General features: G+C 30.8%; 2 protein-coding genes across 3 annotated transcripts; both read right to left on the reverse strand.

The window, feature by feature from the left end:
• Nucleotides 1–31,259: 31,259 nt before the first annotated feature.
• LOC107430259 (21 kDa protein) lies at nt 31,260–32,216 on the reverse strand. The gene has a single exon (XM_016041083.4). The coding sequence runs from the start codon at nt 32,116–32,118 to the stop codon at nt 31,495–31,497; it is 624 nt and encodes a 207-aa protein (XP_015896569.3). The 5' UTR covers nt 32,119–32,216; the 3' UTR covers nt 31,260–31,494.
• A 4,555-nt stretch (nt 32,217–36,771) lies between these two features.
• LOC107430256 (uncharacterized) lies at nt 36,772–39,289 on the reverse strand. 2 transcript variants are annotated; one of them, XM_025079471.3, is made up of 9 exons: nt 39,109–39,289; nt 38,866–39,012; nt 38,656–38,753; nt 38,283–38,355; nt 38,125–38,185; nt 37,947–38,032; nt 37,760–37,849; nt 37,013–37,059; nt 36,772–36,786 (listed from the first exon to the last, which is right to left on the reverse strand). In XM_025079471.3, the coding sequence occupies exons 1-9, from the start codon at nt 39,211–39,213 to the stop codon at nt 36,780–36,782; spliced, it is 714 nt and encodes a 237-aa protein (XP_024935239.2). In that variant the 5' UTR covers nt 39,214–39,289; the 3' UTR covers nt 36,772–36,779. The 2 variants fall into 2 exon arrangements, with proteins under 2 accessions (XP_024935239.2, XP_015896566.2); XM_016041080.4 differs by lacking the exon at nt 36,772–36,786 and having other exon boundaries at nt 36,788–37,059.
• Nucleotides 39,290–72,089: the final 32,800 nt, after the last annotated feature.

A 72,089-nucleotide genomic window follows, 5' to 3' on the forward strand; every position in this document is an offset into this window, starting at 1 on the left:
AAAAAAAAATAAAAAAAAAAAGACCAGCTAAACAGATTAAAAAAAAAATAATTGCACTTTTGTATTTTGTTGGAGATTACGGGTTTGGTAATTATTTGGTGTTGAAATTGCAATTTTGGTGTTGATTCTTGCTACTGCAGTTGTTTTATGATTTGTGAGTAAAATAAAAAGGAAGAACAAAAGCCGAATAAAATAAAAAAATTTAAGTTTGTTGGAGTTTGATTTGTTTGCTGGAAATTATTGGAGCTGCTGTTTTGTTGATTACTTATTCAATATTTTGAGTTTTTAGAGAATTATTTTTGTTGCTAGATATTTGAATTTTGAGTGTTTAAATTATTTGGATTAAAATTAGTTGAAGGATTTGATACAAAACTTAAATTACAAGGACAACAACCAACACTATTCTATATTTTTGTTCGATTTGATTCTTGTTGGTGTTTGAAATTCTTTTTCCTAAATTTTATTCTTGAATCTTTAATCTCTTACCATCTGGTCCATTTCTTGCTAATTCTGAAATTTTCCTTATTATTTTGCTTTATTTTTTCTAGAAAACCGAAAACTAGTTTTGTTAATTCATTTGGTATTACTTGTTTTTTGCTACTGTTTTGTTGATAAGTTTAATTAAAACATACTTATGATCTAATTGCTGTTTTATGGGTCTTTTAATTAGAACTTTGAGATAATTCATTGAGAGGAAAAAGGCAAGAGAGTGTGAGCTCAAAAGAGTGTTAAAAGCCGAACTTAGTGTACAAACATGAGTGTCGAGTTCTTGTTTGAGTTAAACATGTGAGGGAGTGAATTTGGTGAGGTCTTATTTTATTTTTGTATTATTCATACTAACATGGAAGATTCAAGGGTGAGAAGAGGAGATCCACCTTTAAGAATTAATGAACAAAAGTCCGTAGGATTCCATGGTGGTTCCTGAGCTACGGGGAGTGGTGAGCAAACAGACATGAGGGCTATATTGGAGCAATTGAAGCGGATGAATGCCCGATTCGACAACATAGATCAGAGGATGGACAGGATAGAAACATCATAAGGAGGGCAAAATATAAGGTTAGATGCTCATGGAGGTCGAGGTCGAGGAGGCCGAGGGCGACCAAGAGAGGAATTTGGGGGAAGTAACTTTGGAGATGACTTAGATGGGGGGTTTGATGAAATTTTCCAACCTGAAAAAAAGCCAATCCGTGGGAGACCAGCAAGGAATGAAGATGATGATCTAGGGAATATCAAGGTAAACATTCCATCTTTCATGGGAAAAAGCAATCCGGAGGCATATTTGGAATGGGAGGAGATGATGGAGATGATTTTTTATTATCATAATTATTCGGAGGCTAAAAATGCGAAATTGGCAGCAATAGAATTTGGTCATTATGCAATCCAATGTGGACCAATGAGCAAAGCACCCGAAGGAGCGGTGGTGATGACTTGATTACTACATGGCGACAAATGAAAGAAGCCATGAAGAAGCGATTCGTACCATCACACTATCATAGGTTGCTGTATCAAAGGCTTCAATCTTTACCTCAAGGAAGTAGGTCCGTGGAGGATTATTACAAGGAGATGGAGATGCTTATGACAAGTTGAAGCATGAATGAGGATAGAGAAGCAACCATGGCAAGATTCTTTGGTGGTTTGAATCGTGAGATAACCAATCAACTAGAATTGCAACAATATATGGAATTGGAGGAGATGTTGCATGTGGCTATTAAACCAGAGCATCAATTCAAGAGGAGGGGTGTAGGCTCATGGTTTGGGGGTGTTTCCAATAGCGGAAGATCAAATCCAAGTGCTTGGAGAAGCAATCCCATCTATGATTCAAAGTCAAAACCGAAACTTGGTGAAGAAAGTTCCAATCAGCCAAAAAAGGAGTCCAAAATCGAATATGTCCAAGCACCAAAGAATGAGGTAAAATCTTATCCTAAACCTTCAAGATCAAGAGAAATTATTTATTTTAAGTGGCAAGGATGAGGACACATTGCTAACCAATGCCCGTATAGAAGGATCATGGTGTTGAAGGGTAATGGTGAGCTAGAATCGAAAAGTGAGGACAATGGTGATGAAACCAAGCAAGAGGAGGAGGAAAAGCTTGAAGGTGAGGCTGAAACTTTAAATGCTTCCCATGCTGAATTGAGCTTGGTTTCTAGGAGAGTGCTGGCTACGTGCAAAGATAAGGATGAAATTCAAAGAGAGGACATCTTCCACACCCGATGTGAAATCCAAGATAATATTTGTAGTATGATTATTGATAGTGGAATTGTACCAATATAATTAGTAATCTTGTGGTAGATAAACTAGGCTCAACAACAATTAAACATCCCGAACCTTATAGGTTACAATGGCTTAATGATAATGGTGAGATGAAAGTTAATAAACAAGCCAAAATAAAATTCAGCATTGATAAATATGTGGATGTGGTTTTGTGTGATGTTGTGCCTATGCATGCGGGACATCTTTTACTTGGTAAGCCTTGGCAATTTGATAGAGATGATATTCATTATGGTAGAGAGAATAGCATTGCTTTTAGATTTCAAGGTAAGAAGGTCAAGCTGGAGGCATTAACTCTAAAGAGGTGTACAAAGATCAAATACAAATACAACAAAGGAGGGTGGCCAAACAACTCAAAGAGAGAACTAGCATGGCCCCCACAGCAACAACACCCATGCAAGGAGTCCAAGCCGTGCAAGACCAACCAAGTAAGTGCTCTAAGACTCAAATTGAGTGAAAAAAATCGTGGGAAAGCCAAAAGTGAGGTGAGAAGGGGAAAGAAACCCAAGAGTGTGAGAGAAGTAAGAAAAGCAGAGAGTGAGATCCAAACTGAAGGGAAGAAAGAAAAGAAAGGAAAAATAAAAATTTTATTTGAGTTTTGGGGATGTTAATAAAGCTATCTTGAGTAAAAAATCATTGCTTTTAATGAATTAAAAAGATGCTTATTTTAAAATGCTTTTGTTGTATAGACCTTTATCTGCCTTGTTAAAAGCTTTACTTTGTGGAAATTTGAAAATTAGGAAGAGATTTTTTGCTAACTTTAAAAAGTGTAATTTTTCCATAATAAGCATATATTTCTAGATTTTGTTGTGATAGTATTTGACCCAGGAGATTTGATTTGGTTGCACTTACAAAAGGAAAGGTTTCCAAAACAAACAAAGTCAAAGCTTATGCCGTGCATGGATGGACCTTTTCAAGTTTTGGACCGGATTAATGAGAATACCTACAAACTTGATTTAATAGGTTAGTATGATGTTAGTGACACATTTAATGTTGCTGATTTGTCTCCTTTTTCTGCATGTGATGATTTTTATTTGAAGGCAAATCCTTTTCAAGAGGAGGGGAATGATGTGAATCCACCCGTGCCCCCACAATCGACAACTCGCTGAGATGCTGACCCGATACGGATGAAGACCGGGCCAATCACTAGAGCTCAAGCTAAGAGGTTTAGGGACAGACTTGATGCATTGATCTAGGGAGTAACTCATTCTCAAGAGGGCTTATCCATAACCGAAGACAAGGCCTATTTTGAGCATACAAGTGATGGAAGCTGATACGGAACCGGGTAGCGATTTTGGTGCATTTATGGAGTCCGGGCAGCAAAAAATGGTTCCAACTCTTTATGGATTCAGTAAATATCACTAAAAGATCATGGACACAAGTCAAGACAGAAGTAAAACCAACTTCTACGAACTTGTACAGACGTCTTCTAAATTTGGCCGAAAATTGCTATATTGTTTGTTGGCTTTACTGTATTTTACTAAGTTGGCTTTTTCTCTTTCCTCCAAGCAACGGAAACGTGTGGGACTCCATAATAAGCTTATTTGGCATCGTACAAAGCATATTGAAGCTGATTTGGAGCTCAAATTGGTCAAAGATTGGTCAAAGTCAACTTAGTCAAAAAGCTAGTATTTTAGTTTCCTAATTTGATTATACTTTTTGTTTTAGGAAATTACCATTACTTTTTGGATTTTATTTATTTATTTGCTGGAAAAATAAGTTTAGGAAAGTTATTATTTTAATATTTTCATTGTAAATTAATTAATTCCTAATTCAAAAATAGAGAAATTAATTAATCAAATTTAGATTAGGAAAGTATGCAAGTTTCGGCCACTTTTAGGAAACAACTAGCATGGCCGGTTTTTCCTTTTTGTTTTATGGTTTTATTTTTTATTTTTTTTAGCCTATAAAAGGGTTTATTTTTTAGGAAGAACACACCATTAATAATATTCAGAATTTATTTGGTCAGATTGAATTTCTCTTTGTTTTTTTGAACACCTAAACCACCATTGAAGAGTGAGTGTTTTAGTTTGACTTATCAATATGACTTCCATCACCTATTGTGGCATCTTCGATATACCAAGCTTTCTAATCATAGTTTTTTAGGGGTCAAGATGACCATTAGAACTTGAACATAATTAGATCCAGACTAATATAATACGGGTTTAGGCGTAGGTCATCCTAGGTTCGTATCAATTAAGGTCTCAACACTCATGTTTACACACTAATTTTGGCTTTTACCGTCTAATGAGCTCACACTCTCTTGTCTTTTTCCTCTCTTAGTCAAATCTATTGGTTTTTTATAAACTAAATCCCAAATAATATTAAGCTAGAAATTATGATACGAACCTAGGACGACCTGCTCCTAAACCCGTATTATATTAGCCCGGATCTTTAATTAAGTTCAAGTTCTAATGGAATGGACCTCAACCCCTAACCAACCTGTGGTTAGAAACCTTGGTATAATGTAGACGCCACAATAGGGGATGGAAAACCTATTGATAAGTCAAGTTAAAACAACCAATTCTCTAATGGTGTTTTAGGCGTTCTCAAAGAACAAAGAGATAATTAATCTCACAAGTATTTTCTTAATCAAATCAAAGTTGTATTCATATTGAAAAATAAGCCTTTAAATAGGCTTTGAAAGAAACAAAGTAAACCCTAAAAACCCTAGGTAAAACAGGCCACACAATAAAGAGTTCTATGGTGGCCGAAATTCTCACTCCTTTCCTAATCTAATTTGGATTAATTAATTCCTTTATTTTGAATTAGGAATTAATTAATTTACAATGAAAATAATAAAATAGTAACTTTCCTAAACTTATTTTTCCAGAAAATAAATAAATAAAAACTAAAAAGAAATGGTAATTTCCTAAAACAAAAAGTAGAATCAAATTAGGAAACTATAATACTAGCTTTTTGACTAAGTTGACTTTGACCAATCTTTGACCAAATTGAGCTCCAAATCAGCTTCTAGATGCTTTGTAGGATGCCAAATAAACTGAATATGAAGGCCCACACGTTGCCCATGCTTGGAAAAATAAGAAAAGGCTAATACAGTAAAATACAGTAAAGCCAGCAAGCAATACAACAAATTCGGCCAAATTGTTGAAGCTGTCCGTACAAGCCCTTTTTGGTTGCATTTGAGGCTGCTTTAACTTGATTCCATGACCTCTTAGGCATATGTATTGAACCCATAAAGCATTGGAACCATTTCATGCTTCTCGGACTCCAAAAATGTACCAAAACCGTCACCCGGGTCCGTATCGGCTTCCACCACTTGGATGCTTAGAATAGGCTTTGTATCTTCAAGTATGGACAAGCTCTGTTGAGATTGATTACCCCCTGTATAAATACTTCCAGGTTGTCCTTAAATCTCTTAATTTGAGCTCTTGTGATTGGCCTAGTCTTCATCCGTGTCGAGTCAGCACCCCAGCGGGTTATCGGTTGAGCGGGCTCGGGCGGAATCACATCAAATTAGGTCCAATTGACCTATTAACAAAATTGACTAACTTAGGAAAATAAAAAGCATGCAAAAAGAAATAATGGAGCAACTACTTTCGAAAATGAAAGAAACTAATTAAATAATTGAAAGAAAATGACCATAAGAGAAAATCTGAAAATAACAAGTGCTTTAGATAGCAAAAAGACACTTTAAGATGACAAAGAATCAATTAAACCAAAGAATCAAAGCGTAAGAAAACAATACCATGAATCGGCTTTAATTGTTTCTTTGAATCTTAAAACTTAGTGTTCATTTATCTAGCCAAACCTAAATCACTCAATTTGTAATATATATCTTAACAAAAAAGCAACAACAAGATCACGATAATCTTCACAATAGAGTGCAGCATTCACCCTTTTTTATTTTTATTTTTATTTTTTTTACTTTTAACTTTTTTTGTACTAAAGCAACAGCACCAAAGTTCACCATATCACCAAATATAATCTAAGTAATTTAACACAACTCACAGATTACACCAATGGATAAAGTTTAATACAATTCAATTCCACTAATGTATTTCGATTAGGATGCAATCTGATGCAATTTTTATTTTTTATTTTTGTTAAGATACTATGATGATAACGCAAAATTAATAACTAGAATTTAACAAGAAAAGATCACACAAAAACCAAATTCTTCAAAGAGAACAACTGATACTATTTCAGTTGAAGTTTAAGATTAGGAAACAGTAAATTTTTTTAAAATAAGTGGACACAAAGATACCAAATTTTCAAACCCTAATAAAGATCGATACTCAAGAAAACCTAAACAAAATTCAAACTCAAACAAAACCAAACATAAGAAGATTTTTTTTTTCCAAATGTGATGATGATGAAGAACTAACATAAATATATTAATGACAATGCAATCTAACCTAATGCAAAATTGCCGCAAGAACACAAAATCAAAATTAAAAGATAATTAAACTAGAAAATTAGAATCTTAGCTCTAATATACAATTGATACGAGTCTAAGCAATCCAACCTAGATACGTACAAGCTAATACTCGATCATTTAATTGATTTAGGTTTTACAAAATGAATGACGCCACAAAGGTTTACAGACATACCTATTGATAAGTCAAGATTTGAACTTTAATTCTCAAAATAGAAAAGTTCAAAGCATAGTTGTTAGAGAATCAAAAAGTTTAACTCTCACAAGTATTAAATTTTGCTACAGATTAAAAGTTTAACTCTCACAGGTATTAAATTTTGCTGCAAATTAAAAGTTTTTTTTTATTAATGAAATTGAAGCCGTTTTTATAGGCAAAAGTACATGCAAATAGACCTAAAATATCGACCAATAATACCTTTAAGGCTGCCAAATTTTAATCTTTCCTAAAATCCTAAATTCTAACTTATTCCCTTATTTAAATTTGGCTAGTCTATTTCTTTATAGTTTAGGAAAGTAAATAGCTGCATGACAAATGAAGATGACAAAACTATTTAGCAATTAATTGTCCAGCAAAAAATAATTAAAAACATTATAAAAATCAAAAGTTTCATGATATCAAAATAAAACTAAAATTGTAAAACTCATAGAACAAGTAACTTGGTGTACAAGTAAAGCACACAATTCATCCCAAAGGAAACAAGCTTATTTCTTTCCTTTTAAGCCACATTTGACAACCAATTAGATGCCACATGTCATGCCATATGTCCAGAGATGTCGTGTCATAAGGTGCCACATCATCATGCTCTTGAAAAATGACCAATATTGTTGCCAATGCTCTTGAAAAGAAAACCACCTCCTTCATGCCGTCCTATTTGCAACCTTCAATGCTCAATATTGTTGCCAATTTTGATTCTTCCTTAGCAATACTCTGCACTCTTGATTGATAAGCACCTCCCAAATAAAACCATTCAATGCTTCTTTAAACCTCTTTGCATGAGCTTTTGTAATTGGTCCAATTTTCAACTCTAATGGCTTAGGATTCCATCATTAAAGGCTACCATGATGAACCTAATCAAAAAGTTTGGTTGAATTCTTTGCCTGCAGGTACTATCCCTACATGGGATGCCAAGGAGGCAAAATTCCTAGACAATTTTTTCCTCCTTCTAAGACTTTATATAAATAATTTTTGTCAATGGGACCAAAAGACTTTGTATGATGCATTGGAGTGCTTCAAGGAACTACTAAGAAGATGCCCATACCACGGATTACCAACATGGATGCAGGTACAAATTTCCTATATTGGTTTAGACTATGGTAACAAAAAATTGGTAGATGTAGCTACAAGAGGTTCTTTAATTAAGAAAAAGCAATCTAAAGCATTTGAATTGATTAAAGAGATGGCCAATATTAACTACCAATATCCAAGTGAGAGGAGACCAACATGAAGAAGTCAAGTAAAGGCTATAGAAGAGGTTGATATTAACAACATAGGAGCTCATCTTGCAAACCAATTCATGATAGGAACTCTACTTACGAACCAATTCATGAAGACCTTGAGCACTCAATTTGGTCAAATAGGGGTGAATTCTATCCATCTATAATAACTTTCTAGGAAAACACAATTCAAGAATAAGTTGACCTAGAGAGAGCCTTTCAAGTTTTAGGTAACCTTAATCTTGAATTAGAATTGATTTTGAAAGAACTAATTTTGCTTAAATAATTGGATGATTAATTGATAAAGTTAAAGAGATTATAATTTGAGTCAACTTGAGAGATGGGGTGAATGAAAGCAGAGACATTTTTTTGATAATTTGGGATGGAATTAGTCATAGATAAACAAATTACGTAGTCACATGCTACATCCAAGTGAAATCAAGGTTTTAGAGCTTTTATTTCTTAGATATCAAAAACATTTTAATTTTAGTTTCAATTGTTCTTGATTTTTATTTTTCTGGATAAAATTAATTAGTGAAAATTTTTAGTACTTAATTGAAAAAGAATATACACTTTTAATAATTAATCATCATGGGAACAATACTCTCACTCATTTCACTTTATTCCTTGAGCGATCTGCCCACTTAAAGAATTTGAAAAAATCAAGTTTTTGGCTATATTATCGAGAATTTATGTAGTACCCCACCACCATTAGCATACCTATCTCTCTCTATTGATATTGATACGAACCTAGGTCGACTTGCTCCTAAAACCGTATTATATTAGCCCGGATCAGAATTAAGTTCATGTTCTAATGGTCATCTCAACCCCTAATCAACTTGTGATTAGAAACCTTGGTATATGATGAAAATGCCACAACAGGTGATGGATGTCCTACTGATAAGTCAAGCTAAAACACTTGATTTCTATTAGGTGTTTTAGGTGTTTAACGAGGACAAAGATAATTCTTTCTCACAAATATTTTTCTGTATGAATAACGTACTTAGCTTCTTTCTCATTGAAAATAAACATTTAAATAGGTTTAGAGTACAAAGCAAAAAACCTAAATAATTAGGTCAAAAACCGACCATTATAATGGTTTCTTTAATGTGGCCGAATTCCATCTCCTTTCCTATTCTAATTTGGATTAATTAATTCCCTTATTTTGAATTAGGAATTAATTAATTTACAATTGAAATAATAAAATCAACTATCTGAAGTTAATTTGTCTAGAAAATAAAAAAATAAAAACCAAAATAAAAGAAAGTTTCCTAAAACAAAAAGTCAAACTTAAATTAGGAAACTAGTTGATTAGTTGACAACTAAGCTACTTTTATCCAGTCACCAGCTAGTTTAGGCTCCAAATCAGCTATCATATGCCATGTTTGATGCCAAATAGGATTAATAATGATTTCCATACATTGCCCCTTGATTAGAACAAGTCAAACTTGCTTGAACAATAAAAGAAGTCAAAGTCAACACCAAAATGAGCATTTTCGGCCAAAAAATGAGTTATGTGCACAAATGGAATTTAAATGCTTTTGCTTCTGTCTTGACATGACTCCATAGCCTCTTGGTGATATCAATTGAGTTCATAAAGTGTTGAATCCATTCTTTGCTGTCCAGGATCCAAAAATGTACCAAAACAGCTTGCCGGGTCCATTTTCGCATTCGTAACTTGATTACACGAGACCAGCTTTGCGATACAAACCTAGGACGACCTATGCCTAAACCCGTATTATATTGGCCCAAATCTAATTATGTTCAAGTTATAATGGTCACCTTTACCTTTAACCAACTTGTGATTAGAAACCTTGGTATTTAATGAAGACGCCACAACAGGTGATGGAAGGACTGTTGAGAAGTCAAACTAAAACACTCATTCACTAATGGCGTTTAGGTGTTCAAAAGAAAAAGAGAATTCAATCTCACAAATAATTTTCTGTATAAAATTCAAGCTTGATTTCTCATTGAAAATAAGCCTTCAAATAGGCTTTGAATGAACAAAATAAAACCCTAAAAGGATTAGGAAATTTCAGCCAACATACAATCCAATAAGGAAATTGCCTAATTTCACACCTTTTCCTAATCTAATTTGAATTAATTAATTCCCTTATTTTGAATTAGGAATTAATTAATTCAAAATGAAAATAATAAAATAATAACTTTCCTAAACTTATTTTTGCAGCAAATAAATAAATAAAAACCAAAAGGAGGTAATTTCCTAAAACAAAAAGTAGAAATCAAATTAGGAAACTAGAATACTAGCTTTTTGACTAAGTTGACTTTGACCAATCTTTGACCAATTTGATCTCCAAATCAGCTTCTATATGCTTTGTAGGATGCCAAATAAGATTATTATGGAGTCCCACATGTTTCCCTTGCTTGGAGGAAAGAGAAAAAGCAAACTCAGCAAAATACAGTAAAGTCAGCTGAAAATAAAGCAAAATCGGCCAAGCTTCCTCTTATGCGCACACCACCTGTTTGATTGCCTTTGAAGCTGCCTTGACTTGATTCCGTGGCCTCTTAGAGATATGTATTGAATCCATAAAGTGTTTGAACAATTTCATGCTGCCCGGACTCCATAAATGCACCAAAACCTCTACCCGGGTCCGTATCGGCTTCCACCACTTGTATGCTCAAAACAGATCTTGGATCTTTGGGTATGGACAAGCCCTCTTGAGAATGAATTACTCACCAGATAAAGGCAGCAATTTTTTCCTTAAATCTCTTAGCTTGAACCCTAGTGATCAACTCGGTCTTCATCTATATCGGATCAGCACCCTAGAGGGTTGTCAATTGTACGGGTTCGGGCGAATTCGTATCACTTTGGATCTTTGAATAATATCATGCCCTTTTAAGATTGAATCACTCCTTGGATGAAGCTAACCAGATTGTCTTTGAATTTCCTAGCTTGTGCCTTAGTGATTGGTCCCGACTTCATTTGTAAAGGGTCAGCACCCTAGTGGGTAGTCGGTTGTACAGGTACGGGCAAATTCTCATCATTCCCTTCCTTTTGAAAAGGATTTTCCCTCAAAATCAAAGTCATCACCTGTAGCAAATGGAGATAGATCAGCAACATTAAAGGTAGCACCAACATTATACTCACTTGGTAAGTTAAGCTTGTAGGTGTTTTTAACCCTCTCCAAGACTTAAAAATGTCCATCTCCTTAAAGCATAAGCTTTGACTTTTGCTGTTCCAGAAATCTCTCCTTTCTTAAGTGCAACCGAACCCAGTCTCCTGGTTCAAACACAATCACAACAAATCCTAGAAACAGAAGCTCATTTCAGCAAAAATTACACTTTCTGATGTTAGCAAATAACCATTCCTTCCTAAGTGCTTCTAAAACTAACCTAAGATGTCCTACATGATTATCTAAATTTCTACTACATACAAGAATTGATATGGACCTTGGTCAGCTTGCTCCTAAATCTATATTATATTAGCCCGGATCGAAAAATTAAGTTCAAGTTCTTATGGAAACCTTAACTCCTAACCAACCTGTGATTAGAAACTTTGGTATAATGAAAATGCCACAATAGGTGATGGAAGTATTATTAAGAAGTCAAAACTAAAACACTCACTCTCTAATGATGTTTTAGGTGTTCAAAGATAACAAAGAGAATTCTTTCTCATAATTAATTTTTTGAATAATATGTAAGCTGTTTTCTTATTGAAAATAAGCCTTTAAATATGCTTTGAATAAACAAAATAGAACCCTTAAAGGATTAGGAAATTTCGGCCAACATAGAATCAAATTCGGAAATTGCCTAATTTCACACCCTTTCTTAATCTAATTTGTATTAATTAATTCCTTAATTTTGAAAAAGGAATTAACTAATTTACATCAAAATAATAAAATTCTAGCTTTCGTAAAGTAATTTTCCCTGAAAATAAATAAATAAAACCAAAATAAAAGTTAGTTTCCTAAAACAAAAAATCAAACTCAAATTAGGATATTAGTTGACTAGTTGACAACTAAGCTGTCTTTATCCAATCTCAAGCTAGTTTAGGCTCCAAATAGGCTCCCATATGCCATGTAGGATGCCAAATCTGATTAATAATGATTCCCACACGTTGCCCCTTGATTGGAATAAGTCAAACTTGCTTGATCAACAAGAAAAGTCAAAGTCAGCACCAAAATGAGCATTTTTTGCCAAATTGAAGTCTTATGCGCACATGAAGCTTTTTGATCAGCTTTAGTTTGGCCTGGATATGATTCCATGGTCTCTTAGGATGCTCAATCATGTTCACAAACCAAAAAATTCATTCCTTGCTACCCAAGGTCCAAAAATGTACTAAAACAGCTTGCTGGGTCCATTTCTGCCTTCGTAGCTTGGATACACAAGACAGGCTTTGGATCTTCGGATATTGTCATCCCTCTTTAGATTGAATCACTCCTTGGATGCAGCTAATCAAATTGTCCTTGAATTTTCTAGCTTGTGCCCTAGTGATTGGTTCCGTCTTCATTTGTACAGGATCAGCACCCAAGCAGGTAGTTGGTTGAATGGGCATAGGTTGATTCTCATCAAGAATATCATCAAAATAAACAACCACAAATTTTCCAATGAATGGGCAGATAACATGGTTCATTAATCTCATGAAAGTGCTAGGTACTTTAGTTAAATAAAAAGGCATTACTAACCACTGATATAATCCATATTTGGTTTTAAATGCAGTTTTCCATTCATCACCCTCTTTCATCCTCTAATTTGATGATACCCACTCCTAAAGTCAATTTTAGTAAACATGCATGCACCATGTAATTCATCAAGCATGTCATCTAGCCTAGAAATTGAATGCCTATGTTTAATCGTTATATTATTAATGGCCTTACAATCAACACACATGCGCCATGAACCATCTTTCTTAGGTACTAATAAAATAGGGATAGCACATGGACTCATGCTCTTACAAATATAACTTTATCTAATAACTCAATTACCTGCCTTTGTAACTCCTTTATCTCCCTTAAATTACTCCTATATGTAGGTCTATTTGAAATTGCAGCTCCCGACACAAAATCAATTTGATGTTTAATCCCTCAAATAGGTGGTAAACCATTAGGAATTTCTTCCAGAAAGACATCTTCAACATCCTATAAAAGAGAAGGAATAGAACTTGGCAATACAAACTCTTTAGGGTTAGCTTTATGATTTAAATAAGCATCTTTATAAATCATAAGCAGCATTGGTTTATTATTCAAAATTTTCTTTTTAACCTCACCTAAACTTAAGTAAAAAATTTACTTTTTCTTTTCTCTCCTCTCATTCTCTTTATGACTCATAGCCACCTCACTATCTCTCATTCTCTCGGCTTTTCCACTCTTTTCCAACCCCTCACCTTGTTCATTCTTTTTCCACTCAATTTCAGTTTTAGAAGACTTGCCTTGGATAGGTGAATCGGCCTTACCTCCTTTCTCAATTGGTGAAGCCGTGGGTGTCATACTTGCCCTCTCTTTTAGCTTTTCGGCCTCCCTCCTTTGTTGCGTATGAAGTTAGTCTATAAACACCTCCTTTGGAGTTAATGGCTCAAACTTGATCTTCTTCTCCTTAAACTTAAATACAATAGAATTCTCTCTACCATAGTGTATAGTATCTTTATCAAATTGTCATGGCCTACCCAATAAAATATGGCTAGCATGCATGGGAACAACATCATATAAAACTACATCCACATATTTATCAATGCTGAATTTTACCTTGCCTTGTTTGTTCACTTTCATCTCACCATTATCCTTAAGCCATTGTAATCTATATGGTTCAGGATTTTTAATGGTTGTTAATCCTAATTTCTCAACTACCATATTAATAATTACATTAGCACAACTTTCACTATCAATTATCATACTACAAATATTACCTTCAATTTCACATTCGGTATGGAAGATGTTTTCTCTAAAGACTTGATCCTCATCTTTATACATGGTTAGAACCCTCCTTGCTACCAAGCTTAGTTTGGCTTTTGAAGCTTTGATAGGCTCGGCTTCATCTTGTTCTTCATCCTCAATTGCTTCATCTTCAAATTCAATTCCAGCTTCGGATTCCTCACTTTCATATTCCAACTCTCCATTGCCTTTCAGCACCATAATTCTTCTATTGAGCAATTGTTTGGCAATATGTCCTCGTCTTTGGCACTTAAAACAAAAAATGTTATGAGTTCTTGAAGGTTTAGGATCAAATTTACCTTGCAACTTGGGTGCTTGTGTTGAATCCATCCTTGTATCCCTCCTTAGCTGATTGAATCTCTCTTCTCCTTGTTTCGGTTTTGGTCGTGTGTCATATGTAGGATTGCTTCTCTAAAAACTTGAATTAGACCTCTTGCTATTGGAAACTGCTCCAAACTGTGAGCTTGTACCTCTTCTCTTGAATTGGTTCTCAATTTTAATAGCCATATGAAGCATATCTTCCAATTCCACATATTGTTGTAACTCCATTTGCTTAGCTATCTCTCAATTTAAACCTAACAAAAACTATGCCATGGTTGCCTTACGATCCTCATTCATGGTCAACCTTATCATGAGCATCTCCATCTCTTTATAGTAATCCTCCATTGTCCTATTTCCTTGAGTTAATGACTGGAGTCTTTGATGCAGCATCCTATGATATTGAGTCGGCACAAATCTCTTCCTCATGACTTCTTTCATTTGTTGCCAAGTAGTAATCAATTTATCACAAACTCTCCTTCGGGTACTTTACTCATTAGTCCACCATTGGATTGCATAATATCCAAATTCCAAAACGGTCAATTTAACCTTTTTTGCCTCGAAGTAGTTATGGCAATCGAATATCCTCTTCATACGCTTCTCCTACTCTAGATAAGCCTTCGGATCACTCTTTCCCATAAAAGGTGGTATATTGACCTTAATATTTTCAAGTCATCATCTTCCTCCCTAGCCTTTTTCCCGCAGGTTTTCCTTCATTGGAGTGCAAAAACATCTTCAAACTCTTCCTCTAGGTTATCTCCATAATTCCCTCCTTTGAGTTCCTCCCTAAAACATCCACGGCCTCGATGTGGTTCATGTCTATTATTCGGGTCACCTTGTGATGTTTCAAACCTATCCATCCTTTGATCTAGTTGATCAAAGCATGCATACATCCGTTGTAATTGTTCCAAGACTACCATCATGTCGGTAGGCTCACCTCTACTTCCTGTTACTCGAGATTCACCCTTGAATCCTAGGGATTCCTTTTCTAGATTCTTTAATGAACCACCTTCTCTTCTCATCCTTGAATATATCATGTTAGCAAAAACAATACAAAAATCCTCACCAAATTCACTCCCTCACATGTTTCACTCAAACAAGGCCTTGACACTCGCATATACACACTAGTTTTGGTTTTTAACCCTCTTTTGAGCTCACAATCTCTTGCTTTTTTCCACTCAAAGAATAATCTCAAAGTTCTAATTAAAACACACTTAAAACAGCAATTAGATCATGAGTATACGCTAATTAAACTTATCAATAAAATAACAACTAAAACAAGCAAATACTAAGTGAATTGATAAAACATAGTCTCGGCTTAACTAACCAAAAACAAGGTAAATCAACAAGTAATTTTCGAAATCAATAAGAAGCAAACCAAAATATTAAGAAATCAAAAATTCAAGTATAAAATTTAGAAAAAAGATTCAAAACAACGAACAAGAAACAATTCGAACAAAATATGGAAAAGATATTGGTTGTAGTTCTTGTAATTTAAGTTTTTGTCTCAAATCCTTTAGCCAATTTTAATCGAGCACTCAAAATTCAAATATCCAGAAACAATATAAATTTAACAAACAGCAACTCCAACACTCCTCAATTAAGATTTCACACCTAACAAACTTAAATTTTCAAACTTCCACAAATCGGTCTATGTGCAGATTTTTTTTTATTCGGCTTTTTTTTTTTAAATCACTCACAGATTGTAAATACAAACTCCATCAACATGAAACAACACCAAAATTGCAATTCCAATGCCAAAAATTCAAAAACCCGATCCAAACTTCAACAAAAACAAATTGTAAAAATTTGTAGGTTTTATGCAATATGTTATCAAATCTCTCTTTTTTTTTTCTTTTTTTTTCTCAAATATATGAATGCAACCACGTAAGATTAGAGTAGCAAATAAAAATAAAAAATAAACTAAATTACTAGGAACTAATATGCAAAACAACCAACAAACGTGGAAGCAAAAATTTGTCTAAACAAAGAAACAAATTTGGCTATGTAGAAATTTTATTTTTTTTTAAATGTAGAATGTGAAGTAGATAAAAGCAACCTTAATGATAAAATTGTAGATTAACACAAAACAAAGTAAAACAAATAAGATAGATCAAACCTGAAAAAAATTTGGTTTAGATACCAAATGATACAAACCTAAGTTGACTTGCTCCTAAACCCATATTATATTAGCCCGGATCACAATTAAGTTCAGGTTCTAATTGTCACCTCAACTCCTAATCAACCTATAATTAGAAGCCTTGGTATATAATGAAAACACTACAATAGCTTATGGATGTCCTATTGATAAGTCAAACTAAAACACTTGATTTGTATTAGGTGTTTTAGATGTTCAAAAAGAACAAAGAGAATTCTTTCTCATAAATATTTTTCTATATGAATAATGTACTTAGCTGCTTTCTCATTGAAAAATAAGCCTTTAAATAGACTAAGAGTACAAAATGAAAACCCTAAATAATTAGGTCAAAAATCGGCCACCATAGTGGTTTCCTTAATGTGGCCGAATTCCACCTCCTTTCCTATTCTAATTTGGATTAATTAATTCTTTTAGTTTAAATTATGAATTAATTAATTTAAAATTGAAATAATAAAATATAAATTTTCCTAAGTTAATTTTTCCAGCAAATAAACAAGTAAAAACCAAATTAAAAGATAGTTTCCTAAAACAAAAAGTCAAACTCAAATTAAAAAACTAGTTGACTAGTTGACAACTAAGCTATCTTTATCCAATCACCAGCTAGTTTAGCTCCAAATCAGCTCCCACATGCCATTTAGGATGCTGAATAGGATTAATAATGATCCCCATATGTTACCCCTTGATTGGAATAAGTCAAACTTACTTGAACAATAAAAGAAGTCAAAGTCAACATCAAAATGAGCATTTTCGGCCAAAAAGATGAGTTATGCACACAGGTGGAATTTAAATGCTTTTTCTTCTATCTTAACATGATTTCATAGCCTCTTGGTGATATCAATTAAGTTTATAAAGTGTTGAATCCATTCCTTGCTGCCCGGGGGGTCCAAAAATGTACCAAAACAGCTTCATGGGTCCATTTTCGCCTTTGTAACTTGATTACACAAGATGGGTTTTGGAATAATGTCATGCCTTCTTGAGATTGAATCACTCCTTATATGAAGCTAACCAGATTGTCTTTGAATTTCCTAGCTTGTGCCCTAGTGATTGGTCCCGACTTCATTTGTAAAGGGTCAGCACCCTAGCAATAGTAGGTTGTACGGGTACAGGCGGATTCTCATCAGATATTATCCCCAATTTAGCCACTACACTCTATACAAGAGGTGACCCATCCTAGAATTGCTTTCGTATGAGCATGCTTAACTTTGGAGTTCTTTCGAACCTTGAAGCCAACCACTCTAAAAATGTCTCAATGTTATGAGAGTGACTATCATTGCATTTGAATCATTCCTTGATCGATACCTGTGTGATGTGGGATTGGACACCAAATAGCCTACTAGTGCACTACACCTGCCCACACTGGTTGTCACAATCCACCTTCCTTAAGGCCCAACGTCCATACTGATACACTTTTGGTTGATTACAAACTCTGATACCATTTGTAACACTCCGCCTCCACTACCATACCTACCACTCTCTACCATTATTGTCTCTAAATTATCCACCACACTTTATATGGGTTTTTTTTTATTCAGACCTTCCTAAGACCTAACCCATCCTTGGATTGCTATCACTTGAGCATACTTAACTTTGGAGGTTTTTTTAACTTTAAAGCTCATCGGTTTAAAAAGACCTAAGTGTTATTAGAATAATTATCATTGTATTTGAATCATCTTCTGATCTATACCCCAACGATTTATGATTGGATATCAGATAGCTTACAAGTGCCCTGTACTCGCCTATACTGGTCGTCACAATTTGAATTGTCTTAAATCATTCAACATAAGCTTTTACCACCAATGTCAATGATTGAATTTTTATATTAAGCCTATTTTAACTAAAATTGAAGTAAAGCTAATTAAATTTATGAGCCATTTTTCTTTTTTATTTTGATTTGCCTTTGTTTTTGTGTTGGTTTTTGTATAAACGAGTCGAGATCTAGAAATTGTGTCATACAATCCTGAGCTTGAGAAAGATTTGTGTAACATTAGGAGACGGAGAAAATTTCAAAAATATAGTTTCAAGAACAAGAAATTGAAGCATTGAGAGAGAAAATAAAATGAAGTACCCTCATGAAGTACCCCCATAATACCATTCAATTCGAGATTACTTTAAACCATTTACATTTAAGCATCTTTCAAGAATTCATAAACAACCTATCAATGCTAATAATTTTGATTTGAAACCCACTCTCATAACTATGGTTGAACAAAACCAATTTGGTGGTTTCGCTAGTGAAAACCTTAATTTTCATTTTGCTGTGCTTTTACAAGTTATAGATACAATTAAGATGAATGGTGTTAATGATGATGTGATTCAATTAAGGTTTTTTCATATTTCTTTGAGGGATAAAGCTTTTAATTGGTTACATACTTTACAACTAGGTGCCATTGCTACATGGGAGGAGATGGTGGATAAATATTTGAACAAATGTTTTCCACGTTCCAAGTATTCACAATTGAGAAGTGAGATTAGTTAATTCAAGCAACAAGATTGTAAATTATTACATGAGATGTAGGAGAGATTCAAGGATTCATGGAGGAGATGTCCACAATATAGCTATAAGATTGGATGCTTATCAATATCTTCTGTAATGGTTTACAGGGTTAAACTATATCCAATGTTGATAGCTCTAGTGATGGTTCTCTTATGAAGAAAATGGTTGATGAGGCTTTAGCTTTGTTTGAGCTGTTAGCTTCTAATTCCTATAACTAACCAACAAAGAGGCAGTTGAAGAAACCTAATAGTATATTTGAGTTAGATGCCTTCATTAGCTTGGTTTTTAAGGTTGATGTTTTGTTATACCAACTAGCTTCTTTCAATCAAATTTCTAAACCTATGGAGAATGTTGTTAGTCCACCAAGTGATGCAACAATTGATCAATGTCATTTTTTGGCTAACTGAAATAGGAATTATATTTTTCGGCCTCATAATAATATGCCTAATTAATGTAGTCTTAATCCAAGGAACCATAAAAAATTTTCTTCGTCTAATAAAAAGAACGTTATGAATCCACTGCTAAGTTTTGTCAAAGCTAAAGAGGAGAAGTCATTACTTTTAGAGTTGATTACATCTTTTATTGTTAAGACAATAGGAAGATTTAATAAGAATGAGACAAGGATTTACGCTATTGAGACCCATTGTTTAGTTTAGGAGCATCTATGAAGAATTTAAAGCATTAAATTGGACAACTTGCTAAAAAAATTAAAGGCAAGTTTATAGGATCTATTCCTAATGGCAAGAGCATAATCCTAAGCAAGTCATGGCTATTAAGTTGAGAAGTGGAAAATTCAATGAAGTTCCACTACCTAAAGGAGGTGAGTATCTTTGTAAAACCCTTGTTAGTGAGAATTCTAGTAGTGAGGAAGTCGTTAAGAAGAAGTTTTATGTTGAGAAGGATTCTATTATTGATGTTGGAAAAAATTTCGTAGTTTCTTAGAATGGTGTTTATATTAAGAAACCTTATGTGGTTGAAACAAAATCTATTTATGAGAATTCTAATGGGAATTCTAATCTTGAAAAAAAATTTATGGTGATATTTGTGTTGAAAAAACCTAATGTTGACAGAGTTATTGTTGTTGGGAAACTAATTGTCGTTGGTAAAAATTTTATTTTTGTTATTGATTCTTGTGGTGATGAGCATGGTGGTAGGGAGAAGTCTAATGAGAAGTTGAATATTAAGGAGATAGCTATTACGAAAGATGAATCTAAGAATATTAACCCTTTAAAGATCATGTCTAAAGTTGTTCTAGGTTTTATTTCTTTCTTCTTCTTTTTCCTAAACTTTTGTTACCCTACCATTGCTTTATGCCCAAAAAAGAGGTTGGATGATAATTTGCCAAGTTTTTGGAAGTTTTTAAGAAGGTTCACATTAATATACCATTTGTTAAAGTTTTGTAAGGGATGGCAAATTATGCAAAGTCTTTTAAAAAAATAATGTTAAGGAATAGAAGGTTGGAAGATTATGAAACTATTAATTTAACTAAGGAGTGTATCTTTATTCTTAAGAAGCTTAAAGATCTGGGAAGTTTTATAATTCATTGTACCATATGTATTTCAATTTCAAAAGAGCATTGCATGATTTTGAAACAAGTATAAATCTTTTGTACTATTTATCTTTAAGAAATTTGGTCTTGGAGAAGTAAATCCTGCCAACAATACTCTTCGAACGGTTAGTCTATTTTTACACCATATGAAGTTGTTGAGGATGCTCTTGTGAAAGTTGGTAAATTCATTTTCCTGGTTGACTTTATTGTTTTGGATATGAAAGTTGATAAGGATGTGCCTATTATTTTAAGTAGGCAATTTTTAGCTACGTACAAAGCTATGATAATTTTCAAAGTTGCAATCTCAATTTGAGAGTGGAAAACAAAGTTAAATTTGATATTTCGCATAATATAAAATTCCTACAAAAAGTGCAATTTTGTCATAAGACTAAGGTAGTTGATCCTTTAAAGATGTCGATATTTCATAAATTGAATCAAATGAGATATTTAACAAGGTTTTGGAAGAGTCAACCATGATGATTACAAGTCTAAGTTCATCTACCGGATTTTGGTTAAGAGAAGTAAGAAGATCAAGAAGAATTTGAGTTCTAAGTTGGTTTTGAATTTGAATGTGCAAGTTGGTAGCAATTTAGACTAAGTTTGGAGTAGTTCATTGTCAAGAAATTTTGTTTCTTTGGGACACTTAGAGCTTGAAGGACAAAATGGTGACTTGTTTCAATTTTTGCTAAGAAGTTGAGGGATAATAATGGTTGAGCTAATGTCTAGTTGGATTTGAGAGCTAGGAATTTTTTAAGTTATTTGAAATCATTGCTCGGCTAAGTCTAGCTAAAGATATTAAACCAAGTGCTTTTCGGAAGGTAACCCAAGCTTTTAAACCCCTTTCTTTTTCAATTTTTGAGTCATCCTTATGATTTGGGGTAAGTTTCTTTCATTTCAAGTGATGTTTTGAATTTGTTTGTTTTGCTTGTTGTTTAGTTTATCTAGCAAATTTGTTTTTGTTTTCTTTGTAGGTTTTAATCATGTGGAAGGTTTGTTTTTCAATTCTTAAAAACATTCAAGTTTATGATGAGTAAAATTTAATCAAAGAATAGTGTTTTTCAAGTTTTGAAGCAAGTTTTTTTTTTTTTTTAAGTTGAGCATTAAAGGTTTAAAAATTGAAGTTTTGGTCAACAAAAGTGTAAAAACACTAAACATTTTGAAGCAATGATCTTTGGGAGAGCAACTATGGTGTGTGCCCTCTCTTTTTAGAGTGGCCACACCATTTTTAAATGTCATCAAATCTGTTGGTGAGGAGAATGGTGTGTACATGTTGCCAATGATGGTCACCATGCTGGTTTGAGTAGCTACAAGGCTATGAAATAGCTTCTAGGGTGTGTACTCTCTCTTCCATATAGTAGGCACGTGACATTTGCTCCTCCACTAGTTATTGGACAGTACATGAGGCATTTACCCCTCTCAAATGCAGTAGCCACACCACTTGATCCTACAGAGCAGCCCCACATGCTTAAATGCTCTATTTGTTGTACCTTTGCTTTCTTTCTTCATCTCTTCTCTTCTACTCTTCATTCTAACCATTCTAAATCTTTGAAAATCATCTTACCCATTGTCCTTAAAACTAAATTTCACTTCTAAATCCATGTTTCTACCCTTTTAATTCATTAAAAACAAGACCCATTACAAGAAATTTAAAAATTCATGTGTGGGTCAAGTATTCGTCTCATCTTTTCAGATTTTCAAAAGGAGTCGCAACAAGTTGTTGGAAGCTTTGGGCAAGCAAACATTTGAGTATTTGAAGCTTCTTTGACTTATAATTGACAAGTAGATGACCTTATTCTAAGCTCTGAATACATAAGAATGGAAATGAAGTTGAATTTTTGAAATTTTAAATGGTCGAGCTGAATTTTGTTTGTTGGTGGAGAATTTGAATTTTCTTTGTGTTATTTTAATTGGGTATTGGATAATTATTCATGTTGAAGTGCTTTTGAGCTTTAAATTTTTTCTTCTAATCTAAATTTTAATTTTTGGAGAAGTTTAATGGTTAAAATTTGCTTGTCAGAAGAAGTTGAGATATTATGCCTTCTAGATGTTTATAGAAAGTTGAAGGTGAACTTTTAAAGGAGAATTTGAATTGTTGGATTGATTTTCTTGAAGTATATAGGAGTCTTTATCTTTGTTGTATTGCAAGGTAAAGGTGAATTTATTAGTTATTTTGGTCATTATTCTAATAGGCAAGAAAGCTTGTGGTAATAGAGGATCTTTGTGAAGTCCCACATTGGTTGAAAAGGAAAACGAAGCATGGCTTATAAGCATGTGGATACCTTTCCCTTGCGAGGCCTTTTAAAACCTTGAGAGCTAGGTTGTAAGAGGATTCTCCAGGCCCAAAGAGGACAATATCGCATGTCGGTGGTCTGGGTTGTCACAAATGGTATCAGAGCCGGATCTGGATTGGTGTGCCAGCGACAACGCTGGGCCCCAAGGGGGGAGGATTGTGAAGTCCCACATCAGTTGGAAAGGGGAACAAAGCATGGCTTATAAGCGTATAGATAACTTTCCCTTGTGAGGTCTTTTAAAACCTTGAGGGCTGGATTGTAAAAGGATTCCCCAGGTCCAAAAAGGACAATATCGCATGCGGGTGGTTTGGGTTGTCACAATCTTAATTCTAAGCTTAAGAAGAGAAAGACTAATCCAGGTCTTTCAAACCCAAATTCTTACTCACAATGGCATAGTAATAAGTTGGTCAATGCAAGACTAGAAAGCTTTATAATGAGTTCTTGTTCCCAAAGAAAAAGGGTTATTATTATGGAAAAGGCCTCCTTTTAAGAATTTAGTAGGAGATAGGTCTTTGAATCAACATGAAGATGTTTGCAGCATAGAGAATATGATCTTAGATATAAAATGGTAAAAGTATACTAGTGAACCATAGACCATAAATGTCACTTTTGTTCACAAATTCTATGCTGCAACATGAAGATGTTTGCAGCATAGAGAATATGATCTTAGATATAAAATAAGGACTGATCAAAATTTGATGGTTAAAGAAAGGATGTATCATTCTCCATTGAAGCTAAAGATGAGTACCATATTTTTTAGCCGCTGAAGGATGAGAGATTCTTAGAATATGTGAATAATGAGCTTGGTTATTATCATATAAAAAGGCAAATGCGTGTTTCCAAAGCTCAACTCTCAATTGTAGAAGGAAAGGACCTATTAGTAAAAATATTTCTAGAGAATCGGTTGAACAAGTTTGTTAAGGCATGGAACAAGTTCATATGTTATAAAATTTTACCTACCTTTCATGAGAATGAGGTCACAAAGTCACAGGTCGAGTCGTTGCCAAGAATGTACATACATATTGGATGGAGTTAGTAGAGATTCAATCTTTCATTATATTAATGGCAAACATCAAGCATTCTTATTCATCCATGTTTGATTACCAGATTGTGCAAAAAGGTCGAGGTTAAAGTTGATGCTATCATGATCCACTGTGCCAAAAATGGTGGTTAATGTTAGAAGATTTACCAACTATAGAATGTGGATGGGAAGCTAACATGAACCATCTAGTATGGGCTTTATAGATTTGAATTTGAGTGTACCACTACCTTGAGATCTTTATGACCAAAGAAAATTTGCTAGAGACTACAATAAAGGGTTCACCACCAAACAATTGGAATAAGTACAAGCTCGAAAGGTTCAAGAGGAACAATATATGCATGAGCTTTTCCCTAATCATTCTTAAGAATTATGTTTCTCTCAAAGCCAAAGTAGTGCCTTTTCTATGGTTCTAGCAGCTCTCATATAGCAAGAAGTTGGCTCTAGCATGGTGTTAGAGAAATGACAGTATAGCTCTCTTGATATTTATGATCTTGTTCTTGCTTTTAATACTAGCTTCTTTTACCCTACATGATTGTTTATGATGAAGACTATTTCAAATTTATTTTTCAAATTGAACTACTAGTTTTGACATCATAAGCAAACTGAAGTTTATATTCTAAAGTTATGTTTTTAAGTCTAGATATACAAGAATTCTAATTTAATTATTGTGTTAATATTATTCTAAAACTCTAAGACTTATAATTTATAAGTATTTTATTTAAGTTGGTAGTGGGGAAGTAAGACTCGGGTACAAGCCCTCACAATTGGTGTAAAAGCTTAAGTTTTTTTATAGATTTTGGATGTTTTAAAAGTAAGTTGAGCAAGCAGAGTAGGATCATTTTTTGGAGAAAATGGAAAGATGTGCTAAAGTAAAGGCTACCTCTATAAGAAAGAACTTAGAACCTAAATCCACCCCCAGTGGATGAAGTGGGAAATGAGCTAGAATAGTTTGCTCGAAGCCCTAGAGCAAATTGCTTAAAATCCTTTAGAACAACATGTGATTTTTAATTTTTAGTAGTCAATTGAGATGCTTACATATGTTAGTCAAAGTAGCATGTACTAGGACAATAACTGAGGTGGATCCCATGTTAAACCAACTTAAGCTACTGGGACCTACTACTTTAACTAGAACTACTAACTAGGTAGAAATGAAAGCTTAGATGTAGATATTTGAAAGGATATTCACCTTGTTAAGATTTAACAACCAACAAAAGCTATTATGTGCGGCTTTTAAGATGGGAGACTTCAAGAATTTTTGCATCTTTGATAGGGTAATATCATTGTGGAGGAGTAGGAACATAAATTTTCAAATTTCATTCAGTTTGTCCTTACCTTGGTTTTCATATGAGAATGACAAGTACAAAAGGTTTAAAGATGGACTCAAAGACACTGTTAAAGCACCAAATATAGCTATGGGACATCAAAAGTTTAGAAGGTTAGTACAATTTGCTACCAATTTAGAGAGGCATCTCAATGATCCATGCTTTAGAAAGAAGAAGGGAAAAAGAGGATGGGAAGAACCTTTTTTCAGACCCCCTGGGAGAAATGAAAGACCCCTTAAGCATGGAGATAGCGAGTTAGGTCTAGTTAAGAGAATACCAAAGGCGAAACTAAAATATTAGCTAAAGTATTGTCCAAATGTCAACCTCTAACAACCAAAGAAGGTATGATTGAACTTTCCAGCAAAGAAGGAAGTAAAGGTCGAAACCAATCTTATGGAACATGCAATTAATATCATTCTGGTGTCTATCAAACCAGGGGCATATCATGTTTTCAATATGGACAATTAGGTCATACGAAGAGAAATTGCCCACCAAGAAATAGCTCATATTATGGAGAGATAGGACAAGAATATAGTTATGACATTCAACAAGCTCAGTATAAGGGAAAGTATCCAATCACAGGGAATTGAGGTTTTTCAACCAACTTGAGCAGCACAACAGAAGCATGGTTGATTCCCAAAAAGAAGGAAAGAGTTTAAGTGAAATACCAACTGTGAATGAGTTCCCCAATGTACTTCAGGATGATTTGGCAAATATTTCTCTAATAAAGAAGAAAGAGTTTACTGTTGACTTGGTACTAGATGCGACTTCAATTTTCATGGTTCTTTATCAAGTGGCCTTAGTAGAGCTAAGAGAATTAAATATATAATTGCATGAGTTAATAGATAAAGGATTTGTTCAGCCTAATGTTTCATCCTGAAGTGCACTTTGTACTCTTCACTAAGAAGAAAGATGAAATTATAAAGTTATGTATTGACTATTGACATTTGAATAACCTGAAGTACATAATAAGAATCCTTTGCCATGAATTGATGACCTTTTTGACCAACTATAAAGAGCAAAGGTCTTTTCGAAAATCGATCTGCAATCAGGATATTATCAGCTCAAAATTAAGGAAGTCGACATTCTGAAAACTACTTTAAGAACTTGGTATGGTCATTATAAGCTTTTGGCAATGCCATTCGAATTAACTAATGGACCTACAATGTTTATGGATTTGATGAATCGATTATTCATATCCTACTTGGATAGATTGATACTAATCTTATCGATGATATTCTAATATACTCTCGCAAAGAACAGGAACATGCAGAACACTTGAGGATTGTTTTACAAACCCTATAAGAGTAATAATTGTATGGAAAATTTAATAGTATGTCAATTTTGGTTGAAGAAGGTGGTTTTTCTAGGCCATGTAATTTTTGTAGAAGGAATTTATGTGAACCCCTAAAAAGTAGAATTTATCCTACTATGGCAACAACCAAAGATTATAATGGAAGTCAAGAGTTTTCTTGGTTTGGCTAGTTATTACCAGAGGTTCATTGAAGGATTTTCTATATAAGCTAACGAAAAAGGATGTTACTTTTGAGTGAACTTTTATGTGTAACCAAAGTTTTCAAAAACTAAAAATGAAGTTTTCACAATCCCTTGAGAGATAGTTCACTAATAGACCGAGGGATAAGTAAAGTTCAGGAATTATTAAATATGGGACGATAGGGTTGTATTCAATCCTCAAAAAAGAGGATTTTCTTTAATATCGAGGAGTCAAAGAATTTAAGCCAAAATACCAAATGAAAGTAGATTGATTTTTTTTTTTCATCCCCGAGGAAGTGCATATTTTACCCGAATCTTCTTCTATAATGGTACAAAACAATAGTATCATTGGAGTAGATACACGAATCACTTTAAATTTAAGAAGTTTAGCAGGCAGATTGGTACAAGTGAAGATAAAAAAAAAAAGATTGAACTTAAAGTCTTTTCTGGAGATATCCATTTTTCTATAAAGATGGATAAGATATTTCGACATAGCGGCATCTTGATACCGTAGGGAACGGTAAAAAAAAATGTAAGGAATCAAAAAAATTGAAAATTTGGATCTATGTCCAATGGATCACACTTACCAAGAAAAAATATTTTGTTTTGGTTCAGCCTTTAATCATGTATAAAATAGCGAATGGTATAAATTTAGAAACACTTTTCCCCCGGGACCCATTGTAGGAAAGTGACAATCTAAAACTTAGAGTTGTAAATTATATTCTTTATGGAAACGGAAAACCAATTTGGAGAATTTCTGGCACAAGCAATCAATTAGTTTGGACTTGTTTATTGTTGAATTAGGACCAAGACAAAAAAAAACTGCTTCTATCGAAGAGGCCCACGCTTCCTTTGTTAAAGTAAAGATAAATGGTCTGATTCAAGATTTCTTAAGAATCAACTTAGTGAAATCCCATATTTAGTATATTAGAAAAAGGAATGATCCGTTAGGTTCAGGATTGATTTCTGATAATGGGTCAAACCGTACTAATCCATTTTATTCTATTTATTCCAAGGAAAGGATTCAACAATTCAGGATTCTCGAGTAGCCGGTCGGGCCGCTAAAGTAGTGATAAATTCTATCAGTAAAATAGGTCCTATAGAAATTCCATCTATTCCCAATCTCCAGTAAAAATCAAAAAAATGGATTCATTTATAATTCTCTGTAAGTTGGATTAATGGATCGTCCAATTGGAAATGATACCCAAATGTATAGGTTATTAGAAGGAGTTCTATTATGCATATACAAATAGTATACCACCTAATTACTTTATTCCCTCTATAAGGGTGAATCATTTTTTGGTTTGGTATTCTATACAAATTGTTTGGATATTCTAGACAAAACTCCATAAGAAAAAGTGGAATTTATCATTTTCATTTGTATCTGTTGCAAATTACAATTTGAGTATAAAATTCTCGTTATCCCTCCTTCATACGTATTTCATATATTCCATATATTATATGAAGTTAGGTCAAATTTCATGTGATTCAATAAACAGAATATCAATTCCATCATTGCTATATTGATCCATATGATTTGATGAAGAATGAGCAAATAATGGGATTTTTTTCCTATAAATTGAGGCAAACTCTGAATACTAGATATGACCTCAAAATAACAGGGGTCAAGGTCGGTCAGTGAGACGATGGGGGATAAGCTTCATCGTCGAGAGGGAAACAGCCCGGATCACTAGCTAAGGCCCCTAAATGAGCATATGCTACCACATTTTTATGTTGCATGACAACAAACCTTTTCATGAAGCATCGTAATAGACTTCATATGCCTTTCCTCTAGACCATTGAAGAGGTTTGAAATGAACTACCCCACACATGACTTGAAGTTGGTTGCTGTAGTTTTTGCAATAAAGATTTTGGGGCATTATCTTTATACAGAGGTGTGCCAAGTCTATACGAACCATAAGATCTAAAGCACATGTTTATACAAATGGACTTACACTTAAAACAATGGAGATGGATGGACTTGATTAAAGATTTTGATTATATTATTGACTATCACCCAAACTAGGCAATTGTAATTGTAGATGCTTTAAGTAGAAAAAGTTCCAATTTCTTGCTCACACTAGGGCAAGATACTTACGATTGTTAGTTATGTTAAAAGCTTTGGAGGTGTATTTAGACATGGATTAAAATGCAGTCTTATTAGCTCAATTTCAAGTAGAACTTATAATGATTGATCATATTCCAGGGAATATGAAGATCCCATGTTAAGGAAATTTTTTTAGGAGGCAAGAGAAAGTCTTAAGACTGACTTCTTTATTCTGAACGATGTATGTTTGACATACAGAAGTTGTTTATGTGTACCTAATGTGAAGAAAATTAGAAACCAAATTTTAGAAAAAGCTCATAGTGCCACTGATGCAATGCATCCAGGAAGTACAATGTACAGAGCCCTAATAGAACATTTTTGGTGGCTAGGTATGAAGTAAGAAATTGCAAGGTTCGTATTCAAGTGTTTGACTTGTCATCAGGTTAAGGTAGAACCCCTAAAGCCTTAAGGACTTATGCAATCACTTATAATTTTAGAATGGAAATGGGAAGATATTGCCGTGGACTTCATAGTGGGATTACCTTTAATCAAAGAGAAGCAAGATGCTATCTAGATGATGGTGGAATATCTGAGACTTAAAAGTTGGAAAGATTGGTAAGAATTTATATAGATCGAATTGATTTAATTTTGAAGCTTGAGAGTCAGGGTTTTATGACTAGCTTGCTCATGCCAACAAAGGACTAAGGGTAGGTTTGCTTGCATATGCAAGGTGGTGTGGGTGTAGCTTAGAATTTACTTGGTTGGACTCTATTTGGCATGAAGATGCCTTTGCTAAATAAAGTGTATAATTATAACTATTTTTACTTGTTGTGTAATTGTCTGGTATTCTATTATATGTAACCTATTTTTGGGCTTAATTTGATATTATTTAGAATTTTCCATTAAAAGTGAGTTATTGCTAGCATTATTACAGTTATTACTATATCGATTTATTATTTGATTAATGTCAAATATACTTATTATCAATATTGTTATTATTATATTATTATTAATATGAACATAGATAACCAAATGAAGAGTCCTAAACCACTCATTAAGAACCCCTAAGTACTCACCGCTCCATTTTCCTTTTCAGGTAGTTTTGATCTTCTTTCTACTGATTTTGGCGATGCTTGTGTGGTAAGAAGTTGGCCCTAGCATGGTTTGAAAAAAAATGAGAGTATGTCACGTTTCCTTTTCTTACTCGCAGCATTAGGGTTCTTTTACTCTATGTGATTGTTTGTAACGATAAGACTATTTCAATTTTGTTTTTCAACTTAAACTAGTAGCTCTTCATAAAGCAAATCAAAGTTTATGCTCTAAAATTATGTTTAAGCCTGGATAGATGAGACTTTTGATTTTGTTATTGTGTTAATATTATTTTAAGCATTAAGACTTATATTTAAGAACTGACTTGTTTAAGTTAGTAATGAAGAACTACCTTATTAATACTTCTATTTAAGAACTGCCTTATTTGAATAGCTCATGATCGACTCAATCTGGTTTTATTATAATTTGCTTGAACTCAACTCATAAAGAAAACAAACTGAGATTGAATAAGAAATGAAGCTCGTGAACTGATGTTAGACAATAAATCAGGCTCATGTATTGGTTGTGAGTAGCTCAAATTTGTTGTTTATATTTATTTATATAAAAATTATATTATAAATTTAAGCATATTGAATATTTATAATGTAAAAATAATATTTTTATACTTTAAATTTACAAATTTTTTAAAAATAAATTAATTTTATAATCAAAATAATAAAATAACTTAAATTTATTAATAACAAATGTTAAAAATTTTATTTTAACAAAATAAATATTTAGTTTTAAAGTTTTTTATTGTATTGAACAAATAATTTAGATTCCTAGATTCATATACGTGTCCTTACAATTATATCATTTAATATATGGTTTAATAAACAATTTTCTGCCTCTAGTATTATTGATCAAATTTTCACTTATCCAATTTTTTTGTTTTCCTAAATAAAATGGAAAAGTAAGGATTGCTGGCTCAATGAATAATTAAAAACAAAAATATAAATGCGGAGCAACAATTTACAGTACTTGCTATGCCATTTGAAAATAAACTTAAAATCTTTAGCATTTTTATTTAATATATGAAGATCCAGATATACCTCCGATCATATGCAATATATAAATATGGTATACTCTTTAACACCTTTCTAGGGATTTGGTTAGTTGTCTTATCACTTCATTTTCTATTACTTTTCCCCGGATTCTTACAAGAACCTATTGTGTTGGCGCTAGTGTCTCGAAGATTGATAATTTAACAATTTCCATTTATTTGTCTCTTCTATTTCTTTTTGAACTCCATCATGATCAGCATTATTTTTCCTACTCTTACATTTGATCTTAACCCTTCATCAGCTTTTTCCATTGCAAAGTTGTTTTCTTTTTCCAGAATGAAATTAATCAAGCGCATGCTACCTTTGCGGGAAACCCAAACGTTGAACCAAAAAGAAAAATCAATTGGCAAAAAGTTGGGACCTTCTGCTAAATTCCTCAGATTCCCTAGCAAAATCCAAGACTCAGTAAAATGGAGCCGATTATCATTACGAGAAGACAAAGAAAAAGAGGAGACGAATACAGACCAAATACCATACAAAACAAACCAACAAAAAACCTTACTTCAAGAGAAAACCATATATATTTACACAGCAAACGGTAAATTCAAAACAAAATCTAGGCGATTCTCAGAACCTTACATAAATCTAGGAAAAGTTTACATCTAACCGGACCAACCATTCTCAGCGAGTCTGAAGGCTACGGCTTTTGAGAAGCAGCCATTTCAGCCCTGTGTTTGGAAGCAAAGCGATTAACCAAAGCAAGAGCATTACTAGTGACCTGAGCAACATTCACAACTCTTCTCCTTATAGCTGTCTTCACATTTCCATCCATAAACCGCGCTGAAAACCCATCCAAACAAGTATTTTCATCGGTCAGAGCAGAACTAACCCAAGTCTGGACATTGCTCACATGCCAAAGAAAGTCCTGACCCACGGCACGACCCATATGACCAAGCTCCCTAACCGATTCACTTAGCTGGTCTACGCTATCACTCATGGTTTCTATGCAGTCTTTTACAGCTCTGTACTCTCTAGGCTTGATCCCCCTAACCTTAGTCAACTTGGCCAAAAAGGCTGTAGAAGATCTTACCCTGGCTAGGCTCACTGTCAAAGCAGTTTGAGCGAGTTGTCGCTCGCTTTGTTGGATTGCTTTGGCATAGCCTGCGAGACTCTGAAAGCAAAGTGCAGGATAGTGAGTGACCCTGCATGATGATTTGACGAAATCTGAAGAGGTAGGGTGTCTGGCAATGGCAGATTCCGCCATGCCAAACACGTAAAGGAAGAGGAAGAGAACCACTAAGGAAAGGCCAAGTTTAGCCATTCTTTCTGGTTGTGAAAAACTTGGTTAAGACTGAGGTCGACCGGGGCTTGAAGACTAAGTAGTGGAAAATATTTAGACCAAAAATAAAAATAAAAAATAAAAAAGTTATAATGGTTCTAGTCTATCTACTTATGAGATTAAATAAAAGTGGTCACATGGCTACTTTCTTCCTTTTTCCTTTTTTACTGCTGACACTACTCTATTTGATCTGACATTTCTTTATTATTACAGGCCTCTTTCCACCCTTGCAATAATAAAGAATTATCAGAAAAAAAAAAAAACAAAAATCCTTTTTTCCATCCTGTTCCACATAGAATAATAATATTACATTTCCACCCGAAAAAAAAAAAAAGAAAATGGAAAAGTAATATTATACAATATATAGAGCTAGTAAATGTGTGCCTAACCCGTTGTTTTTCAACTAAAAAAAGAAATGCGTGCCTAACCACTTTTAAGCTCCATTAATGAAGACCTTAGCCCCGTTCACTTTCAACGTACAGGGTTTAGTAAAGTATGGCCCGAAAGCATCAGAAGAGTCTTGAATATCTGTACCTAATATATTATATTTCCTTAACAAATTTTTGTCTACCCAGTATTCTTGTGGATTTTAGAGCTCAAATACTTGATGACCATTAGTTTTAAATATGAACTATATCATTTTAAAGGGAAGAAAATCGAACGTTGTTTATTGTTGTTCTGAACCCGTACCTGAAGAAATATTGGGCCACTCAAGGAGAAATTTGGGGATTATGAAAGTAAATGTTTGAGGGAGCATAGTCTCTAGGTTAGTGATCACTTTAAGGAGGTTGTGGACGGTTCTCAAACCATATATTCACATACATACACCAACCGTAATTATCATTATGCAAAGTGTCTTTATCGTTCTTCGAGAAATGGCCCAGCAGCGCCACAAAGTCTTGTCTTAAACCCAGCCTCTTTGCTTGTACATGTGCCTTCCAAGTCGGATATATATATTAAAATCAAATGGTGATGCAATTTTCCCAACACTTTTGTTTTACAATGCTTGTGACTAAGGATGATGATCTAAACAATTCTATTTTGGTGTTTGTGGCAGACAGCCAAAATATTAATAAAGATATTAATATAATAACATTCAGACCTTCAGCATTCAACCTGAACTTATTATTAGTAATTCCAAGTAACAAGGTAATATTTCTGTCCCTTAAAATATATTTGGATTAATTATACTTTGCCATAATGAATTACTACATTTTTTTGTACTTCGCCCCTAAGTTAAAAAATGATCAGATTGCCCTCCAGATAATTCCTTTCTTATTACCCTAGTTTGTGTAACGAACTGAAAAAAAAAAAAAAAGGCATATATACACCAGTCAAATATAAAGAAAGAATAAACCAGTTTTTTAATAAAATTATATAAGTTGTGAATGGCTGATTTTTATCATTTCATCTTTCCAAAATGCATGGTTGAACTAATCACAGAATAATAGTTCATATGAGCAATATGACACTTTTTGGAGTACAAAGATAAAGTGAAAAACCCGTAATAATTTAGGGATCTAATTGTATTTAACCCAATATATTATGCATCATGATGTCATGGTTCTAACTAATTGTCCATGATCACAAAAAAGAATAGGAACATACCTATGATACAGACACGTCTGGCCCACTCGCCATCCCCGACCTTTTTCCTTTTGTGGCTTCTGTATGGGCAGGCAATAACTCTTCTTGTTGGGCAATATGTTTTCCTTTTCAGACTCTTCAAAGCGAAATTTCAGCTCCTTAAAACAAGTTTTATTTTTGCATCAAATAATAAAATATTAGCATCTTCAGAGCTCAAATTTCTTAGCAGCTAGTGGCCCTCTTGAGCAGCTCATAGTGGGGGTGGTGGTTTGGCACGGTCCCAGCAAAAAATCTATATAGATACATACATACATATATATATATATATATACAGAGAGAGAAAGAGCAATTCTACTATACGAATTGCATATAAACCGCATTTAAAGTTGATACTATTTGAATGAAATCGTTAGTTTTTGATACATTCGTATGCAAACTATATACACTATAGAAGAATTCTATAAATATATAATATATAATATATAAAAATAGAATAATTATGTCACTGTTATGTGTTATTCTTATATTATTTTAATTTTGACGCAATGGATAGTGATTTGGTGAGGCGAAAAAAAAAAAAATATATATATATATATATATATATATGTAAATAGAATAGTCATGTTATTATGTGTTATCCTCATATTCTTTTAATTTTTTTCAAAATTATTAATAAAAAAATCATCTTTTTTATTTTTTATTTTTTACTATTCTATCAAAATATTAATTAATAACAAATAAAATAATTATTGAAAAGTATAAAAAATTTTATTTTTTGTTGGCTGTATTCAAAAATATATATATTTTTATTATTATAATATTATATAATCGATTAAAAGAGTAATGAAATTTTTATTTTTTATGGATGTATCCAAAAATATATAAAATCTATTATTATAAAATAATAATAAATATATTTTATTATTTATTAATAATAATTAACTATATATTTATTGTTATAATATTAATAGTATAATTACTATGAACGTGAAGTGAATAGCAAGTTAATCAGTTGAATATTATATATCTCAGACGTTTAGTAAAAAATTAAAATTTATATTTTTAATATTATAATATTATATATGACATAAATTGTATTTGCATATATATGATTCTTTTAATCAAACATATTTTAAATATTTTTATATATACAAATATGATTATAAAATTATATACTATTATATGAATTGTTGATAATAATATATATTATATATTGAAAATTCTGTTATAATGAATATTGATATATACATTAAATGTAAGTCATAAACAAATTATATATAATATTGAAATAAAATATATAAAACACTCCATAAATAATATATAATTTAATGCTGATCTGTATTATAATATACAAGTCGACACATTTGGTAGTAAAACTATATATATATATATATATATAAATATATATATTTTTTTTTAAATCCAAATTATTATTATAAGGATTTAATATAGAAAAATTAATTATTTGCAAGTGATTAAATAATACATTTGAACTTGAATTTAAATTCCATAAATAAAAAATATTATATAAATACATTTGAATTTGATTTAAATTATTTAACTATATTTGAATTTGAATTTGAATTTCATAGATAACAAAAAAAATTAGATAAATATTTTTTTTAATTTGAATTTCATAGATAAATTATCTTATAAGGTAAAAATATATTTATAAGATAAATAATAATAATAATAATAATAATAATAATAATAATAATAACAACAATAACAATAATAAATATAATTATATATAATATAAAAATTTAATATAGAATAATTAATTATTTACAAATAACAAATAATATATTTAAATTTGAATTTAAATTCTATAGATACAATTGAATTTGAATTAAATTATATAAATACATTTGAATTTGAATTCTATTGATGGAAAAAATTAAATAGGTATGAAAATAGTATGTGTATTGAGAAAAATTAGATAAGTATACATTTTTAAATTTGAATTTTATAATTAAATTTAGAAGTCAAACTTTTAGTTCTTGACAAACTTTTACGATATAGATTAAAAAAAAATTAAAAGCAAAATGTTCTTAGTAACAATAAAACTTTTAAATAAATTTTTAAATATGACCAAACACGGTGATTTCATCAACCATATCAACGCTAGTAAGATATATTGAATGTTCAAAGTTCAAGCTTGAAGACTTTAAGATGTTTTAAGCTTTGATGATAAATCATATATTACTAGTGTTAAAATGATTTTAATGAATAAACAGGTTTTATTATTTTTTCTTTTAATTTTTGTTACATATTATTATTATTTGTTTCAATATATGTAATTGCTATTTATTCTTAAGTTGTTATTTTAGGTTATTTTAAATTATTTTTTATAACAAATAATACATATAACATAATTTAAATTTTATATGTAAACATGCATGTAATATACAATAATATCAAAGTCTAAATATTATTATAGAAATATTATTTATGATATTATATATAAAAGTAAGATACTAAAAAAAATTTTCACATATCATTATTAGATTTGAATATAATTAATTATTATAGATTATTTCTGAAATCATATATTATAATTATATATACCAAGTATTAATGCTAATAATAATAATATTAAAAAAAAAGTAAAATTAAGCTCCCTACAACTTATTTTACTGAATTATAGTCTGTCAGCCTACTTTAAGTGCTTTCCAGATCAGATACCACATTTTTCATTATCCAATCCAAAATGCATAAGCTGATCTTTTTTAAGCACAGACGAATGGGGAAGAATGAAAAACATACGGCTCCTTAGTAGAGGTTGTTTAGTAAAGACATATTGGGAAATCACACCATTCCACAAGGCAATTTTTTTATAGTAACATACCACAAGGCATTATATAGAATAAGATAAATGCAGCACTAGAAAAGAGCCCATATTATAGGTAGTGCTATGTTTTAGATTTATCCCGCTGCTTATGGAATCTTTCTTTTGTCGCATTATTAAGGAAATTGATATCAGGCCTCACTCTACATGAAGACGGCAATGCCAAATCTAAGAACTGCGTTACTTACGAAAAAAAATCTAACTGCGCTCAACAGCTGGAAAATATATATATATATATATATATTAGTCCCTCTGTATATTTACTTTTAATTAAAAGCATGTCTTTGATACAATAGTATTTCTGTTTATAATTTAAATTAAAAGTTATCTGATGAATCTGGCGCAGCATTATGGTATTATACAAAAATAGGAAACAAGAAAGAACCCTTAAGACTAACCGAGTACTTCAATTTCACACATGAACACTAAACAGTCATGTACCTCAAAACAGCCCCACGAACCTTTTCCATGAACTCTGCTGCTTGTTTCTGCAAGTTCAATTTACATGAGGTAAAGCTTGATAGTTCAGCTCACAATAATGAAAATTATTGAAAAAAGGATGCATTTGAGAAGCTGGCATAAAAATTATTAGTTCAAACTAAAGAAAACCTTGGCTTCACTTTGTTTATCATAAATGTGGCACAAAATTACTTTCAAGAGTAGGTTCTCTTCAACGTAGTAGCTATACCAAAGATATAAAGTGGAGTTTCTTCTGTCCATGTGAAGTTGGAGCATGGCAAAAATTTATATGCACAGACATGGACAGTCATTTTTTTTTTTTTTTTCCAACATACTTCTCTGATCTCTTATTTACAATGTTTAGAACCTCCTTACTTCTATATTATGTTTAACGCAAGAACAAAACTGGAAACCTAGGCAGCGCTTATTAGATGAAAACTACGGGGACATCATTAACAGTATGGTGACAGAACTATAATTTACATTTCACTCCTCCAGTTAAGCATTTAGATGATTTCTCCATTATTTCTTTGTGGGGTTGTAAGTTTCAAGAGAATTTGTCCTACCCATTGATAATAACAAGGGGTGAATGTCAATCTTTTTAGAGGAATCTTGAGATTTATCATTTATGTATCTCAAACAACACCATAAAAACATAAAAATAAAATATCCATATAAACTACTTCACAAGTGTATAAAAACGTAGGAGGCTTTCTCAATGGCTATTACCTGGTTACCTCTCTGTGCATTTGCTATGTTTTCGTCAAGAAGTGTCAACAAGGATCTGTTAAGTTGGTTCTGCTCAACCAACTCCAATAACTGCATCATTAAAACAAAGTGAAGTCGGACAAGTGACATAGGAACAAAAAGAAAATAAACTTGGGAGGCTGGTCTAATGGACAAGAGCAGCACATACGGTTGCTTTAAGATCCTTTGAAGTCAAGATTTTTGTTAGATTTTCCTTGGCTGTTACAAGATCACGTTGCATTTTATCATACGCTTCTGTAACAGAAGATGGGGAAAATGAATTATGATTTTATCAACAAAAAGCATGAAATCCATAACTAATAGAGTATATGAACTCTAACAAAAACCTGTTCCTTCATTTAAGGCTTTCTGCAATGCTTCCAGCTCGATTAATCTATCTTCCATATCCTGGGAACACAATCGAGATGTTTTCATGCGAACAACCTTTCAAATTAAATTATTTTGTGCAGAGAGTTAATCAATTTATAGAGTTTGAACAAGGAACCTCAGTTTTCGAAGCCGCAAAGCGAAGCTGACCTATCTCAAAGTTTAGGTGTGAAAAGAATTCCTCATTCAATCTGCAATTATTATAATTTATGACAGTATTAGTGGCCCAGCAAGGTAGAGGCATTGGGACACTGGTAAATAATGCATACTGAGAACCATATTGATAAATCTCAATTTCAGAAAAAGAGTAAGTTCCCAATAATTAAAAAACAAAAAAAACTGCAACATTCATATTCCCATAAATATATATATATATATACACAAAATTTGTTCTTTTTCCATTCAATTAAGCTTTTCCTTGTATCTATTATCCAATTTCCAGCACTCTATATTGAATTCCAGAACCACAAAAATGGAACTATACTACAAACCTGGTCCTCATCCTTGCAATCTCAAACTCAATCTCTTGTGCTTCAGTATCAAGAAAATACTCAACCAGCTGCGCAGGAGTATCAGGAACAACCCGAGACTTGAACAAACAAGACAACACCACATAGCAAACAGTAAGCACAATATCCATCGAAATTATGCAATAGCAAGAACCAAGCCATGGAAACACAAGCCCATTATATTCAAATTACATTTCGGAGAGCTTGGCGTCGCTCTTTCTCTTCACGGACTTGGCGTTCGAATTCTTCCCGGAGTTCGGCATCCTTCTGGAGCCGCCTCTTGAACTCTTGCCGAGCGATGTGCCCAGTTTGAGGCGGGCCAAGTATGCCTTCTGGGTCCTTCCTTCGAAGAAAAAGGAAATAACATTCAAGAAATTTGAAACTGTACAAAATGATTAAATTTGAAATTTCACAGACGCAGATGAGGAATTGTACCCATCCAATGCATGAAATTTTTGTGGGCATGGAACGGATTGGTCTCCAACTGTTACTACGGGCGACTGGGATAATGGTGGCGAGGCCAACGCTAAGAACCACCATTGATAGCTTCTGGGTAAAGTTTGGAGCTTTTACGCTCTGATTTTTTTTTTTCTCTCTTTTTTTTATTTTTCTTCGCTCGGTTTGCGGTATTATCCGTTTGGATGGCACGAAAAGTAAATAAAATCATGTTCGTGCCGAGAGTCACAACCCTTAAGTGTCCGTTATGAGAATGGTATCAGAGCCTGATTTACATTGGGCCTTTAATGTGGGCTGTAGAAACGTCCAACTTAGAAGGGCTTATTACCTGGTCTAAATAAATGTTGTTTTCGCATTTTCAAAATTTAAAAAAATTGGTACGGTCTCACTGTGAACTTGATCGGAATTGATATTTTACATTTGAAAAAAGATATTTCAGATAATTTGCATCTTAAATTCACAAAATTCTTCTATAGTTGATCTTTCTATTAGATATTTAACAGAAACAAAAGTATAAAGTACAATTTTAAATAGCTTAGGACTTAAATTGCAATTTTCTAACAAAAAGTAATTAAAAATAAAAAATGATTAAAAAGATGAATATTATTTTTTAATAAGTTAGTAAAAATTCTTTTAAAAATTTTCAAATGTAATTTTTCAAAAATAAAAATTACATATAATAAATATTCTAAAAAATACATAAAAACCACTAAAAAATTGAATATGAAAATAAAAATTGCAATTATAAAAATACAAATGTAATTTTCAAAAAACAAAAATAATAATTTGTGCATATTTGAGAGATTAAAAAATAAAGACCTATAAAAAGAAAGTGATAAGGTTATCTTAAAATCAAATAAAAAAAACTTTAAAAAAATATTTCTATAAAATATGATCTTTTATTTATCATATATATATATATATATATATATATATTTTATATTGTATGTATTACTTACAATATAACAAAATTTTATAAAATATTTTTGTCATTTTATTAAATATTTTTATAAATACTGTAACATGAATGTTTATAATATTTTAAATTAATATTTATAATAAATATATATATTTATATTTTATCAAATATTAAATATTTATAATTATAAATATTTATAATAAAAATTTATAAAAAGTAATATTTTATTATATTTTTAGAATAATTTATCTATAATAAATTTTATAAAATATTATTGTGAATTACAAATATAAATACAAAAATTTATATGTATGTATATATATAATAAAATAACATATTTTATAATAATAATTTTTCAAAGTTTTCTTTTATATTTTAGAAATACGTGATTACCCTTTTTTATATAGGTCTTTATATTTTTTTTAATCTCACAAATATGCATAAATTATTCATTTTCCTTTTTCAAAAATTACATTTGCATTTTAATAATAATCTGTGAAATTTTTATTTCATGTATTAATATTTTTATTGGTTTTATTTAATTATATTTTTAGAATATTTAGTAGAGATTTTTATGTATATTTTTGAAAAATTATATTTGCAATTTTTTTTCAAATTTTTTACAAACTTATGGGAAAAAAAAAAAGAAAACAGAAAAAAATAATACTCCTCTTTCTAATTACTTTTTATTTGGAACTTTTTACGATTTGCACCATAAATTATATAAAGTTGCACTTTGCATCCTCTTTTTCTCTATGTATTTAACAGAAGGATTAATGGGGCAAAAATTTTACAAATTCTAAGTGCAAATTACTAGAAAAAATTCTTTAAGGTATAAAGTCTCAATCCCGATAATATTTAAGGTGCAACTATGCTAATTTCTCTTAATCTGAAATCAAAGTTTTCTAATTTAATTTAAAATTATTAGAAATCACATTACTAACAGCTTAAGTCATGATTCTAAAAAGAAAAAACCAAAAAACAAAACCTGAAGTTATAAACTACCAAGCATACATGTTCAGTATATTTCCCTACGCATATGTTTAAAATGTTTGGTACTTTATGACTGGATGTGTCTAGAATGTTCTATAGTAATTTACCAAATGTATGTACACATTGATAATGTGAGAAGAAATTCTGATTGTACAAATTGGTCTCCTTATTAAATACTCACGTAAAGAAAAAAAATAATAATAAAGAAATTACAAAATAAAGAATCTTTTATAGTGGATACAAAAGAATCTGATTCTTTTCTTCCTTGTTTGTTCTACTGTTGGGAAGAAAATCAAAAGGGTGGAAACAGAGATTTTTTTTTTTTTTTTTTTAAATGTATGCCAACTAATTACTAATCCATGATGTTTTTGTAATGAATTAGCAGTGCAATTGTATTAGATGGTCATAAAATAATACTATAACAAACATAATAGAAAGTTTAGATCCATAAACCTACTAAAAAATCTAAGTCAACCATAGAATTTCCTAGATGGTCGTAAAATAATACTATAACAAACATAATAGAGAGTATACATCTAGTTTTTTGTTTTTCTTTTTTTTTTTTTGTTTTGTTTTGTTTTTTTTTTTTTTTTGGTAATAGTTAAGATGACATCTAACAAACATAATGAGAGTTTAGATGCATAAACCTACCAAAAAATCTAAGTTTCTGTTTGGTAGGATTTTTGTTTGGTTTAAAAGCTCTATTTGAGGACTAAAAGTTTTTTTATAAAAAAATAAAGGTGTTTGGTAAAAATCAATAAGTACTTATTAATCAAAAAATACATTTTTTTAATCTGTTTTAGAGAAGCCTAAATTTTGAGATTATTTAAAAAAAAAAATTTTTTTTTATCTTATATGGAAATTTAATAAGCATTAAATATAGCTTAATAAGTATTTAATACAGTTTTTTTTTTATTTACAACCAAATACTTATTAGTTTTTTAATAAAAGTTCTTTTTCAAAAAGATCTATTATACAAAACTCTACAGATTAAAACTCTACTTTCATCAGTTATACCAAACGGATCCTAAATCAGCCGATAGAGTTTCCTAAATAGACGTAAAATAATACTATATCAAACATAATAATAGAGAATATACATCTTTTTTTTTTTTTTGGGTAATAGTTAAGATGACCTTTATTAAGTATTAAACATATACATAGAGAGACATATGTGCCAACAATGTTGAGATAAAACTCTACGACATCGATCAACTTCATTTTGGTTTTGTTTTCCAAAAAGAATTATAGGTCAGAATCCCTTTCCTTTGTTTTCATTTTCATCTTCTTCATTTTTTGATATGCAATAGCAACTATTCAGACAATATTGGTTATTCAATAACTTACAATTTTTCTCACTAAGTCTGCTAGGCAGGTAAAATCATTTTTATTTTTAATTTAATTTAATTTTTTATTGTAAGGGTTAGTCAAGCACAAAACTATCGCGCATATATATATATATACATATATATATATATATATATATGGAAATGTGTGGTTATTATTACTAAATTGTTCCTAAACAAACAAACAGCTTAAATCTAGAATTAACCTTTTATATGCATATTGGATTCCATCTAAGTAATTAATATCCATGTTCCAAGGATCAAGATTCATAACCAAATTTGAAAGAGATCTTTTAACTGAATATTGATTTTAAAATACAATAAAACTAGAGAAAAGATTATTCTGTAGATGATGTGGTTAGGCCTATCCCCATTGGTGAATAAGCTTTCACATTAAAGACACCAAATTGTTTAGACGTTTGTTATTAAAAAATACTATTAGTTACTATTGTGATAGAATATCAATGAGATCTATATGTGAATAGACAATTTAATTAGCTATTTTTAATGACTTCACTTTCAAATATTTTTAGCATTGAAAAATGAAAAAATAAACAATTAAATACCAAATAAGATGCTATTCTACTTGTAATCATCATCATTACCAGTGCGACCAAATACTAATGTGATAATTATTAATTAATACTACTTCTTTCTTTTTATTTTTTATTATTGAAATTCTAATATAGATTAATAAATCATTTAAAGTTATCATAATAAATTGCCATGTTAGGACCAAATCTAAAAGTTATTTATAGGAATTCTATGATGGCTTCCAGTAGGGAAAATCTGCTCAGAAATCTTACAGAAAATTCAGCGGCATTTCCCTTGTAAATTGGATTTCTCAAATATTCTCTATCCAAAAAACTCACTTTAAAAATATACATTCGTCTTATTCCTTCCACCTTATTATAAGTTTCCACAAATTCACAAGATTTCGATAACAATAACATAGGGATATAGATACAAGAAATAACTTATAAACCGTAAATACTTTTATAGGTATTAGGGCCACTTTATGGAACCTACTACCTATATCCGAGATGGTCCCAACTCTTCTAAAGATTTTGCTCAGCACCGAGAATACATACTTTTATAACTCATGATCCCCCACACCTTCCACTTATTACAATTTTACCTTTCTATATCACTTTATAAATATATCAAACACATAAATGCAGATATAATAATAATAATAATAATAACAATACAACCTTGGTCCTAAATTCTAAATCATTCTATTTACCCCTTTAACATCTAGAGAATATACAAATAAAAATTGTATTGCTAATAATTGATTAATTATAAGACAACTTTTTATAGAATAAATTACATTTAAGAAAATGAAAATAATGGAACAATATTTTAATAACGATAACCCGATACCATCACTACTATTCAAAACCAATGTAAATACATATATATATATATATATATATATACACATACATTTTCTACATATTTATACTCAACCTCTCGAAGAATTTGAATAACATGTCTAAAAATGTAATATCCATCCGATGGCTAACACACATGTCCGAAGGCTAACATATCTGTCTGAAAGATATAATACCTATTCAAAGGCTAATGCACCTGATCGAAGGCTACATATCTGTCTGAAAGCTGCAATATTTTCCTGAAGGCTAATACACTTATCCTGAAGGCTACAAGACTTGTTCGAAGACTACAATACCTGTCTTAAAGGCTATAATACCTACCTAAAGGCTGCAATACCTGTCCGAAAACTAATACACCTGCTTGAAGACTATAATACATGTCCGAAGGCTGCAATACCTCCAAATCTTTTAAATCATCCATTCGGACAAATATGATAATTATGCAGTTTACAATAATAACAACAACAACAACAACAGCAACAACAACAATAATAACAATATTATTCATAATCATAGATAAGTAAAATAGAACTAAAACTAATAAATACATTACATAACTCACACATTCATAGTGGAAGTACACCTGATGTACCATGTAGTACGCTAGTGCATGGTCTCATGATATAAGTTGTTCATAAATATACTACTACCTATATGGCTAGGGATGGTTGCTTATAATGGTTGTCTAACCCACTTGTCTCGTAAGCAGCATAAATACGACACTAAGCTGTCCATGAGCCGAGTCAAATCATTACCCCAGTATGGTGTTATACATTATAGCATAACATAATATATATATATATATATATACACATACATCATAAAGATACCTGATGCACCATAGGATATACTAGAACTGCCAAATAATGCTTGGCATCCTAAACACCATTTGATATATGAGAAGGGGAGAAGAGAACCTACATGCAGTCCCATTAGCATTCTAATGGTGCCGGTGCTAAATAACCTATTGTCCTATGATCATGGGGGGTGGCCAATTTGCCAACTACCCTCACTCACCTTAAGGCCCATAGAAATGGCTAAACTTGCCATCTTTCGACCATGAAGACGTTGGTTAATGCTATAACTGCAATATAACTTCATACCCTCGCTCATCACAGTTTATAAAGGATGATTAAATATAACTTGCACTCTAGTCCATAGATATAACAGTACAAAATATCAGTGTTGTATGGTGCGTCTATAGACTAACTAATCATGTAGAAATATATAATTATGAAAACGTCAACTTCTCATAATTACATTTTAAAACATAGCTAAATGTTTTAAACAAAAAACAAACAAATAAATAAATATTTATGAAACCCATAACATAATTTTAGGGAAATATACTATGATAACATCCTTTTAATATTAAGTATTTTTACAACTTTTAATTCTCTTAGATCATCATAGATAAATAAATAAATAAATAATTAATTAATTAATTAAATACATTAATAATTAATAACAATTAGCCTTACGGAAATCTTATGCACGTATTTATTTATACTCACACATATAAATATATATATATATATATATATATATATATATATGAACATATTTTAATAACATATTCACTTTATCAGAGTTGAATTTATGATAACCCATTTCGTAAATAAAACCATAAATCGACTAATAAACTTATTATTTTTTTTTAAAAATCAACATAAGCAATTGAAACTCTTTTTGGAATTTTTATAAAATACTCAATTAACAATAATTTGTTAATTAACTTTGTTAAATCCAACTTTTAATAATAACTAAATACACACACATAAATCGACTAATAAACTTATATATATATATATACACATACACACATATTTAATTATACACACCCACAAAAACACACACACACACACACACACACACACACACATACACATATAGTGAATATAAGCAAATAAACTTACACATACACATACAGTGAACATAAGCAAATAAACTTACAAATCATAAATATAGGTATGCATACACATATACTAAACATAACCTGATATTCTATATATATATATATATGTGTATATTTATTACATTAGATCCAAAATGGATGATAAGCATTCTATAACATTCCTACTAAATAGTACATTTAAAACTCAGTCCACCAAGAACAAATAAATAATTAAATAAATAAAAGCATAAATAAATGGATAAATAAATAAATAAATGAAGAGAAATTTAGCTAAGTAAATAATAAACAATTAAATAGATGAAAAGTTAACCAAGTAAACAAATAAATAACTGAATAAATAAATAAAAAAATAAAATATTATTATTTCTTCTATTCTATTTATAACTTAAGATTGAGTCTTATTAAGCCAAGCACATATTTAGCAAATCCTATGCTAAAACTAGTTCATACTATCCAAGTACAATTATACAAAAACATTCTATGATCAGTCACAATTTATGAACCATTTTTATTAATTATATATATATATATATATATATATATATATGCATAGTCTTTTAACAAATGTATACATATATATATATATAGGAGAAACCCTCTCTCTCTCTCTCTCTATATATATATGTCAGGACCCGTCCAAAATTCCTCATCGTAACCCTAGACAAGCCCTGATCTCAGGGAAATACCACCGAACCTTCCAACGGAAAATCCGGCAACACCTCCCCTAACGGTAGGACTAACCAAAAATTTTCTGCACTGAAAACACACTTCTATAATCGTCCTCTTATTCCTCCCACATTACTACAATTTGATTTCACAAATTTACAGCACTCCAAATGAATAACAGTAACTCAGTGCATAATGAATACATAAATGTCCGATACAGTATACAGAGCATTATACAAATAAATGTGGAATTAATACAACGTCAGATAAAGAAGCAATACAAGATGGAGAGGAAAAAGGGAAGAAATGCTTCTTGGACTTTCGGCAATGAACTAAGATGTCGGGCTCGCCCCGGACGATCAACGTCTCCCAACGTGGAACTAGGGGAACGGAATTTAAAAATATGAGATGCTAATCATCTCAGTGAGTGACCCTATCTACTGTACAATTATAATACCACGATAACTAAGTAGATAAATAATAATTAATTGGAAATAATAATTTCTTTCAAAACCCTTACGATTCTCTCGGTTGGAAAAGTTTCCCTTTTAAAACCTTTTCACAAAACCCGTTATTCATATTCCCCGAAAACCAAGGAGTCAATTATTCAACTAAATATCAAATAAAATGTAATAATTCAAGCATTTAGAATTTATAATGAAATAAATCAATTTCTTGAAGAATTAAGTAAAGGGAAAAATTAAGTCAATTTAAAACCTCCATTGAAATAAACAATAAAACCAACATTAAATATGTTCTTAATTTGAATACAATTTCAAAGTAGTTATTTTTGAAATCCAAGTTCTGAAAATCACTTGATGCACCCACTATATACTAGTGGCGCCAACAGTACCCAGCGTCCCGAAGTACCGCCAGACAGAAGGTTATAGAGAGAAACCGGCATACGGTCGCGTGGCGTCCCACCGCGTCGCTGCAAACAGGTGTCCCGGCCATAGAGGGGTGGCCTACCCTCATCCGATGGCAAACATAGGACAACCCCATAAATCACCTGCGCGCTACTCACACCCACCTGCGCGCTAATCACATCCATGTGCGCACTAATCACATCCATATATACAGAACACCAGTACGTGTATGATGCATCTAAAAATCATAAATCAACACATCTCAAAATTTCAAATTTTCCATAAACATACCGGGTTTAGTCCATCAAATTAAACCCATAAATTTTCCACAATTCCTTTATAATCATCGTTATAAATTCATCGCATAAATACCATAATTTTCAAATCCACCAGCTCCCAATTCCACCAATTTAAATATTCAAATTTTCCAATGGCATAAATATTTCTGAAATATAATAAATTAAATCACATAATGTTGCATGGGCATAATTATTAAAATTGAAACCACCAACTTAAACAAATATTTTCCTTGAAATATTTAAAAATCAAATCATGCCCAAAAATAATATTAAAACCACAAGAATTTCATATATAATTGAATTCCACAATCCTCAATACCATAAATTAATTTCCACATTGCATAAATTTATATAATGCATATTTTCTTTAATAAAAATAAATCCACCAATAATTTCCACAATAAATCAATTAATATCAAAATCACAATACCTTTATATATCAAATTTCCATAAAATCCAAATTTTCATAATTTGTCAAAAATCAAAATATGATTTAATTTATTCAAATATGGGCATCAAAATTTCCACATATAAATCCACTAAATATTTGACACATAGAATATAAATTTCAAATATTCAATTCACACAAAATATTCACAAATTTAATTCCCAAAATTTATTTGAAGGTGGGTCACTCACCTGGAGCACGCAATTAACCTAAGATCCTCCATGGGATCAATTCCACGATGCACACGTGCTCCTAGAACAACAATTCACACACAGTCAAATAAAATAATATTTTATTTGGGTAAATAATACCCGGTATCCGAGGGTTAAACACAAACGTTAACCAAAATTGACGAGTAATATACCGAATCGAAGCTTGAGCGACGAGGATTACAAATCCGGTCTTACTTCCCGGAGATCGGACCGGTGGTGGCCGGAATCTCGCCGGAAAGCTTTCGGGATTCAACTCTTCGATCCTCTCAAACCGTCGCGAATTGGAGGAAAAGGAGCTCGGATTTGGATTCAGGGGGTCGGAATCAGTGGGGAGGGACCGACGGTGCAACTGGGTACTCGCCGGAACAGGATTTTCCGGCGAGCCGCAGCGGTCACAGGTAATCGTCGCCGCCGTCGGCGCGTCCGGTGGCCGATGGCTGAGATTTTTGGGGGTTTTGTAGATCGGGGGGAGAGGGTTCCAACGGGACCGGTGGTGAGGCAAACGGAGGCCGGATGGCGAAGAGATCTGGGTTTGAAGATTTTCCCTCGCCAAAAAATACTCCAATCCCGGCGCGTCGGAGGTCCGGTGGCCGTGAAATTTGATGGGTAGGCCGGAATTCCCACGGGTGAGAGACCGGTCAGGTGCGTGTGGCTTGGGGTGGCAGGAAACTGGCAAATCGGTGGTGGCCGGTGGTGGAGGGGAAAAATGGCCGTCGCCGGAAAACACTCCAATCCCGGCGCGTTACCGGCCGGTTGGCCTTGAGACTTGGGTGGCCGGTCGGAAATGGAGAGGCGCTCCTGCCTGGCCGGCACGTGTGGCCCTCTGGTGTCCGAACGGTGGCCAACCGGTGGTGGCCGGTTGTTTCTCTCTCTAGCTTTCTCTCATTCTCTCTCCTTCCTCCACCGTTTTGCCAAAATAAAAGCCACCGTGGGGTGACACTGTTCACCCACGTGGACCTCTTAGACGTCGACACGTGGTGTTTCACTGTTCACCAATTCAAAAATATTAAAATATTACGGTAGTCGGAAAACTTCACATGTTCATAACTTTTTAACCATATGTCCAATTTAAGCGTGCCGCTAGTTTATGAACTTGTATCCACGAGCACTCTACAACCATATAAAAGTCAAAGCAAAATTCTACAACCATAAAAAGTCAACTCCCAGCACCTTTTGGACAATTTGAATCTCGACTTATTTTGCTCATAACTTTCAAACCGCAGCTCCGTTTTCGACGTGCTACTAGTCTACGAACTCGTGCCAACGTGTACTTCGTAACGGTACCTCAGTCAACCTAGAATTCCATCCGAGTCAAAAAGTCAACTTTTGCCCTTTCGGTCAACGGGCAACGGTCAAAGTCAGCGGTCAACGGTCAGCCTTGGTCAAAGTTGAAAATTTTCCGTTGTACTTTGGGACGGGGTGTTACATATATATATATTTATATATAAATTCACGGATATATACATCTACACACATGCCCAAAAGTATACACATATATTCAACTATATGTTTACAACATACAGGTTTAATACCAAAAGCCATATTCACAAGTGAATTGCCAACCATCAATTCACAGTCAATTTCTAAAACCCACTTTTTAATGGTAACTAAGTTCGATAAAATCCCTCTCACCAGCCTCGCCAAGTCAACATACCACACGGCATGCCACATCTACACCTACTACCACATCACCAACCTTGCCATGTCATCCTCTTCTCAAACATTCAAAAAATTACTACCAAAGTCAGTACTACGGCCATACTGTACGCCACCCTTCAAGTTTTGCTAAGCATATTACAAAATAATTCAATCTTTATAACAATCAGGACTATAACACTAAAAAAAATTTTAAGATAAAAATTTGCACTCACTACATATTTACACACTCATGCATACACACATATACGCATAAACATGTATATATATATATACAATTTAACACAATTTTCACAATAAAAATAATATTTACTTAAAAATGGAAAAATCTCAAATACCTAACGAAAATTTACAAATCATATACTAAATAAAAGCTTGAGGGATGACGATTAAAGATATTTAGCTCAAACTTGCATATCTAGTAGCCAGTGGCTAGAAAATGGTCTGGAAGTTTTGATCAAACTTCAAATCATTGTATTACTTTAACCACTTGGAATTTGAAAAAATGAAAACCATATTCAAAATCAGGGGGTTGAAATTAAAGGTGAGGGACCAACCTTATTAGCAAATGACAAGCCAAGATCTATGCTGGCTCGTCTGCCGGCCAAATGGTTGAGCATTCGGCTACCGTTGTTGCCTTGCCATGGACTTCCATGCTGGTCGGTGTGTGTTGGTGCCCATTGGCCAGAGCACGACCAATTTAGTCAATCAAAGAGAGAGAGAGAGAGAGAAGAAAGAAGAAAGAAAAAGAAAAATAATTTTTTATTGTGACATGTGCTACCCGTCAATTGGTGATATGTGGCATCCATCAACTGGTGACACATGGCACCTACCAATTGGTGACACATGGCACCTACCAATTGGTGACACATGGCACTTGTTAGAAACTCCTCTAAATATTTCACTATCTGGTAAAATCAATCATAGGAAAATAAATATAACTTTATAGACCCGTAACTTTTCAACTATATGTCCAAATTAAGTATATGCTAGTCTACAAACTCATATCATTAAGCATTGTCACATGGCATATAATTCAAATTCAAAATCCATACAAATAAAAAGTCATCATCGTGCTTGCCAATTAGTCCTGGCCGCACTTTGTTATGATTATAAATTTCTAATCATAGCTTCGATTTTTGCATACTATTAGCCTATGAACTTGGGTTAATGAATAATTCGCCATGATACCTTAATCAAGGAGAAATTTCTCTTGCAGTAAAAAGTTAACCGTATAATCTACTTGGTCAAACCTAATCAAACTTAGTCAAAAGTTCAAATTTCAAGCGTTTTATCAGGTCAAAGTGTTACATGCCATGTGATATCTAAGTCTGAAGAGATTATAGATAGAATTAGCCTATCAAGTTAACTTGCCCAACTAATAATATTATGTTAAACAACCATTTTTATAATTTAATATGGTTAGAAGCATTTCCAATGAGAATATAAATTATGAAAATTAACATGCCACATAACTAATATAAACATTGTTTTAAAAAATTGCTTTCTGATGGTAATGTCTAGAATGAAAGTTAAATTGGTATAACATACATATTTACAATGTGAGAACATTTCCAATAACTCTATCTATTACTAGATTTTTTTTACCATATTAGAAAAATAGATAGCTACTCAAAAAAAGCTTCTCTAGTGGGTCTGTCTAAACACTTTATTAAAATAATGCAATAAAAAAAAATAGATACTATTAAGGTGACCCTCTATTTTTAGAAGGTCTGTCAGATATTATGAATTTTCTTTAAAAGCAAAATTTTTCTTAAAAAGTCAATTTTATCAGAAAAAAATAAATAAATAAAATATATGTAATTAATTAACAGCTATAAATAATATTCTTTAAATTACCATTACAAAACAATTTAAAAATTGATTGTATATTTATGCAAATTAAATTTAGACGGTATTAATATTTTTGACACATAAGCAACAATTTATATCATTGAAGATGCCTTGAATGTCTACTTCTGAAAACTCTATTAAATATTGTGAATTTTCCTTAAAAGCAAATTTTTCCTTAAAAATTTTCTTTTTCTAAAATGAAAAAAAAGTTGATAAAATATGTAATTAATTATTAATTATTAAAAGCTTTTTTGCACAATATGATTGGAGAACAATTTTTTGATTAATTGTACATGTTATGTCACTTAGACCATCCTTAACAGATTCTTTATTTGTACCATATTTTTTTATTTTAGAGTTAATTTTTTTAAAACAAAAGCTTTGATAGGCTTTTTATATTACCTTCTTAATATGAAGAATTACTTTCGCTTTCAAAATATAGAGAATCATATTTGCTCTTTATTTCAATATTATATTAGTTTAATTTAATGTAACACAAATTTTCATACCACCATATAATATTTGAAATATAATTTATATAAAAAAAGATAAATATAAGTAAAACAATAAATGTTTATAAAGAAAAGAAGAGTAAATAAAATGAACAAAGATTAGTGTTCTTGGAACACACTTTAAAATTTAACAATTTCTATTAATAATTCGTTATTACTAAAAAATATGCTCTTTATTTTAAAAGTTCCATGGGATACTTATTCTAATATCGACAGTGTAAATTTCTAAAAATAAAAAAAAGAAAAAAGAAAAAAGAAAACTGATATGTGTGGATAACTTTGAGCTTAATGTGTTGAATTGAGAGGAAAATATTTTTAAGCTTCTCTTAGTGATGTTATTTTTTATTAAAAAAGGAAAAATATTATATATATATATACATATGTGTACATGTATAAGAATTTTCCGATACTAAAATCAATATCATCTAAAGTGCTATTTACAATAATTTTTTAACTAAATCTTCGTCTAAAATCATATCCACATTTTAATAAAATATGGATGTCTACACAGAAAGCATACTGTATATATATATATATATGCAAATGCTTATACCAATATTTCAAACAAATATCATATAAAATGTTTTCTTTTTTTAAGTTTTGATATTTTTTGTATGTTAGCTTCAATGCAAATTAGTAAGAAATGATATTTGTATTTTTTTTATTTTTTAATATATAAAATAAATTACAAAACTCTTTAAAAGAAATAGATATATTAATAAATTCATGTAAAGGAACTGATTCGTTCACAAACAACTTACTAATTTAGAATTTAATTATATTGAATTTAAAGAATGACATAAATGGCATTTTTGTTTTTTGGAAGAAGAAGACAAAAATGATTTATTAATATGTTATATATATATTTGATGAATTAATATAATACTATTGGTTGGATGTATGGTTGATGTGATTGATGTGCCTGAGTTGATTGTTTAATTATACATAATTGGTACAAAAGCAAACATGTCTATAATATAATGAACTATGGTAACTAACAAAATAAAATAAAATAAATGTTCAATAAGAAAACCACAATACAAGAAAGCCTGGAAAGAATGCTAAGATTGAAGGTAGAAGCTTGAGGTTGCAATCTTCTTAGATATGTGCTCTCCTCATTTCCCCTCTTCTTTTTATGCCAATCCCTTGCTTCCTTTTCTCTTCTGGGTATACTCTCTAAAAAGTTTAGAGTCCTCCCAAAATAATGATCCTTTTCCTTTTTCTATGGTTCTCCTTTTAACATCTTGACAAAAATAACTCTCGTTACAAAAAATTGATGTAGCGCCATAGCTCTATCTGAAGAGAGCTGTGGCACTTTTACTTCAAAAAACCCTTTTACCCACGTTTGTGACCAATGCTGCGGCTCTGAAGGTTGAATGTTCCGATGCTCTGCTCTCTATAAAAATTGTCCTCCTTATTCTGACAAAGAGCTACGACTTTGAAGAGAGAGTGTTACGACACTCTATAGTTAAAGGGCATTGATAATTGAGTGCTGAGGCTCTTTACGAAAATTTAAATGATGACTTTTTCTAGCTACCAAACACAATCTAATTTACAAAACAACAAAACACACTTAAAAACTTGCAAATTACATAGCTTAGAAGGTAAGTTGATTTGATATAAAATTAACTGATTAAACTCCCCCAAACTTAGCATTTTGCTCATCCTCGAGTAAAACAAAACAACTAAAACAAAAACAAAAATCTAGACTAAGACAAGATAAATATTTTAGCTTGATTCTTATAATTTGCCTCGAAGACTACTCAATAAGGGAAATTTTGCAACCTCGTATTTCAAATACATATACGCAATTCAATTTCATTCCAAGCCCCTTGTATGTGTTGAATTTAACTCCTAACATTCAATCTTTTTTAACCCGAATTGATTTATACCATTAAATGCAATGGTGGATCTCTACATCCAAGCTGATGAACTTCGTAAACTCATTTTTCATGCCAATATCCACTAATGTAGGTTAATCACTTAATCAAAGATCAATAGTACTTTACTAAACTTGTAATGGAGGCTAGGTTAAAGGTAGGATTTTAAGACAAATGTGGCTTAAATTGCCTCTAAAGCAGATTACCCTATTAGAACCTTTCTAGATACTTTCTTTTTTCACAATTTCACCCCATTACTTGATTTCAACCCTTAACACCACATTTCTTTTTTAAATTAAAAAGACATAAATGGAAATTTTTTTTTTTTTTTTTGGGGAAGAAGAAAACATAAATAACATTTTAATATGTTATATATATATATATATATATATATTTGATATAATATTATTGGATGGATTTGTAATTGATGTGGATGGCTCATCCTACTTAATAGTTTCTCTTGTGGTGCTTCATCGCCATAGCGACAAATACCATTTTCATTGTTTGTTAAAAAAATTTAATTATCAACTAATATGACACAATTAATGTGACAATATTTGATTGATTTGTATTAGAAATTTACTTATCCATTTAAAGTTTAAATTATAATTTCTATTAATATTTTGATAAATGAATTTGGTATCAGTGGCACCACTAGGTTTTTTGTTTTTGTTTTTATTTTTATTATTAGTATTATTTTTTTTTTGGCTGCTCCACCACTGCTTAAAAATTGATGATATTTGTTAACTTATCTAAATTAAGAAAAAAGAAAAGAAAAAGAAAATCCTAAATTCACCTTGTGACCCATTACTTTGGTGACATTTGTTAACTTATCTAAATTACAAAATTAAAAAAATAAAAAAAAAATCCTAAATTCACCTCGTGACCCATTGCTTTGGTCAAGCTTTTTTCGATCTTTGTCTGTACAAGGCCAAAGGGAAGTCTCCAGCCCAGTCATGTTATTTTATATCCCTATTTATTTATTTATTTATTTATTTTTTTTGCTTGAAATGTTATTTTATATCCTATGTCCTAGTTATTCCAACACAACATTTTTGAGTCAATCAAGAGTGCTAATTCAAATTTCATAATTCCCACAAATCAAGATATTGTCAGCCATAATTGACAAGAATATTCTGAAGTCTATTAGTACAAGAGGGAAGGGTTAAGGATTTACCCGGTGTGATTCACCCGACGTGATTCGGTTCCTGAGGCCTTGTGGCACAACTTATCAATCTTAATTCAATTGTCCTTTGAAGCAAGAGTTGTCTTAGATTAATAAATGAGAACGAAGAGAGTGAATAGGGCATAGGAAATTTAGATGAACCAATAGCGGTTACATTGAAATTAAGCCGATAAAAAGGAACAAAGAAAATTTTATTTTGGAAAAAAAAAAATTGCAATAACTCAATATTCATTAGCAAATAAATATGATAATTTAAAATTGAGATCTTCATTAAGGATGTATGATGTTTTAAATTTAGGATCTCAAATATGAATTTAAAAAATAATATCAACTAAGTTAACCTCATTTTATTTCTCTTTTATTTTATTGAATTATGATTTTTGTTATTATATACATATATATATATCCACAGATGCAGCTTCTCTTGTTGATGCAAATCCAGTTGCTTCCTAAGTTAATAGGAGTGAGTTTTGCTAATGAGTTGGCATTTTGAATGGTGGTATAAACGGGGCTCTTTATTTGAAATATGATTTTCGTGAACCTAACAGGAGAAAAATCCACAAATTCCCGTGGACTTTGAAGTGGCAAGATTTTATCTGTTTAATTTTCTCCCTTCTTTTCATTCAAAAAAAATTTCTCCTTCCTTTTTTTTTTTTTTTTTTTCTCCTTGATGAATACTTTTCTCCTTTCTTCACAATAAAAATAATTAAAAAAAACAAAAATTATTCTTTCCTTCAGAACACGGGCTCTTACCATACCCAGGATGTAGAATTTTATGAGTTCTAATTTCATTTTAGATAACTCTTTTATACGAAGTCCATAATCCAAAATGACAATTCAATGGTTGTTATTTAACTTCTCTCTCTGGCCCTCTTTCGTTGTTGACCAAGTCATTAATCATTTCGAGCTCAAAATCAAGCCAACCTAACATTGTCAGTATAATTTCTTTCATTTTGTCAGTACATATTTCGTGTATGTTTGTCTTTATTTTCTTTTCCCCCAAACAGTATAATGTGCACGCGCGCACGCTCTGATGCTATGGTGTTCAGTGTTTTCGCAGTGGGACTTAGAAACAGCTTCTGTCCACGAATAGGTAGTTGACTGCATCTAAAATATGCATAAAAAGAAATTTCGATTGTGTGAACGGTCTTGATTTTTTCAAAGTACGAACAAATTTCGCAAAGTTTTCTTGTGTTGTTTTGTTTTGTTTAGTTATGTTTTGTTCTGTATTCACATTTATAATTTCCACACGTATTAGTTGTCGTGTAGTTTTTAGCTTACCCCTCTGACATGTAAACCCACTAATCCATGTACAATCCTATGTATAATATGCTAATTGTGGAAATGATGATTTGCCATCATAGTTTTTTACATCGAGTTTTGAACCCTTGAACCTAATCCAAAAAGTTCAACCATTCGATATTATGTAAATTTCACGGCCATTGACCCAGCTGTGTTATGGCAGGGGGGCCCAAGCCAATTCAGGCGAAATTAAATAATTAATTAATTAGTATTAATATACTACAACAAAATTGTTGAGCAAAAACAAATGTTATAAAACAATTTTAAACAAGAATGTACAGCAACAACAGAAAAGATAGGAGGGTGGATATTTAAAATTATGCATCATAACTTTTGACTCTTGGTAACTTTTTCTTTTTCCAGTTTCTGTGAGGAAAAAAAGTTTGATTTGGCCTTTTTTATTTTTATTTTTCAAAGACGGCCAAAAACTTTAATCTACTGTTTTGATTGGTGACATTGAAAAGGGATGATTTGAATGGCAGTATTGGTTAATTTGGATCATAATTAGTTAAATATAAGACTCAGAGCCCCAAAAAAAAAAAATTAGTTAAATATAAGACAGCAAAAAAGAAAACGTTTACAAAACTCAAATGCATAAATCACTTTATTTATTTAAAAAATGCAAAAAAGGGGGCCAAATAAATATGGGAATAAAAAGTTCATAAATTTGGTAGGTACGTCTACAATAGCTTGTAAATTAAAAATGCAGGGATCAAGAATACACTTATCAAATATATAGTAAAATAAGTTATTTTAATATACGTAATAATAAAAATATTGATTAAATTTCAATTAAATCCTTTCTCTTCTATTATAATTACAGTTTTGATTTTTAATTGTATAAATAAACTTAAAAATAACTTTATAGATAAATCTTTAAGTATGATTTTTTTAAAAAGTTTAGGATTAACTATAACTAGAACAAAATTAAAATGGTTTAAATGAAATTTTCTTTTAAAAAATAATTATTAATATCATAATAAAAAATTGATATGTTAAAACATCATAAATAATAAAATTAAACAAGTAAAACAAAAAATTTATGACGATGCATGGTTTCCTCGTTCTGGTGCACGCCATTACTTGTCTTTTCGTGTAAATGATAACGCCTTTAACAGTTTAAGCAGTTCTCAAAATCATTTTGTAATAAAATTGAAATTTGGTTTTGGACTATTGATGCCTTCCAAACATGTTAGCACCTTCTTTTAATAGTTTTGATTTGATCTAGAACGCATTAAATAAATAAAAAATAATAGAAATTATGCAATCTTTTTTGGTGTAATGCAATTTCTGTTTAGTGACCCGTGTAAAAATTTTGAAATTTTTTATGATGAAGTTATAGTCAAAGTTTAAAATATTCTAAATTTTTTAAAATTTTCATTTTTCTAAGAAGTTTAAATAAAATTTAGATTTCAAATGAAAATAGGTAGAATTTCTATAATATCTATCGAAATTTAAAAATTTTGCCAAAATTTCTGTGAAAATTTTTATTCAAATATCTATATTAAATTCTTAACAATTTGGTTAAAAAATCTACAATATCCGACGAAATTTCAAAAATTTCTATGGAATTTTTGAAAATATTTATGAAATTTTTTTAATTTTTTATAAAAATTTAAAAATATTATTAATGTTTAGTAAATTATTTTATCAAATGAACTTTAGTGATATTTTTTTAATATTTTAATTTTTTAAAAATATTTAATGATATAAATAAAACGAAGTGAATTGAATTTAATAACTTCAATAAGTTCTATTCATTAATAAAAAATATATATACTTGCTATACATTTTGTATAAGATAAATTCATTAGAATTCTATAATTACGAGTTAATAATTAATTATATAAGAATGAAAAATAATAACATAAAATAATAACATGGAAATAAAATATTATGTAGAATTGATATTGATAGCATTCAAATTAATAACGTTAAGTAAATAAAAATAAAAAACTGATAGAATATATTATACTAAACATTAAAGACAACTATATTTAATACAAAATCTTTATAGTTGACAGAATACATTATACTAAATATTAAAGACAACTATATTTAATACAAGATTTTTATAGTTGATATATTAATAGTTACATTAAAAATTAAAAAGATATATTTTTTAATAATTACTTTTTACATTTTACATATCAAAATGAGAACGAGAAAAATACTAATAATTTTCAATTATCGAAGAGTTATATGAATATTGAGATGATATTGATGAACTATCATGTAATTGTAATGATTATTTTATTTTCACTAATAAACAATTTATCAAATATATATATATATATATATATTTCATAATTTTATCAATACTAGTTTATTTATGATCGGCTTACTATAAATTAAATTGATTAAGAAAAATATAATATCTATTCAATATTTTTGTAATTTTTATAATCAATTTGATAATTAATTGTTTAAATAAGTTAATACTAAAGTTTCAACAAAATTTTTCATTTTCCAAAATATATTTCCATCATTTTTTATGAACTTTTATCGATATTCGATACTTTCTGATATTTCCATAGAAATGTTCAAATTTTGAATTTTCGATATTTCCACCGATATCGAAATTTTGAACCTTGGTTTTGATTAATCAAATGTTTAGGATATGGTGTATGCTAAATTTCGAATGGTTTTGAATGGTTTTAATTGCCTTATTTTGAAGTGGTATATGTGAAATCAATTTTTTTTGCAAAATATCTGGGAATTGGGTTCTTACAGATTGTTTTTTTTATTATTATTTTTTTACTTCTTGTTAATATGTTGTCTTGATTGAAACTAACCATTGGGTGAGAAATTGAACGTTTTTCCCATAAGTTTGGGTTGATTACTCTATATCGTGATCATTTTCGGCAAAATTGAACTTCAGGTGTGCCAAAAATTCAAAGAGGATCAAAACCCATCAACTGCAATATGAAACGGAGGTCGAATAAGAGAGATTGAGTTAGGTCGTAATTTAGGTCCATGACCTGTGGATCCTGCATGTGGGTTGACTTGCAAACCCCACTTGGAGGTAGGGAGTGAGATACATGATGCATCGTTTGGCTTTGTGTTGGGTAAACTTGCAAAGCTCGCCTGAAGTTAAGGGATGAGATGCATGATGCAACTTTTGACTCTTTGTTGGGTAAATGACTTGCTATTTGCCATTGTCAGCATTTGATTTTTTAAAAAAATATATATATATACATAGTCATATGCTTTTAAAAGTTTTATACTAAATTTTTGACATTATAATGAGTAATGACCAATATCTTACCTCTCAATAGTCTAGTTGGCATGTTGGTGTGGAGTTTTAGATACTTCCCTTTAGTGAGATCTAATTTTTTCACATCATGAAATTGTTAATATAATTTTGTTATTGTCTAAATGTTTGCCTTTCATGAGTCTTAGCTTTCTTATACCATGAATTTGTCAATTTAGCAATGTATAAATAAAATCAACATAGTGGTTGAGAATGTTTAAGTGCTTGTCTCTCAAGAGACTTATCTTGTCTAAATAATGAAATTGTCAACATGACTTTCTTCCAAATTTTTGATACCAAGGTTCATGCGAGTAGTTAAGTCATCCTTTCAGTGGTTTTTATTGTTTGGTAGGATTCTTAGATTGATGAAAGAAGTTGATTGAATGCTATGAACTGCAAATTCTTGTTTACCCTCTTAGTAACTGGTTCAATACATTTAGTTGTGGTGTTTAAGTAATTGTCCTTACATGTGCATGAGTTTTCTTTTATGCTTAGAGAGCTGGAGCAATTTATTCGCTTGTCTGTTAAAAGTTATGGAAGCTAAGAAATGTGCTAATGCATGATTCTATTGAGATGTGCATGTTGTTAGTGTTTGTTATTTTCACAGTTGTGAGCATTCCAAAATTTTTTGCTTGTAATTGCCATGGTTAGAATGAGACCTGTTGTTATAAATGGATGAAGAATCTCATGTTAAATTTGATCTTAATGAAGCTGGATTTAGTTTTGTAGATAATTCCACCAAAAAAGCCTATTTATGTGACCAACATTTTACCGCACTTTATAAATATACCAGTGCATAAATGTAACTAAAAAGATAATAATAATAATAATATAGATTATCCCAGGTTGATAACATATATAGCAATAAAGGTTACAATATATAAATAAAAAGATAATAATAATATAGATTATCCCAGGTTTATAACATATATAGCAATAAGGGTTACAACCATAACAATATTTGCAATAATAATGACAATAAATATGGGGTTTATAAATTATATAGCAATAAGGGTTATAACAAGAACAATATTTGCAATAATAATGGCAATAAATATGGACAATATAGCTCCTAGACCTTAAATCATACAACTCACATTTCAACATCTAGGAAATATACAAACGCGAGTTTACGTTGTTAAGAAACAACAAATTGTAAGATATCCTTAAATAAAGTAAATTATATTAAAATACACATATAGAAGTAATATTTTAAGTTGCATAGCCAAAGCCATAATAATAATTCTAATAAATATGACTATGTATACAATTTCTTGAAAGATTTAAGTAATATGTCCATAGGCTATTATATCTATTCGAATGCTAATACACCTACTCCGAAAGCTAAAATACCTGCTTAAAGGCTAACTTGGATTTTTGTTATCAGTACTGTACGAACTTTTCCACTACGTTATAATGTTATACACATACTTCAAAATCTATAAAATTATCAGTTTAGACGAATACAATAATCATGCAATTGATAATAATAATAGTAATAATAATATAAAAATAGAATTTAAAATAATAAATAAATTGCTTAAATCACACATTCATAGAGAAAATACATCCAATGTACCATATAATATACCAATACATGGTCCTATGATATTAGATATCCTTATGTATACTACTACCAAGACTCCCAAGGTAGTTATCCATAATGGCCATCCAACCTATTGATTTATAGATAATAAAAATATAATACCAAACCGTTTATAAGCCTAATCGGGTTGTTGCCTTGATAAGATATAGTACACTTAATGCATAATATACATATCGAAAGGAAACTTGATGCACCATACGATATACTAGTATTGTTAACAGGTATTTGGCATCTCAATACCACTTAATAGATGGGGGATGAGAGGGGGAAACCTGTACGTGGCCCCTCAAGCATTCTAAAATTGCCGGTGCTATGTAACATGCCATTCACGACTAAAGGGAGCTTGGCTAATGTTGTTATTGCAAAAATAACTGTCGATCCTCGCTCATCTTAATGCCTATAAGATGGTTAAATATAACCTGTTATCTTCTAATTATAGGAAAGGTGGCTAGGTGGCTAATGCTATCGTTACAAAATACTTGTCTACCCTCACTAACCACAACGCACAAAGGATGATTACATATAACCTACATGTTGATATCGATTACATGTATATTGAGAACATGGGTGTTATATATGCATCTATAAACCATTGGTCATGTACAAGCATACAAATACGACAACGTCAATTTTTCATAATTACATTTTAAAACCATCAATAAATATTTTAAATAAATAAATAGATGAATAAATAAACAAATAATAATAAGAATAATAATAACAAGATTTAAACATAACAAATAATCTTACAAATTCCATAAATCAATTTAACTTTAACAATTTAAGTATTACCCAAGAATCAATAATAAAAAATAAAAGTCTTTTTGAAACCGAAAATATAATTTTAAGAAAATATACTAATACCATTTTAATGTTAAATATTTTTATAACTCATTTCTTTTAAATCAACATAAATCGATAATTAAATAAATAGTAACAAATAGCCTTGCAAAATCATATACACGTATTTATTCATATACAATAATATATATATATATATATATATATATATATATATATATATATATATATATATATATATGTATACACATGTATAAACATATTTTAATAATATATTTACTTTACCAAAACTAAAATTAACGGTAACTGTTTTTCCATCTTAAACATAATTTAGAAAATAGTATACCACTCATATTTATATGCCTTACACATATATGCACATACACATCTTTATAATTAAGATTTAGGTGCTGGAGCATTTAAAAATAAACCATATTAATAATACTCCTTGTAATTCTAAAACCAGCCCATATAGGTAACTTAATGTTCAGATATATCCAAATCCCTTTTGGAAGAAAAGAAAATCTCATATAGTAATCACTGTTACACATAATAAATATGTTTATAAGAATACATTAAATCATTTTAATTAAACATTGCCTCTAAACTTTTTAGAAATTTATAAAATACCCAATTAATACTACTTTTGTAAATAACACATTAAATCCAAATTTAATAATATCTATTGTGTCCCAAAACATAATTTAGAAAGATAAATATATCATTCACAATACTGATGCTTGCTCATCCTTACTCTGCTGTAGAGTCAGCCGAAAGTTCCATCCTGGTGCATAACATATACAATGACTATTATTTAGATATCAAATACGTTATCCAATGGTATTAGAATGCGTTAAATATTTTAAAATTTACTTTTACTACTTTAGGTTCCAAAAGTTGGACTCCAAAAAAACCAGGCTATAAAATAACCACGAATGATCTATTGCCCAAAAATTTAAGGTTTTCCTATTTATGCACAATTTTATAAAATTGAAATATTTCATTAATCTCTATTAATCACTGAGAACCTGTATGTAATAAAAATTCTTATGAATAATTTCCAACACAAATTAACTTTTACAATAATTTCTAAAATTAGCTTAAAAATGGTAAAATTTTAAATACTCAATCATAATTGGCAAACTATATACCAAATGAAAGTTTGTAAGTCAAAGATTAAGGATACCTAGCTCAAACTAGCTTAACTCATTGACAATGGCCGCAAAATGAATGGAAAAATTTGATTAAACTTCAATTTAATATAACTCTTAAACGACATGGAATCAGGAAGGATGGAGGCCATATTTGGACTCAGAAGGTTGAAATTAGGGGGAGAGACCAATTTTATGGCCGGAGACTACCAAAAATCCAGCAAACAAGACAACACAGGTCGTCAATGGCTAGAAATTTTATGGTCGAAGTCTCCTTAAGGTGAGCCTCCACGGTGGCCAGTGTGTATCAGCATTAAGTGGCCAAAAACATGGCCAATTTCAGGCCAACAGGGGGGGGGGGGGGGGGGGGTAGAGAGAGAGCCTTTGCGGGAAAGGAGACAGAAAAAGAAAGACAAAAGAAAAAGAAGTATGCCATATGGCACTTGTAGACTCGTGACATACGACACACATCAGGGATATTTTCAAACATCCTTTTATACAATTTTTGAAAAAAAACTACTCGATAAGGTCAATTCTAAAAAATAAGCACAACTTTACAGATTCATAAATTTTCAATTGTAGGTCCAATTTAAGTATGCCGCTAGTTTACGGACTCTTATCAACGACTACCTTAGAATAATATAGAATTAAAGGCCATAATTTCTATACATAAAAAGTCAACATTGGCCTCGCTCAATCAATTTAGATCATATCTTATTATGATCATAACTTTCTAATCTCAGCTTCAATTTTGGCATGCTATTAGTCTATGAACTCGAGCTGATACATACTTTGCAATGGTGCCTTAGTCAAAGCAAAATTTCTCTCATGGCATAAGGTCAACTATGGAACCCACTTGGTCAATACTAATCAACTCCAATCAAACTTGGTCAAAGCACGAAAGTTCTAGTACACTTTAGTATGGGGTGTTACATTTATATGAGATCTATAATTCTTATAGCAAGATGTTCGATCTTGAGACCATTAGTAGTCATTTTATTAGTTATTATGAGATCTAAGGATCCTTATTTTACTTTTTATTTTATACCACTCGTATTGTTCAATCAGAACAAAGTTGTATATATCTTAAGGATGATGGTGGCACTGGTTTTGGTAAAGGATTAATAAAGCCTCAGTTTTAGAAATAAAAGTATGTTCATTCATATTATAATTGATCATGTTCAGGATGTTGATAATTAGATTGTTCAAGAGCCAATAGTCATGATAAACACATTGAGAAGGACATAATGTCCAATATATGCATTGTTGATGATGTTGTGCTTTTAAGAAAGTCACAAAACATTCATAAACTTATTATATATATGATGACTATGTGGTTTATTTGTAGGAATATGAATTTATATAAGTGATGAATTGGATGTAATCACTTATTGGCAAGCCATCAATAGTTTGCAATCTAACTTTTGGTTTGATGTAATGAAAGAAAAGGTGACATCAATATGCAAGGTAATGTTTAGTATGTGGTCGAGTTAACACATGGATGCAAAATTATTGGTTCTAGAAGGATATTTGGATCAAGTATGATTGCAATGATTAAATGGAAAGGTATAAGAATAGACTTATGGCTAAGGGGTTTAGCCAAGAAAAGAAGATTGATCATATAGACCTTTCTTCAGTTTTTGCAGAGGATTATTTTAGAATCATTATGATAATTGTGGATTTCTTTATTTTGAATGACCCATTTGGTGCGCCATATTTCATTGTATAAAAGCGTTGTATTGTAATAGCTAATCCCAATCACATGTTCGATAAGAAAAAAGGGTTTGGATAATTTAATACGTGGGACCCAATTGAATACAAGAGGATCTGGATAACTTATACAAAGGAAATAGTTGGTATTAGCTACTACAAAACACAGATGCGAGTTTAATCCAAAAAATAAGAAAACAAAACGACTTCCACCTTGTCCAAGCAAATCGTACCATATCAGATAGAGGCTGATCGGTGTACATGATCAAGTGCTGATAATTCGATAATTTTTGAATTCCGATGAAATATTGTATATACATACAGAAAAAGATTTTTGAACTGGTGAAGATTGATGTTTTTGGAGTTTCATGAACTTTTGGGTGTTTTTTTTTTTTTTGGATGAATTTCTAGTGTGACATTGCTGGTGGGTGGGAAACCAACGAGAGAAAAACGAATAGTGAGAGAGAGAAAATCCAAAGAGAAAAACTTAAACTTGGGACTAACAACCAAATTACCTAGATGGGTATGAGGTTATTTAGGATCTGGATGAACACAAAAACAATAGTTTTTTTTTTTTTTTTTTTTTTTAAAGATCTGGTGGTTCTTTCATATATGGAGAGCTGGATTGGTGATGTTAATGGAGATCTGCAGCAGTTTTTTTCTTTTAACTGGATAAATATTTTTAATTAAGCTACTTGAATAAAATAATTATGATTAAAAAATATTAATACTGATAAAATATATAAATTTGGATATTTTATTTTTAATTAATAAAAAAATAATATAATACATTGTAATACAAAACACATTATAGTATAATAGTATACAGTTCATTCCAATCTATTCGAATATAATATATTACAATACAATACTGTATACCAAACAAGCCCGAAGTTACATCATATGGATGTCAAATTTTCTTTTTTTTTTTAAATGGATATTTATATGAAGATATTGTTATGGTCCAACTGGTTGGTTTCCATGAGGTAACAATGAACACTTGCTTTGTATACTCAATAGGTTAATTTTTTGTATTAAGCAAGCCTTAAGCTAGTGGTATATCTCATATTTGATATTATCATTAAATTTGTTTTTGGTGAATATTATAAATTTGTGTCAAGACCATCCAAAATTTTTTACCAAAATCCTAGACAAGCTCTGACTGGGGAAACCCTACAGGACCTCCTACAGAAACTTTGATAGTGTCTCCCTTAAAAGTTGTTATACCTCAAAATTCTCTACACAAAAACACACTCGAAAAAAGGCACCACCTTATACCTCCACCTTACTACAAAAATTTCCACAAAGGCAACACTTCAAAATAGGAACATGCACAATATTAAATAAATAATAATCATTCAACATGGTATACATAGCATACTAAGGTTTATAACAAGTAAATAATTTAATACAACACTGAGAGATAAGAAAAAAATATTACAATAATAGAAAGGAAAGGGAAAGAGTCTTCTTAGGACTCAGCAGTGGAAACAAAACATTGGACTCGCTTCTGAACAGTCAACACCTACTATACCTAGGCGAGGGGAACAGATTTAAAAATAATAATAATAATAATAAAACGCTCATCATCGTAGTGAGTGACCCAACTACTACATAAAATATAATAATATAAAGTAAAGACGATTAATAATAAATAAATAAGTAATTAAAAATAAAAAAATTTCTTTCAAAACCCTTACAATTTCACTAAATTGGAAAAATTCACTTTTTTAAAACTATTTTTACAAAACACATTATTTTTATATCCCCAAAAATCGAGGAAATAATTAAATAAATAAAATACAAATAATCTAAAATTAAAATTAACATTGAAAATAATTTGACATCAAAGTATTAAATTTGGAATAAAATATCATAAGGTAAAACAAAATAATAAATAAAATTTGTATTAGAAAAATTCCGTATAAAAATAAAATTAACATGATATATAAAATTTTGATTAAATTAATTAATTAAATAATAAAAGTAATATTTTAATTAATTTAAACCATCATTTTAAAATAAATAATAAAAATATAATCAAATATATTTTAAAACGTTTTGTTTTGCAAAACATATTAAGAAAACATCCTGATGCACCATACTATATACTAGTAATGTTAGACAGTGCTCGGCATCCCAAGACGCTGATGCTAATTACCAATTATCTTGAACATGGGGGTCGCTGATGTTCATTGTACAAAATATTTACCAACCTTTAGGTGCATAGCTCCTATAGGATGGTCTTACATACATGCACACTAATAAATAAATACAGTATAGAATACCAATACTATATGGTGTATTTAAAAATTATAAAAATTTACAATATCATAAATCTCAAAATTTACTAAAATATCACCGGGTCTAGCACATTTTTCTAAAACCATAAAATTCTATATTTTCTTTTAAACCATTATCATAAATCCAAAAATTTTAAATGATTAAATTTTTACGATAATAAATCCAAATTCATAAATATTTAAATACACAAATATTTTTATGCACAATAAATTAATACAATTATTTTTCTTAAAACTTGAAAAATTAATTTATGCCAAAATCATATTAAATCACAAATTAATTTTACATAAACATATTTTAATTTGCATAATAAATTTAACAATAAAATATAACAATAAATTTAACAATAATTTCTTTAAAACCATACATATAAATTTTATGCAACAAGTATAAGATCTAACAATAAAATTGAATAACAATTGTTCTCAAATTTTAAACACATATAATATTTTTTAGAAATTTAAATAACACAATATATATATATATATATATATTTTAACGTCCCAAAAATAAATTTTGGAAAAGGACCACTCACCTTAAACGTGTGGATCACTTGAGATCCTCCACAATGTAAGTCACATAGTTCACAAGGGTGCTTAAAATATCAACAACACACAAGATCGATTTAAAAAATATTTTAATCGCGTATAATATATGCGGCTTACCCAATATAATAACACAAACATTGTCCAAAATACACAAATTATGTACCAAAATTAAGCTTATAATACGAGGATCACAGATTGGCTTTTACATCTTGGAGATCAAACCGACAATGATCGGGATCTAATAAGGAGGCTCAGGAATTAATTCTGCCTGGATCTTCCAATCTATCAAGATTTAGATGAAATAGACCTCAGATTTAGATTTAGGGAGGTCAAAATAGAGGAAAAAGATTGGTGGACATGACAGAAACTAATCGGAACTAAGGATTCCAGCAAGTCACTGTTGTTGCTGACATCAGTGCATCTTGCTGCCAGTGGCCATGAAAATTGACTTGGAGGTAGGCTAGAGGGTGGGTAAGATGATGGTAAGGGTGGTGTAACAAAAAGTTGGCCAGATTGAGAGAAATCAACCAATGAAGAGGGTGGTGCCGCCGTCGAAAATCGCTTTGATTCTGGCTTGTCGATCGCTTGTTGGCCATGACACTTGGCTGGCCGACTAGTCTCGAGATGGCCGACCTAGTGATCCAGCATGTGCATGTCGACGATGGCCAGAGCATGGGTAATGGCACCAAGCCGATTTCTCTCTCTTTTCTCCTCTTTCTCTGTCCTCTCTCACTTTCTCTGTCCTCCTCCTCACTCCCTTCACACACCCAAACAGCCAATGAAAACCACCCGTGGATGTCATTGTATACTCACGGGATTGACACATGGCACAGTATTGGTGGGCACTGTGCCCATGTTTTTGACACACATATATTGGTACATAATAAATGCAGTTTCGAAAAAATTTTGCAGGTCCATAACTTTTTCACCAAATGCCTAAATTAAGCATGCTACTAGTTTATAAACTCGTATCAATGATAACTTTATAACTATGTACAAGTAAAAACCAAATTTTACAAGAATAAAAATTTGCACAAGGGACCATTCGGACAATTCGGACTGCGAATTCTTTCGCTTATAACTTTTTAACTATAGCTCTATTTTTGGCATGCCACTACTCCACAAACTTGGGTCGATGCGTACTTTGCAATAGTCTTGGTAAACAAAAAAATCCATCCACAACAAAAAGCTAAAATGGATCCCACTCGGTCAAACCTAATCAAGTCAATCATCGTGCAAAAATTCCAATGTACTTTAGGATAAGATGTAAAATCTTCCCCCTTTATAAAAATTTTGTCCATGAAATTTTGCTCATCATTGAAACAAGGGTATTGTTCGCACATCTGCACCTCGGGCTCCCATGTCGCCTCTTCACTAAGTGATTTTACCATAAAACTTTGACTAGAGGGATGGTTTTGTTGCGCAATACTCACTCCTCAAAATCAAGGATTTGTACTAGTTGCTCCACATATGATAAGTCTTCTCTCAACTAGACACTGGGAGTCTTGAGCATGTCCGATGGGTTTGCAATGTACTTCCGTAGCATTGAAACATTAAACACGTTGTGCACTCGTACAAACTCCTTTGGTAGTGCCAACCTGTATGCCATTGGGCCAATTCTTTGTGTTATCTCGTAGGGACCCATGTAATGAGGACTTAGCTTCCCTCATCGACCAAAGTGCACAACTCTCTTCCATGGGGACAACTTCAAGAAAACCCAATCATCGACTTCAAACTCAGGATCTTCATTTGTGATGATTATTCCATATTATGTTTATTAAAATCTATCATTTAAAACCTAAAAATTCAAAAATAGGTTACTATAGTAGTATCATTTACTCTAATAAAATATAAGAAGTAGAGTTTTGTTGACACAAAAACAAAGATATAAGAACAATGCCTATAATTTTAATTCACAAAAAAAGTTAGATTTCAAACTTTGCTTTGGAAGCATCATTCAAGTTTCAAGTTTAAATCAACATTTCCCATTTTATTATTTTCATTGCTTCTCATCATTTATATCTATTGTAAATATGTTGTAATATCATTTAAAAACATTAGCAAATTTTTTTAAAAAATAACTAAATATCAAGTATACTTATAAAATTGAGATTGAGTTCTATCGTTAGCTAGATAGGAATGAAGACAAGGTAAAAGAAGATAGAAAATCCTCATCATAAATTAGTATGTGATTTCAAAGACTATCCAATAACAAAACCACTACTTCTTATAATAAAAGGTCTGAGTTAGAATACTCTTAAATCCCAAAAAACAATTTAAGAAAAAGCAAAAGGTAAAAATCAGTCTGACAAATTCTAGAGAATTCTAGAGTTTTCAATATATATGCGAAGTGTATGATCATATTAATTGTAAGATGTATGTATATATATATATATATATATATATATATGTGTGTGTGTGTATATATATAGTTCTGATCCAATTAGTATATCCTGATTTTATAAAGTCAGGATACAGTGAAAAAAGTTAGGTTAAAGTGAAAATAACCAATTTATCTTGATTTTATAAAAAAAGTTAGGTTGATTTTATAAATCGTTTATTTTCACTTCAACCTAACTTTTTTTATAAAATCAAGATAAATCGGTTATTTTCACTTCAACCTAACATTTTCCACTGCATCCTAATTTTATAAAATTAGGATATCCTGACTAGATAATTAATATATATATATATATATATATATATTGTCAAGTTAATGTTATAATAGAAAATGTGAATATGCATACATTTGAATTGCATTAAAAAAATAAGAATATTAATTCTTTAAAATACTTAACTTAAAATGCCAGAAAAACAAAAAGAAAGTTTCTTCCTTGTTTCTATTCTTTTTTGGCTTTAGCATGTCATGATTTGGTTTCATATTGATTTTTTCATTTTTTTATTTTATCAAGTGACTATATGCTTCTTAGCTCATCAACTTGCAGTATTATGTACAAATATTCACCCAAAAAAAAAAAAAAACTCGCTAATCAATAAATTTCACATAATAAATATGCACATAACTTAACAATTTCATATATTATATATTTAATATATATTATTATACAATTTTAATTTTTTTTGCCTTAATCCATTATATATAATTTTTTGACATATTTTTGGATAACTCTTAATTTTTTTTTAATCAAATCGCTAACACAATACATGATATGAGCAATAAATATATATGTATATATATATTCTACTACAGTAGATCAATTTTACACCATAAAAAGCATATCACCAATTTATTATTGATAATAGACTAGTAACAAGTTTTATAGTGCGGGACTGATGTGATTTTAACAAAATTACATAAATATATATATATATATATAGAGAGAGAGAGAGAGTCCGTCTATGGTGCGGATTATCCACATGCGGACCACAAGTATTGATGATGATTTTTGAAAAAATCATCATCAATATTATCACGCATATAGAAAGTATTAATGATGAGATTTTTAAAATCGTCATCAATACTCATAGTTCATATATGAACCATTTGCATCATAAAATTTCCTATATATATATATATCAAAGTATTTTTGTTAATTACCATATATATAGAAGCGATTTTGGTATAACAATCAATATTATGAGGACTTATAAGGTTATTTTATATAGCAAGCAATATAATCAATGTTGATAAAAAAATATATCAATTAAATTTTAAAATATCAAATTGGACCTTCATAACTAGTGGCTGGAATTATATCTATGCCCAAAAAAATTAAAAAAAAAATAAAACTATTTATTATGAAAAAAGCTATGTTGTAACCTCCCAAAAGTAAAACTACACAGAAATAAAAGAATATATTGTAGGAATTTGTGAATAGAAATTATAAATCTTATTTATTTATTTGGTTGCCATAATACTTAAAATACTAGAGTTTTATTTTAAAATAAATAAATAATAAATAAAATAATAAGAAACAGTATTCTAGTGAAAGAACACGTCTTCAGAGTGAAAAGGTATCTGGTATTGGAAACAAAACAACTTTAACACTTCGTATAGATGCTATCTTTCCTATAATATTTATTATCTTTCTAGGATTAAAACATTAGAACAAAAAAGAAAAGAAAGAAATATTCGTTAATTTTGTTTTTGCATCATTCATTCATAAAACAGAGAG

Source organism: Ziziphus jujuba, chromosome 6 (assembly GCF_031755915.1).
Source record: "Ziziphus jujuba cultivar Dongzao chromosome 6, ASM3175591v1".
Lineage (NCBI taxonomy): Eukaryota > Viridiplantae > Streptophyta > Magnoliopsida > Rosales > Rhamnaceae > Ziziphus > Ziziphus jujuba.

Bases quoted from the DNA above. Each gene is read 5' to 3' on its own strand.
- LOC107430259 (XM_016041083.4), bottom strand. From the start codon at position 32,118: ATGGCTAAACTTGGCCTTTCCTTAGTGGTTCTCTTCCTCTTCCTTTAC.
- LOC107430256 (XM_016041080.4), bottom strand. From the start codon at position 39,213: ATGGTGGTTCTTAGCGTTGGCCTCGCCACCATTATCCCAGTCGCCCGT. The intron at 38,754-38,865 runs GTAATTTGAATA...TGTTTGTTCAAG, and splicing joins GACGCCAAGCTCTCCGAAAT to TCTCGGGTTGTTCCTGATAC. The intron at 38,356-38,655 runs GTTTGTAGTATA...TAATAATTGCAG, and splicing joins ATTGCAAGGATGAGGACCAG to ATTGAATGAGGAATTCTTTT.